Source organism: Cadophora gregata (genome assembly GCF_030347475.1).
Source record: "Cadophora gregata isolate MNR1 chromosome Unknown scaffold_21, whole genome shotgun sequence".
Taxonomy (NCBI): Eukaryota; Fungi; Ascomycota; class Leotiomycetes; order Helotiales; family Ploettnerulaceae; genus Cadophora; species Cadophora gregata.
In genome coordinates, this window is record NW_026695944.1 from 1,023 (window position 1) to 67,781 (window position 66,759).

The 66,759-nt window shown below is 37.9% G+C and overlaps 12 protein-coding genes across 13 annotated transcripts; 9 read left to right on the plus strand and 3 right to left on the minus strand.

Annotated features, from left to right (window-relative positions):
• Positions 1-5,356: 5,356 nt before the first annotated feature.
• ONS95_008557 (uncharacterized protein) lies at positions 5,357-6,517 on the minus strand (the record flags this gene model as incomplete). The annotated part of the gene is made up of 2 exons (XM_058502113.1): positions 5,357-6,432; positions 6,481-6,517. The coding sequence occupies 2 exons, from the start codon at positions 6,515-6,517 to the stop codon at positions 5,357-5,359; spliced, it is 1,113 nt and encodes a 370-aa protein (XP_058349143.1).
• Positions 6,518-7,242: 725 nt separating this feature from the next.
• SPT3_1 (Transcription initiation protein spt3) lies at positions 7,243-8,437 on the plus strand (the record flags this gene model as incomplete). Its single annotated transcript, XM_058502114.1, has 4 exons — positions 7,243-7,284; positions 7,415-7,504; positions 7,578-8,384; positions 8,432-8,437. The coding sequence occupies 4 exons, from the start codon at positions 7,243-7,245 to the stop codon at positions 8,435-8,437; spliced, it is 945 nt and encodes a 314-aa protein (XP_058349144.1).
• A 554-nt stretch (positions 8,438-8,991) lies between these two features.
• CBP3_1 (Protein cbp3, mitochondrial) lies at positions 8,992-10,087 on the plus strand (the record flags this gene model as incomplete). Its single annotated transcript, XM_058502115.1, has 3 exons — positions 8,992-9,057; positions 9,109-9,481; positions 9,552-10,087. 3 exons carry the CDS (start codon positions 8,992-8,994, stop codon positions 10,085-10,087), a joined length of 975 nt encoding a protein of 324 aa, XP_058349145.1.
• A 954-nt stretch (positions 10,088-11,041) lies between these two features.
• On the plus strand, positions 11,042-11,867 carry ONS95_008560 (uncharacterized protein; the record flags this gene model as incomplete). Its single annotated transcript, XM_058502116.1, has 3 exons — positions 11,042-11,143; positions 11,195-11,676; positions 11,732-11,867. 3 exons carry the CDS (start codon positions 11,042-11,044, stop codon positions 11,865-11,867), a joined length of 720 nt encoding a protein of 239 aa, XP_058349146.1.
• A 1,178-nt stretch (positions 11,868-13,045) lies between these two features.
• Positions 13,046-13,706, plus strand: ONS95_008561 (uncharacterized protein; the record flags this gene model as incomplete). Its single annotated transcript, XM_058502117.1, has 2 exons — positions 13,046-13,100; positions 13,186-13,706. The coding sequence occupies 2 exons, from the start codon at positions 13,046-13,048 to the stop codon at positions 13,704-13,706; spliced, it is 576 nt and encodes a 191-aa protein (XP_058349147.1).
• Positions 13,707-14,356: 650 nt separating this feature from the next.
• Positions 14,357-15,722, minus strand: ONS95_008562 (uncharacterized protein; the record flags this gene model as incomplete). Its single annotated transcript, XM_058502118.1, has 3 exons — positions 15,517-15,722; positions 15,001-15,432; positions 14,357-14,950 (listed from the first exon to the last, which is right to left on the minus strand). Exons 1-3 carry the CDS (start codon positions 15,538-15,540, stop codon positions 14,357-14,359), a joined length of 1,050 nt encoding a protein of 349 aa, XP_058349148.1. The 5' UTR covers positions 15,541-15,722.
• Positions 15,723-16,633: 911 nt separating this feature from the next.
• On the plus strand, positions 16,634-18,258 carry SSN3 (cyclin-dependent protein kinase; the record flags this gene model as incomplete). The annotated part of the gene is made up of 3 exons (XM_058502119.1): positions 16,634-16,736; positions 16,993-17,163; positions 17,216-18,258. The coding sequence occupies 3 exons, from the start codon at positions 16,634-16,636 to the stop codon at positions 18,256-18,258; spliced, it is 1,317 nt and encodes a 438-aa protein (XP_058349149.1).
• Positions 18,259-19,111: 853 nt separating this feature from the next.
• Positions 19,112-19,402, plus strand: ONS95_008564 (uncharacterized protein; the record flags this gene model as incomplete). The annotated part of the gene is made up of 1 exon (XM_058502120.1): positions 19,112-19,402. The coding sequence occupies one exon, from the start codon at positions 19,112-19,114 to the stop codon at positions 19,400-19,402; it is 291 nt and encodes a 96-aa protein (XP_058349150.1).
• Positions 19,403-20,490: 1,088 nt separating this feature from the next.
• Positions 20,491-25,350, plus strand: ONS95_008565 (uncharacterized protein; the record flags this gene model as incomplete). The annotated part of the gene is made up of 2 exons (XM_058502121.1): positions 20,491-23,877; positions 23,923-25,350. The coding sequence occupies 2 exons, from the start codon at positions 20,491-20,493 to the stop codon at positions 25,348-25,350; spliced, it is 4,815 nt and encodes a 1,604-aa protein (XP_058349151.1).
• An 801-nt stretch (positions 25,351-26,151) lies between these two features.
• On the plus strand, positions 26,152-28,288 carry HEM1 (mitochondrial 5-aminolevulinate synthase; the record flags this gene model as incomplete). Its single annotated transcript, XM_058502122.1, has 2 exons — positions 26,152-26,488; positions 26,544-28,288. The coding sequence occupies 2 exons, from the start codon at positions 26,152-26,154 to the stop codon at positions 28,037-28,039; spliced, it is 1,833 nt and encodes a 610-aa protein (XP_058349152.1). The 3' UTR covers positions 28,040-28,288.
• ONS95_008567 (uncharacterized protein) lies at positions 28,289-29,457 on the minus strand. Of its 2 annotated transcripts, XM_058502123.1 has the most exons (3): positions 29,334-29,457; positions 28,874-29,281; positions 28,289-28,765 (listed from the first exon to the last, which is right to left on the minus strand). In XM_058502123.1, the coding sequence occupies exons 2-3, from the start codon at positions 29,072-29,074 to the stop codon at positions 28,340-28,342; spliced, it is 627 nt and encodes a 208-aa protein (XP_058349153.1). In that variant the 5' UTR covers positions 29,075-29,281; positions 29,334-29,457; the 3' UTR covers positions 28,289-28,339. The 2 variants fall into 2 exon arrangements, with proteins under 2 accessions (XP_058349153.1, XP_058349154.1); XM_058502124.1 differs by having other exon boundaries at positions 28,874-29,457.
• A 632-nt stretch (positions 29,458-30,089) lies between these two features.
• Positions 30,090-31,947, plus strand: ONS95_008568 (uncharacterized protein; the record flags this gene model as incomplete). The annotated part of the gene is made up of 2 exons (XM_058502125.1): positions 30,090-30,354; positions 30,407-31,947. The coding sequence occupies 2 exons, from the start codon at positions 30,090-30,092 to the stop codon at positions 31,945-31,947; spliced, it is 1,806 nt and encodes a 601-aa protein (XP_058349155.1).
• Positions 31,948-66,759: the final 34,812 nt, after the last annotated feature.

Here is a 66,759-nt window from a genome sequence, read left to right on the forward strand (position 1 = left end):
TTATGTTATAACTCGGACTTTAGTAACTTCTATAAGCATACCTTTCTAGAGACCTGTTGTGAATAAACATTTCGTGTGAATGAGCCAAAACCAATTACTCTCTCTCAACTGCCATTCCGAAGACACTTTTACGGGGCTTAGAGTTAGTGCACGTGCCGTGCAAACAGCTACTGGCAGTTTAGCGGCTCGCTTCAGCGGCTGTGCCCGTGCCGGTAAAAGTGTGTTTTTGGCAGTTGGGGGATAAGAACTTGCTCTCTATCCTCTCGACGGCCGAAAACACACTTTCCCAGGGTACAGCGCTAAAGCGAAGCGCTGAGGCTTCCATATGACAATGCAAAATTCAATTCTTAGCGTTCTTTCGCTTGATTAGAAGGTCTTACTACAGGCTATGCACTACTCCCTGTCAAAAGTGTGTTTTGACACGGCAGTTGAGAGGATACCATAACTCGGACTTTGCACCAAACTCCGCCCCTACTCACAGCCCTACCCTTGGCTTAGGTGCATCTCCCGTCTTCCCTTTGTACTGTACGAAACAATAACATGTCCAGATTGACGATCCAAATGTCTGCTAGGACGCCTCTTTAACCAGGCAGAAATTCTCACTAGCACCAAAATCATGTGGTATATTTTTCAAGCTGGGACCGACGGGACTAGGTAGTAATGGGAGCCTCACAATGCTACGAGACAACTGCGCTAGGCTGCGATGCGGTGCGAACCCTTATTATATATGGACACAAAGTTGACTACCCAAGTGATCCGCCACGACGGCCGAAGCCCGTCGGCAGAGAGAGACTGTATTTGGGAGAACTGGATAACTCTCTATTCCTACCTTAGCACATCTCGGAGACGCAATCTAGGATGTTCAGCGTGATAAGATCCTGGAGCAGAAGTTTATCCGGGACGAGAGCTAGTAGAGGCAACTTCACGATATCTCTTTCCTCCATGTTCTGTCATGTTTTCTCGGATTCAAAATGATATTTATCATGCTTGTACTACTGTCAATCCACGCTATATGACTTTTCATCCGAATACGAGACAAGTAGTTCTACTGTACGAGTATGCTATCTGGAGTTGAACATCTACGATAAGCTTGAATATTCGTTGTGCTGTCACATACAGTACAAAAGCAGAAGGAGAGAAAGGGACACTAGAAGGCGGAGTTAGCGAGTGACAACAAGGAAGCTGTGAGTATTTCCGCCCTTCTGCTATTTCTGGCGCGGAGACAGCTTCTTGCATCTTTAAGCTAATAGATGATACTCATAAGTTGCCGTAGACCGATCAAGTAACGAGTCGATCGAGGAGATACAAAAGAAGACAACAGAGTACGTAGAGAAGAAGCACAAGTAGGCGAAGGCTTTATATTCCCTCTAATAGTCCTTGGTTGCTCTTAGCGCCGAAGAACTTGGGATATGTCAGTACATATTCCCTGTCCAGGCATAGGACTAGTCAAGATTCTGGAATGTAAATCGTAACGGGTGGGAAATAGTACAATACTATCATGTATAAAACACAATGAATTCCGCTGCTATCAAGCTGTCAAATGAAGTTTGTGCAGTATAATATGATTTATACTCAAGGTCCATGCTATCCTTATTAAGTCCAGCTATATACATACTGTGAGAATCACCCCTAACGCTGTGTCGTGCACAAGAAAGTATAAATGTGCCCCGAACTCCCAAAATACAAGTGCCGCAGTCTATTTTAGAATGATGATTAGCAACACTAATATAATGATCAGGATAGCAATAATAGTCATCTGCATATTATCCTTCGCCTTCCTCGCCACAGTCCCTAGGTTCTTCCTCGCCTTATCTAAGGACGTCTGATGCCTATCTACTCTCTGGTCAACATCATCTAGCATCTGGACATGCTCATCCAACTCATCACCAATCTGTATACTCAGCTCCCTTTGCCTGCCAATCGATTCACCTAGTCTGTCCAACGCCTCGTCCTGCTCGGCTAGTACCTGCGAGTGGTAGGCGTGGATCTGCTGGTTGTCGAGATAGGATTGATCTGGTGGGCCGGACGTAGGGTCGTCTCTGTATAGGAAAAGGGCATTCCGAGCATCGTCCTCGTCCTGGACAGACAGCGAATCGGAAAAGCGTACTGATTTCAGAGAAGGGGCTGCAGGTCCTGTTGATCCGCGGAGGGTTTTCTTTAGGAATGATGAGGAGGATGTATTGCGCGGCCGTTCTGTCGCTCGTGCAAAGTCATCAGCGAGTGAGGGGTCATTAGGATAGGTAATCGTGGAGGTCGCAGTGTCTGTTGGCACGCCGCGGAATTGTGCTGCGAGTTCATTGTATTGCTTTTGTAGGTTCTGCTCTGTTTCTTGGAGTGCGCTGGATGCTCTGACGAATGGTCAGATTGGCTTTTGGGATACGACACGGAGTTACTGACGATATATCCCCTGCTTCCTGTAACCTGATCCGCTCCTCGATAATGCTTTCAAGCCCTTCTCGTAGAGAATCTAAAGATCGGGAAATATGTCCATCTTGTGAGGTTGGTTCAAGATTCAGTGATATTGCTCGTTGCCTTTCTAGTAAGGACAGCTTGATGTGATCAGCGAGCAGGAAGTACTGGTTCGGGATGGCCATGGTTCCGAGATTAATTAGTTGTTTGTACAGAGAGAGGGATTGGGATCTGAAGAACGTTCTAATGTTGAAGCATGAAATTAAAATAATCCTTTGGAAGCAGAGTATTGGAATCTGGACTTTGGTATAGTTGGAGTTCAAGGTTCTAGGTTAGACAGGCGAGACAGGCAGCCCCATGGGCTGTACTCCACCTTGGAGACAGGCGCTAAGACAGAAGCGGTGTAGCTTCGTAATACAAGGGACCTCGAGTCGAGGCACCTCGCACTTCTTCTCTACAGTACTAAGGTTACGTTTCATTACAAGCTTAAACCGGGGAAAATTTTGCTCTAGAGAAACCACGATTTGTGGGGATATCACATCGACCTTGTTGCGATCAAAAACTTCAATTTATTCGCTCATCACAGATATCCCCCTACTCAAGACGTAGCAGAACACTGGAGAGATGTGCCATTGTCAGGAGTATTCCTCCAAAGTCCCCTCCCTTCCAGGAACCTTCTGATCCTCGTATCCTACGTAGAATCTAGCATTCCATTTATAATGCTTCCTCGAAGCTATTCTTGCTTAGATATTCTCTATAGTACGCTCTCTTATTCGTGACTCCTAGCAGCTACTGCAATTCGACTTTCGGCAGACTATAAAACCTATCACTCCTCAACGCTGTTGGTTCAGTGTCAAGCAAAGGATAGTGCTGCATATTATCCGAACTTTCCTGGAAGTCTGCAAAACCTTCATACATCAAGTCTTGTATATACCGGCGTCTTCGATTCAATATCTTAGTCTGGTGATCTGGTGGGAAAGAATCTTTAATTCCATAACCAAATGCGAGACATTACACATGGGTGACTGTGTTGATGGATGGCAGAATCGCCTCGAGAACGCTCTTGGACGTGTCCGGCGTCAATTCGGAGTCGCCATTCGTCAGGGAGGGAGGAGTTGCCTAGGAAAGCAGAAAGCAAGGCGAAGATATCTGGTAAGCATTTTTGAGCCTGCGGAGCGACGACGAGAGTTGGGAAGTCCTCTCATTTCAAAAAGAACCTTTAGCAAAATTACTGCACTCTCATAGAGAAAAGATCACAGAAACTCATGAATCTCCTCCCGAACATATATAATCTGCCGTCTTCGCTTCTGGAGAGACTGCACAAAGCGCCACATGCGCATCGGTTTGCTGATGCGGAACAATATTGATCAATAGAAACAGATACCTCAATTTCCAAATCCGTGTTCTCGTTAGATATTTACTTGTTTCCTCAGCTATCTCTTCGGGTGTGTTTTCATCAATTGGGTATAGAATAACTGGTGAGAAGGAAAGAAAAAGAATCGTGGGTCGCTGCTCGCGGAGTAGTAGTCGATACCCGTGAGTTTGCTGTGCTAACGATTCGCATAGTCGCAGATGAATTGGAGGTATGATTCTGTGCAAACTGCCGGTGTGGCAGCCTCGGGATCGAAGATTCGGAGACCTTGTCTGCTATTAGGGGGATTTAGTAATAAAGTTCACAACTTTGTACTTCAGAAAAGTTGCCTATTCAGGAAATCTTGCCAAGAGAGCGTCGTATGACGGCACAACGAAGATTCATTGGTAGCTACAATACAAAGTAGAAAAGACAGCGAGAGGAAGAGGTTCCTAAGGAGCCTCGAGTATAAGTAGGAGAGATACAGCCGCTAGTGAACTAGGCTAGTCCTAGGTTTACCGTATGACTCTAGCCTCGTAGCCTTGCGACGTCAGCCTCGCCCACGTGACTAGCCTATCGTGATCAGTCTATCACACACTTAAATGAAACACTTGGAATTTGACATATATCACTAGCCACGTTACGAGCGAGCGATGTTACCTTACAGGAGAAAGCAGGTTCCGGCCCTCTGTGGGAGGTGTACTTTCCTGAAATAACAACCTCTGAACTGTCAAGAATTTCTTATGACTATCATCTAGCTGTTAGATGACAGTCACCAAAATTTTGTAACAAGGATATTGTTAGTATCGTACCGGCAAACAAATAACAAGTGTATATCGATATACGTCAAAATCAAAGGTTCAGTTCAAAGGTGTTCAAAAGTGTGTATTGTAAAGATTATCTAAGGGTCAGAATATACCACCTCCCGAATGGCCCCTGGCTAGCCTCCGAAAGGGGTCCGTTCCTTGACTGGGATTACCTCTCCCCCTTGATTGCCCCCTAAACTTCCATTGTGTAACCCTAACCCCTTCTACTCACCCAAAGGCAGACTACTCTATCAATTCCTGGTTTGGCAGGTTCTCCACGCGATATCGCGTACTCTTCGGATCTGCGCATTCTCTCAGATAACGCTCTGGTACATTAAGTTATGTCGTGGTTCTCCATACTACCACAGAGCATCTCTTGCGTTGAAACATGGGCTGTCCGTATCTTTGTAAGCAATCTGTGACCTTCATCCAAAACCTAGAGACTAACATAGACAGCTCGTACTTGGGGTACTAGCAATCGGCCCATGGTTCCTCTTGATAATCTACGATATAATACTCTACGTCTTCCGAACTATAACATATGAGGTGCCTCACGTCGGTGGACGAGCAAGAAATAGACCACGACCAAGAGCTCCTAGCTTAAGTGAGAGGCTAAGCTTGAAACATAGGAGTTTTAGTCTAACAAGTCCAGGGCTACCTGTTGAATCTGTAGATAGCACAATAGAAGGACTGAAGAAGCGATTAGAGAGGCCAGGACACAACAGAGGGAGCAATAATGTTACATAAGATCGATCAAGCGGGACAAGAGGAACAACTTTTATGTATTTTGCTACTGCTTGAAGGAGGACTGAGGCAAGCGCTCTAGAACTTTTATCAAGTCTCCAGTTACCCCCATAGCAGTGACATCCCCGCCAGCTCCAGCACCTTGGATGATCAAAGGGTTAGCGCCGTATCGTTTGGTGTAAAAGCTGATAATGTTATCACTTCCCTTCAATGCCGCAATTGGATGAGACCGATCGAACTTTTCTAGCCCAACCTTCACTTCCTTCTTAGTTACATCAATGCTCCCTACGAACCGTACTACCTTTCCTTCCTTTTCAGCCGCAACTTTTGTCTCCTCCATCTGCGAATCGAACTCAGGCAGCTTCTGTAAGAACTCGTCTCCACTCGGAACACTCTCTAATTCCTTTGGAATCAAGCTCTGGACTGGGAATGAAGTAGGCGACTCAATGGGAAGTCCAGCCAAACGAGCCAAGATCGTTAACTTTCTAGCCACGTCTAGTCCGTTCAAGTCATCTCTTGGGTCTGGTTCTGTGTATCCCAACTCCTTTGCTTTCTTAACCTCCGCCGACCATTTACCGCCTGATCCTTCAGTTGGTGCAAACGAATTGAATAAGAAGGACATGGTGCCACTGAAAACACCCTCGATTCTCGTAACCTCGTCTCCAGTGTCGACCAGCTCCTTTAACGTGGCGATAACTGGTAGTCCGGCGCCTACAGAGCTCTCGTGGTACACCTTCGCACCGGACGTAGAAGCAGCAGAGAAGATGTCCTGCCACAGCTTGTATGAACCGGAGAAAGCCTTCTTATTCGGCGTAACAATGCTAATCCCTTCTGCAAGGAAAGCCGGGTACGCATCTGCTACATCTTGCGAGCTAGTGTTATCGACTAGGACAACCTTTGCAGGAGCTGCGGACAGATATTCGATGATGTTAGGTATGGAGAGGGGTTCTTGCGTCGAACCTGCGAGGGCAGTGGAGATGTTTTCGTAGGGTAGGGCGGTGTAGTTCGGGCTGTAGAGGACTGTCTTGCTTCGGCAGATGAAAATGAGAGAAAGGTTTTTGGAGGAGCGTTTAGAGAGGCCTTGGAGCTGAGAAATAAAGCATTTTCCAACCCCACCAGCACCTAGAAGCTGTTAGCTAGACTCAAGAGGCCAGAAAGCCTAAGACGCACCGATTATTGCAATGTAAACTTCTTTAGCTAAAGACATTGTAGGCAATAGGGATTGAAGCGGTTAACAGATCCTAGGGTCCAATTGGTAAGCCTCAAAGGATATAGATCATAAAATTCGAAGTTTGGAGGTAAAGTTTAGAAGGGCGGGATTTAGCGGTAGCAGCCCAGGACCGCCAGCCAAGGTACCCGCGCCACGTAAGAATAGGATCTTTGCTCTTACCTAGGTAATGGAATAGAATTAAGCTCCGAGATGGCGCGGTTGTATTTTTGTTGTCGATTGCTGTGAATCGAAATAGATCTTATGGGGAAAGCAAGTGAAAGATATTATCCTTGCTAGACTACCTTCTTAGAAGCTTTGAGCCTTAGGTAGATCCTGAAGCTGTGAAAGCTTTACCTTAGGTAGGTATAATAACCTCAACCTTAATCACGTGACTCTGAGAACCGGGATTCCGTCCTTAACTTACCTACCTAGCTTCCCCGCTATCTCTGTGCAGCGAGGCTGCGGAGCCTTAATCCAAAGACGCTCTTCCTCCCTTCAATCGTGACAGTCCTTTAACAACTTGACAAGGTACTTGCCAAGAACATTTACAGCCCAGACCACAGAAGGCAGCTACTTTATAAGTCTTCGATCCCTGCTACATCAGACATTCGAAGAGCAGATCCTAGGATACAGCAACGGAGAACCATTTTATCACCAGCGCCGAATTGTGAACCTGGCGTCCTTCTGCTGAGTGAAAAGGAAGGAGGGAGAATACACATAAGATGGCGGACAAGACAGCGAAATACCGGACGGAGATCCAGCAGGTGAGTTCATAGCGATAGCGATCTTGGGGCTTGGTGCCTGGGAATACTAATTGCGACAACTCATGTTCCTATGCTAGAGGGTTAGAAGATGTTAAGATAACCGTATAGGCTGATTTATCATGTTGAACAGATGATGTATGTGTCTGGAGAGACAGCTGAAGCATCTGCCGAGACTACAGGTATCATTGAGGAGATTGTACGGCAACAGGTTATTGAAATGGTAAGTCCATGGAATATCCTAAATCTTTCATTCATAGTTTAGCTTTGAAGACCACGCAGCTAATTAAATATAGCTCAGACAATGTACTGAGCAGGCTTCACGTCGAGGTAGCAGATCGATATCGACCGACGACTTAATCTTCCTGATCCGGCACGACCAAGCCAAGGTATCGCGACTCCGGACTTTCCTTTCCTGGAAGGATGTCAGAAAGAACGTCAAAGATTCTGATGATAAGGGTGGAGATGCTGATATTGGAACGGGTGATGAGCCGGTCGGAGCAGCAGCAGGTGGTCCTGTCGTCGATACAGCAAAGAAGAATAAGAAGGCCAAAGTCGGCTTACCTTGGGAAGTTCCATCATTCTACAACCAGGAAGTTCCGGAACGCGAAGATGAGGATGATGAGGATGAAGAGGAGATGAACTATGCGACTCTACAACGTCTCAAGAAAGCTGATGAGCGTACAAAGGCTATGACTAAGGAGGAGTATGTCACTTGGTCCGAATACCGTCAAGCATCATTTACCTTCCGTAAGGGCAAGAGATTCAAAGAATGGGCGGGCTTTAGCGTTGTCACAGACTCAAAACCAAACGATGACATCGTTGATATTTTGGGTTTCCTGACATTTGAGATTGTGCAGACATTAACCGAGGAGGCTCTCAAGATCAAGGAACAAGAGGACCTTGTGAAGGATAAGACAGGTGGAGAGCAGATAGGCAAGAAGCGCAAGATTCAAGGATTATTTGACCCTCCATCTGAAGGACGTACGCCTGTTGAATCGAGACATATCCAGGAGGCTTTCAGGAGGCTGCAAATCCGACCGACCAAACAGCGTGCAATGTGTAATTTCTCAAGGGGTCTTAATCGCACACCACTAAAACTTGTATGTCCTACTTATCTATCCTTGGTTTATGCTAATGTGTCCTCTAGTTTTGAGACTGTGTACCTTACGGCGTTATAGGACTCTAGAACTTGTCAGGCTCTTGGTATTAGCGTTGGATGATTCCCTGAAGTATAAAGTCCAGGTGTTATAAGGCGTTGAAGTGTCACAGCCGTGTCGAGTATTTATTTTCTATTCGATACTTCCTGGTACTTGTACGAAGAGTGACTCTAGAATCGATATTTGTATTCCTGTACTATATATGTTGTGCTCTTGGGTAATTAAAGTGAGTAGCAAAGCTGGCGCTAAGTTGAGTTTCTAAATTAAACGTTGGAGAGATCTGAAGGGTAATACGGGCAGTCGATACGGAGGAGGCCCTGAGGGCCTCCAAAGCCCATTCGAGATTGCCGAGGATTCTCCATGACGTTGCCGAAAACCCCACTATGCCGCATCTATGCCCGTGGCCACTTGCCCTAGGTAGCTGCCTCAGACGAGGAAACTCGGAATAAAGTATATCCGATCCCGGTTAGAGTATCGACTAATGACATCTTCGACTAGTTATCAATTTGAATCTCCTATCTTCCAGTTGTGAATGAAATTAGAATTCACTATGGCTTCGAAAGGTTGCAAAGCATGTACCACTTGCGTCAGAACTGTCCGACGACAATCGCTTCAGGTAAGTACCTCTTTCAAACAATACATACTTCTAGACTAACCATGAGAGCAGCTTCAGATATCAAGACTTGGAGCTGTACGTCAAAGAACATTCACAACGACCTCGAACCCATATGCCGAATCCCGTAAATCGAATATTACACCATCGCCATCAGCGCTGTCTTTATTATCAAGATCTCCAACTTCAACAATTGGCACTGATTCAGATTCAAAAAAGAAGTCTGCTACACTAGTGACCATGAAAGCTGCTGCTGGACTGCAAAAAGTGACAGGCAAGGCGACTGAGACGTATACAGCCTACGGGGCCACTGAAGTTCTTTACAAAGAGTGTGCGCGACAGGCAAACTATTTGATAAGTCAAGATGCAAACTCGGAGGAGGAGATACCAAAAACCGAGGACGGAGAGGATCTAGGCGTTGGTGATGGTTGGTGGCTACAAGGCAAGTTTAGGCATGTCAGGCCAAGACGTGTAGCCTCATCTGACAAATTGCACAGGAGCAGGTTTGAAGCCCACGTTCAGTACCTGGTCGCAGGTGACTATGCTACATATGTACCTTCTCTCTGTGAGGATTCGATGCTTTCCCCTACCGTCACATAATACATGGCAGCAGCACCTCCTTGATCACTTTTTCCACGACGCGGAGAATCGTATGACGATTTACCATAACATGCATGCCTCTGGGACAAGAAGCAAATATCTCAAAGACCTATTCATTCAATGGAGAGGTTTACTAGCAGCATACGACGAGGGTTTGGTCAAGGGGGATGCTGTATTAGCAGCAGCTGTTTGGAGGAATATCTTTAAGGCAAATGAAGAGGTCGATATTAGGGTCTTGGGACAGATTGTCAGCTATATGCGAAGGGTGTTAAAAGGACTAGATTCCTTGCCCGACGAGAAAATTAGCCAGGCAACACTGGAATTTGGTAGTCCTGAGGTCGAAAGTGCTATCGTTCATCAGCGAAGCAGATCCATGGACTTGCCTTTCGAAAATGCCTCCGGGACAAACTTTCCCGGTGGAAAGCGATCATGAACACGATTTCTCAGTCGGCTATATTAATTTGTGGAAATATGTACCTAAGGATGTATAAGTAAGCATGTTAGACTAAGCTTCTGGCAAGGAAGCCTCAGCTGTTTAAAAGTATCAGCTTGTACGAAATCTGCAGCGTTATCTCACCGGAATATTAATAGTTCCGACTATCGTCTCCGGTGGCAGGCAACGATATTGTAACCGCCGGGTCCCGATCAGCCGCCGCGAGCCTCTCCAAACTCTTCACCAGACCCCCAGCCTAACAACCCAGCCAAGCCAAAGCCACCAGGCAGCAAAACCCTCAATCGCGCAGTATCGGGTGCAAAGGGAAGTGGCCGATTAAGACACGTGCACCCCCTGTGCAAATCGTATTTTCGAAGTAAAGTAAACAAAGTATCGACAATGCCTCCTCTTACGCGTCGACGTTCTCGACACTAAAAGACTATACTCCACCTCCTGATCTTGCGTATAATAAAGTTAGATATGTCGATACTCTTGCGCGAACCGCTATTATTATTTGTAAGCTCTTAAAGCAAGAACTCAATGTTCTGATCCCTTGTACATTAGTTTAGAAGATCTCTAGCGACTAGGTAGAAGTTTGTGCAATACAAGATCTATATTCCTGAAAAGTCAAAGGGACAGGCAAGTTCTACTTGAGTAAACTGCCGGTACCTTATTACTTCTCAATTCCGCTTGAAAAATTGAGACCAAGCAGGCCCCTTACTGCATGTCGGCCGATCTTCGGCTCTGCCCCCAACAAGGCTGGGATTTTGACCCCGCAATTCTACAGCCTTCCCTACAGTATGATCAATATACAATTTTCAGTCCACCGACTTACACTGTCAGCAAAGATCAACGGACGTCACATTTCCTTATTTGCTGTTGAACCTCTTCTAATTAGCCAAACTGCATTCAATCCGCAAATTGGTCCGCTTATTCAGCGGCGACTACAATACTATGGCGTGGCACTGTGGCGGCAGGACAAACGCTGAATTGATTGAGAACCTGTTCAAAGCCAAGCTTATAACTAGTTCTAGAGTTCGGGATGCGATGCTCAATGTCTGTACCCACCTGTCACTCTATATACTGGTGAGGGATTGACGGCTCAAGGTTGATCGTGCCCACTACTGCCCAGACCCATACTACGCCTACGAAGACTCACCTCAAAGCATCGGGCACGCTGCTACGATATCTGCTCCACATATGCATGCCTCGGCCGCCGAGTCCCTTCTCCTGTTCCTAAAGCCTGGTTGCAGAGTACTAGATATAGGCTCGGGATCTGGATACTTGACTGCCGTGCTGGCAGAGCTCGTAAGTCCTCAGAAAGAATCTAGCGCAGATACTGCCATTGCGAGAGTGGTAGGACTGGAACATATAAAGGCGTTGAGGGATCTAGGTGAAAGGAACATGTCAAAGAGTGAGAGGGGTAAAGAACTGTTGAAGGATAACAGGGTGAGCTTCGTTGTAGGTGATGGTAGGAAAGGCTGGACCCATGGCCAGGATAGTGAGAAAGGATGGGATGCTATTCATGTTGGAGCAGCTGCTGTTGAACTTCACCAGGAATTGATTGATCAACTGAGAAGTCCAGGCCGGTGAGTTATCGCTACTTTAATTGACAGCAGGAAGAGTGTCTTATCTGGTCATTAGGATATTCATTCCAATTGAAGATCCTCGCGGAGGAGGTCAGTACATCTGGGTCATCGACAAAGACGCCGATGGTGTAGTGACAAAGAAGAAGATGTACGGGGTGAGATACGTTCCTCTGACGGACGCCCCGAACTGAAAGCGGCCGAGCTTGACAATTATGGACTTCCCTTCCATGATCTCGAGTTTGCAACAGTGATGATTAAGGAGTAAGGGAAGAATCCCCGTCCACAGACACTCACGAGGCGTTAGGGACAGCGTTTAGGTGCGATATTTCAAAAGTCAATCTGCGTTCAACTCAACAAGTAGCGGAGAGGTTCGCCATCACATTCCAACAACATCGCTTCTCTTCCTGTTTTCTCGCCTTCCGTCTTAAGTTGTATCATATTTCATTCCCATCCTTGAAACCCTTTTCGATTTTGCTTAAGTAACTTTCTTCCTCATCGAAGTATCGAAGTACTCACATGTGCCGTCCTCTATTTTCCTCCTGGCTTCTTCTACTCATTTAAATCACCCGTATCAGCACGGCGATCTCACAACTTGGTAACTTTAGCCTGCTTTCCAAAACTTTCCGAAATGCGAGGTCCACCCCTCTTATCTCACACGAAAACAGTATCCACTTTATGTTCCTCACACGGTATATGTTCTTCTTTTTAAGCTTAAATCACAGGCATGTGAGATTTCCGGATACGCATTGTAGTCGAATCGTTCGGTAATCAGAATTGTGTTAATTCCATGCCGAACTGAGACTAGCTCCCAAGTCCATCATTTGCAAGTTGTAACACCGCCTCGAACCTACAGATTAGAAGTCAGAAAATCAGACCGAACCCCCAAACTTAGCGCGCTAGACCTCGCCTCGCATCAACTCTCACCTTGAAGCACTAGCGAAGTCAATTGTCTCGTCCCAAGATCCCTCCTCGTTCCCTGCGAAACCGCGTCTGAAACAACCGCCAAGGTGCACCCATCATCCGATCTCCCTCAAGCGACTCCACTCTAAACGTTTTGACACTCCTAATCTGGAGTCTATTCCTCGATTCTGCGACTCTCCTATGGCCGTCCTCGTGCTCTCACTCGGACAGGTTTAAAGTCGATCATATTCCGCGTTTCGTCTGATCTTCTTCTCTTCTCGCTCTCACTTCATCAATCCACTCGTTTCTCTTTCTATTGTTCACTTACTATTCGGCAACTGTGTTGTTTTTATCTTATTGTCTTTCTTCTGCAACTGGTCTTGCTTGTAAAATTCCCCTCACTCTTTCTACGATTCAAGAAGTCAATCGTCCAGGACAAGAATCTCTTCACATCTCCTCCACCTGTAACATGTACTCCACAGCCCTAATCAGCGCTCTTGCCCTCGCTGGCACCGCTCTCTCAGGTATGATAGAATCTGCTCCATCTCACACCCTCTCTAAAACCCAGCAATTCCCTGGACACCAACAACGGACTAACCCACTCTCCAGTCCCCCTCTTCGTCCCTCGACAAACTACAGCCTGCTTCGTCGTTGGCTCTACCACCCTCCCTGCCGAAGTCCAAGACGTCGTAACCTCCCTCCAAGATACCATAACTTGCTCATCCACTGTGAAAACCATCTCCGGCGTCCCCGATGTCACATCTGGCAGCACAACCTTCTCCAGCATCGACTTTAGCGCCTCCTCGTCCTCTCCCCTGGCCTTCGCGCTCTCCGAGTTCGCCACCGACACTCCTCTCGCCTCTACCGACCTCGCGCTCTTTCAAGACCAGCTCAACGTGTATCTCGCTACGGAAGCGGGTATTAGAAGTGTAGGCGGAGGATTAGGGATCAAGGCACCGAAGTTTTTCTTAGCCATGCAGGTGGCGAGGATCAAGACCGCGCAGGGGATTGCCATTACAGATCCTGGACAGACCGTTGAGCATTTACTCGGTAAGGTTACGAAGAACGCAGTGAGGGAGAGTCAGACGACACTAGATCAGATCACGGCTCTTGCGAGTCAGCTGGCTTAGATGGCGGAGAGGTAGTGAGATGTGATGAGACGGTAGGAACAGCAGTATGTAGAGAAGGTGCGGAGTAGATAGGCTGGTGACTTGGTTTCTTGTATATTAAGAGGTTGACAATCATTGTAGTATAAGAAGATGTAACTTGACAACTGAAGTAGGTGCAAATCGGTTGAATAGTGAGAGCTACCGTCTTATGAGAATCAAAGACAGGTCTAAAATAGGAGTAAAAATGTGAGAATCACCGATGATTATTTCGCAATATAGGGTATAGTGGAATCAAGAAAGAACATATCGCTGCGAACAAGCGAGCTTAGCAGCAGCCCACTGCCTCTTGGAGGCAGATTCGCTCCCTAGGTACAGAAGGATAAAATTTGACCAAGACAAAGCCGGAATATAATTCCATTCTTAACACAACTTACCTGTAACTTCAGGCAAGAACAACATGAAATGATTTTTGAGAGATGAGATAGAAACCAGGTGAAAGTTCACAAAATGCGATAGATGTACTTATATTCACCAATTCCTAGCTTAGCGCCGCCTAAGCATAAACGCCGTGAGCTACTACTGCTCATTTAAACCTACCCCAAACACACAAACGCTTGGCCTTGCTTGGCCATGCCATATGAACGCCACGCAAACACTATCAACCACTCGGCTCAGACCACGGTGGCAGGTTCCTCTCCGGTAGCAATTACAGGCACATTCAGACCCCGCTCTGGACTCTGCAAAACCAGTTGCTCGTGTCTTCTCGCCCTGAGGAAATCGCTGACTGCCCGAATCAAGATGAACCATCCCACAATCATGAGGATATAAGCCAGCCAATCGTTTGTCCCAATATCGCCCCAACCTCCAGAGCCTGAGTCCATCCCCTGCGCTGAATTTCCATTGACTGCGTTAGGGTCGAAATCGTGACTGTTGGGGTCTGGAGGTTGCTGGTAAGTAGGGTCTTGGCCATTAGATGGGGGACTCATGCCCCCTGAGCCTTTCATGTAGAAACCATATTGAACAAGAGTGATACCAAGGCCAGCACGAGATCCATTCTTAGCTGCATGTGTGGTATGAAGTAGGTAGGTGAGGAGGAAACCAACGAGTTGGAAGGACATCGAAATCATGCCGTTCCAGATAAAGGAGAAGACGGAGCCAACGGGGAGTCCATCGACGTAGACTTCATCTGGTCCGCCCATTCCCGGTGCGAGAATTGTGGTTTCCCAGTATGGAGGGGCAGCATCTGCTGCTGCCTGTTCGTATGTCTGTATTTATGTTAGCAAAAATATTTCCCATGCCAATGAATAAAACGTACAGGCGGATGTTCCTCCAATTTCTCACCCCGCTCTGGCTTCGCACTCAGGTTCGCAAACACACCATCTGATCCAGATCCACCGCCATAAACTCTTCCATTTGTCTGAGGATGAGGAGGAGTAGTGAAGACCGGAATATGCGTCTGCCTTCTCTCGACGATTGGTCTGGAGTCTTCGCCGATCGGATTGGTAGGAGGTTGATTATCGACATGATCGGTAGACGAAGACGTTGGCGTTCCCCGCATTAATCTCTGTCTATCATCACCATCGTTATCTTCATCGCTATCAGACCCATCTGCATCGAAAGTATCGGCAAGATTCTGATCCACGGCCGTGTGTCTCGAAGTCGGGGAGGAGGCTCGTGAGCGGAAAGACGGAGGTGGCGAGGATGGAATCGTAGGACTTATCAGAGTCTCTGTATCGTTCGCAGATACCTGTTGATGATTGTTAGAGAAGTATTCGATTAGGCTGTTCAACATTGTTCTTCTGTGGCGAGACTTGGCGACGGTGAGACGTACTTTTTGATAGCGCTGGGAGGACATTGTGAACAGCAAGGGGAAGCGGAGGGCGATGAAGACGGAGGTATTATATAACAGGAGCAAAGAGAATGAAGACTGTCGCCGTGAGCCGGACCGCGGCCTGGGTACTAAGTGAATTGAAGGTAGAGGACAGGCAAGGAGCGTGATGGTGATGAGGTTGTTGGTGGTGGTGGTGGTGGTGGTGGTGGTGGTGCAGGTGTGATGTGAAGCAGGTAATCAACCAGGCCTCAGGAGACGAGTGACGGGATGTCGTGGACTGCGGAGGGCGGAGTTGTCGGCTGTCGGAGTGTCTGAGTCTGAGGTGCCGGTGAGGGTCAGGGTGAGGGTGAGGGTGAGGCTGTGGCTGTGTCGGATTTACTCGTAGGGAAGCGCTTGCGGCATATTATTATTCCTGACAGAGAGGAATACCACCTCATGCTTGAATATATTATGTTGTAATAACCGCTATATTACTCGTATTTCCTGAGGACTTACTTACTCTTACGAGTAGGTAAGATAGGTACCTTAATTTACAGGCAACAGACCCCACCGAGCCCACCCCAAGGACCCGCCCCTGGACCTGGTCACCTGATCAGACGCCGGCCACCCCTGACATAGACTGGAACGAAAGAACAGTGACACCAAGAACACCAGTTGCAGTTGCAGTTGCAGCACCATTTCAGCCAACAATCGAAGAAGTAGAAGACGAAGACGAAAACGACTTGCCGGAGCAGGCGACTACTACTGTCCATTGGGCAGATACATAACGATCGAAGAAATCATTCCCCCGAAAGAAAACAGAGACATGCCATGCCCTAGAGAGCCTCAGCTTCAAATACGAGGAGAGTGAAGGCCATTAATACCTTAGTGTCCGCCCTCCCCTCCCCACATAGCTTATCCATCACCACCACCACCTGCATTTACCACACGGTATTGTTCCCACCTCCCGAGCTCCCCCACCGACTTGACCGCATCATTTCCTAGCACGGGTATTCGAACGCCCGCCGTGCATCAGCGTCAAACGTTGTCCTGTGCCTGTACTCCGTACTCCGTACTCCTTCTGACCTTGCTCACAAACGCCTAAGGAGCCTGTCCGAGACTCCTAGTTCCGCAATCAATGAGCCTAGCATCAAATCCACCGTCAACTGGTGGCCCATCTTCTATTGCCGCTCAGCAACGTACCCAGACTTTAAAGAGGAGCGTGCAACAAGCCTTTAACGGTATTCGACATTCTCTTACAGCATCTTTCCAGCCCTACTATACTTCTGCTTATAGTTCTATATACGTGCTTATTGCTCGCTTCCCTTCATACTTTCGCACTCCTTTGTTATTCTGGCACTATTTTCAACTTTTAAAGCTGAGGCGATCCGACTTTCCCCTCTTCAGGCATCTTTGTTTGAATGTTTCCAACTAGACGGCCTCTATTCCGTGTGTGCTCTTGTTTCTACCCTGAACTTTTACTGATATGACTGATAGATCCGGCGGATCGTGGAATTAGCCCCAATGTGGGCTATCAGAGCAAAGTTCGAGTTATAGACCGTTACAAAGTCATTGGTTTTATCAGCAGTGGCACTTATGGACGAGTTTACAAGGCAGTTGGCCGTCATGGCCAGACTGGTGAGTTTGCTATCAAGAAGTTCAAGCCAGGTATGTGCTCTTTTACAGGATCCTAAGACAAGCAAGCTGAGTTGATATCTAGATAAGGAGGGTGAACAAATCCAGTATACTGGAATCTCCCAGTCAGCCGTGAGAGAAATGGCATTATGTTCTGAACTCAGTCACATCAACGTGATCAGACTTATCGAGATTATCCTGGAAGACAAATGTATCTTTATGGTGTTTGAATACGCTGAGCATGATTTACTTCAAATTATTCATCATCATACGCAACCGACCCGACATCCAATTCCGCCATCAACGGTAAAATCTATCATGTTTCAACTATTGAATGGATGTCAATATCTACATGCCAACTGGGTTCTCCACCGAGATCTTAAGCCAGCCAATATCATGGTGACTTCAAGTGGCGAGGTTCGTATCGGAGATCTCGGCTTAGCACGACTGTTCCACAAGCCATTACACAGCCTATTCTCTGGCGACAAAGTAGTCGTTACTATCTGGTACCGAGCTCCGGAACTGCTTCTAGGATCAAGACATTACACGCCTGCTATCGATATGTGGGCCATTGGTTGTATTTTCGCGGAGCTGCTATCCTTACGACCAATCTTCAAGGGCGAGGAGGCGAAAATGGATAGCAAGAAAACTGTACCGTTCCAAAGAAACCAGATGCAGAAGATCGTGGAGATCATGGGGATACCGACAAAGGATAAATGGCCGCACTTAGTCAACATGCCTGAGTATAATCAATTAAGTACTCTCTCAGGTTCCCATTCGAAATCCGGATCCAATCTCGAGAAGTGGTACTACGCTACTATCAATGTACACAGCGGCACTAGTGCACCGTCGTCTAATGCCTCCCTCGGCGTAGAAGGCTATAAACTGCTGTCGTCTCTCCTCGAATACAATCCTGAGCGACGTCTTACTGCTCAGCAGGCACTGCAACACCCATTTTTCAGCACAGGCGATAAGGTTAGTAGTAATTGCTTCGAAGGCATTAAGACAGAGTATCCGCATAGACGGGTCAGTCAAGATGACAATGACATCCGCACGAGCAGTTTACCTGGTACGAAGCGGAGTGGCTTGCCGGATGATACAAGACCTATGAAGAGACTGAAAGAGTGATGAGTGGGTCTACCTCTAGCTCGCCTTGCCTCGCCCTATGAGTTCGTAGGTAGGAAGCTTGAAATTATGCTTTTTGGGCATAATGTAATAGATCTTGCCGAAGGACTTTACAGTTGCACCCTCCTTGTGAATGGCCTTATTTTCCAAGTGATCCAGATATTAAGGGTCCTTCTACGTATTGAATGTGATATTACTCTATCCATGATTTAACTCAACCTCACTCTTTCTTGGTCCTCACTAGAAACAAATCTATCCAAGCAATATTCCCACCAGATTATAGATGCCAAGGAGAAGAAATGTGTTTAGAAGAGTGTAGAATATATACGGGCTGGCCGTACTTCTTGGGTGGCGATAACCACCAATGGAACATATTAAGCCGGTCGTCATTTGATCGTATCGAGTCTTACTTTGATCGACCCACCCAGTGACTACCTTATATATTAATACTTCGAACCGGGTAAACAAGGTTGATTTAGCCGCAGAGGAACAGAAATCCATATCCAGGCACCAGAGCGATCTGAAGGCCCAAATTGATACAATATATCCCTTTTCCCCAAGCATCTCACCCATATGTAATCTCCAATTTTGGTGAAAGTTTCGCGGGCCAGTGCTCACTCGTCATAGGCCAAGGGAATTCCCTCGCTGGTCAATTATCCTAAACATTACATATTTCCGCCCAGGCAAAAATACTTCATTTGAAGTATAGAAAAGCAACGAAACGAGATTGCGAGCACAGAATTGCCATATCGAGGATGCGTTCCTGAAAGCCATCAGGAAAGGTTTAAATGCACTTCCCCACTTCAGAGTTGACCTGACTTCAACACTCAAGCTCAAGATTTCCCTAGCCCTCAAGATGCTTCTCACGTTTGTAATCTTCGCCACTGTCTCTTCAGCTGTAGCTCAAACCGCAGCAAACTGCAGCGTCAAAGGATACGACACTGGCAAGCAGCCAGCTTTCCTCACCAACCCGAACATTACGACAACCACAGGCTGCAAGACCTTCTGCGCGGAGACCATTTACGACAAATGCCAGAGTTTTGCTGTTGGGCCGTTCTGTCTACTGTATAATGTTACGGTGACTGGGAATGTTAATGTGGTGTCTGCTAGTCCGTGGACGTTTTATGATGCGGCTTGTAAGGTCTGAGGTAAGTTGGAAGTTCCTGGTATTGTGGGAGCTGATAGGAGGTTCTGACGTGTCTAGAGGTGACTTATATTGAAGCCCTTGGAGTCGTGAGATCCGGACTGATTGAGACCAGAGGCGGCAGTATGACGGGTTGGTGTGGGCATGTCACCTGTTTGGATTTTGGAGATGTTGGGAGACGTAGAGGGTCCTAGTATTCAATTCTTGGAAATACATGCTTGCTGCAACAATGCGTTTGAAAACTTCCTACCTACCAATAAGCCCCCAGCCCGAATATAAGTACTGTAGGACTTCGCTTGCTCTTGGGGTTTCTATTTTGAATTGGTTCAAAGCGGGGTTACGAAGTTAGCAGAACCAGGGGCCTAAAAAGCTGCCTCTGCAAATCCGAAAAGCAGGCAAGTCCCCGGCAGGTGGGCAGTACGCCGTACGAGTGGTTTGAACACAAATAGGAGAGATTTGAGGGGACAATAATAATGCACCCGACAATAATACTGTAGTGATCCAGGCGAGACATGTTGTGAAAGTAAAGTTAGACTTAAGGTGCTGATGTCCCCGCCCCTCTATGCTAATCGGCGATAAGGTACAATAAGGTATTGTAGTTTACTCGTAGCCGGCGCCAATCAAGCCCATAACGTAATCGTCCAGACGTTGTTTCGAGCTAAGACTTGGCTCGCAACAAACGCCATCAAAGCTCCCCTCGAAACAATACAATTGAGTTTATATCTTCCCTTTCACTTCGGTCCCCCCCTCAAATCCCTTAAAGTTGTCTGTTTCTGTTTTCTTCTTGTACATACTCTATGACGTCCATCTCCTATGAATTTCTTCCTACCCAATCTCATCCTTTCCTTTCGACCAAGAACTCCCAAGAACCAAGTCGGCTAGAAGCTGCGCCGAGGTCCGACCCAGACTCGTATCCAAAACTTTTGTCACTCCACGCGTCCTTCAACTTGGCGATGGCTTCATGATTGTGGTGGCCGAGTCATCGAAGATCTCGTCCCGAAGTTGCTGCGTGCGGCACTTAAAGCACGAGGTGTTAGTAGTGCCATCTCGACCTCCTCCCACCATCATCAACAAACCCCGCCACTGTCAACATGGGGCTTCTCAAACAGACCTGGACATTGACACGTAAGAACCTTCTGATCGCCTTCAATCGTCATGCCTTTAGTACCAGTATCCGTGCCTTCATCCTCCCTGTGGCCTTTATGATATTCTTGAGCTATGCCCGGAATATCTTCGTACCTCCTTCGAATTATGGCATCGGCTCCCCACGTCCCATTCGCACGCTGGCAGAAGGAATCAGGGCGGGAGGAGCTGGAAGAGAGACATTGGCATTTGTGAATAATGGTCTAGCAGGAGGAGATATCGACCGGGTCATCGATGCTCTGGTACAAGATGCATCCAGCGCTGGAGCAAAGGTCGCACGACTAAGCACCGGAGAGGAACTGCTGGATACCTGCAGAAGCAGTCTGCGAGGCGCAACGGAATGTTATGGCGCCGTGGTTTTTCATGCTTCACCAAGCGAAGGAAATGGGGGTCTCTGGAACTATACGCTGAGGGCAGATGGTGCCTTTGGAGAGAGGATATATGTTGAACGAAGCACGAACGATGCGCAGATATACCTCCTTCCCCTCCAACGAGCCGTGGACTATGCGATCGCAGGATTGAACAGCACAACCGGCCAAGCATCTCTTCCCCAGACGGTCCTTGAATATCCATACACTAGCATATCACAGAAGCAAAGAGAAACGAATATTCGGGTCAACTACCAAAGCGGAATCATCAACATCCTGGCGGTTGCATTTCTGATCGGGATGGTGGGAATCACGTACCACCTAACAGGATTTATTGCCTCGGAAAGAGAGTTAGGAATGTCGCAACTGATCGAAGCTATGATGCCCAATCTGAAGAGATGGCAGCCACAAGTTGCTCGAATTCTGTCCTATCATCTTGCATTCGATATCATCTACATTCCAGGTTGGATCATAATGCCAATCGTCCTGGGCGTCGGCGTATTTGCCGAAACATCGATGGCTATAGTAATCATCTACCATGTCCTGGCTGGTTTGTCTCTTGCCTCCTGGTCAATCCTCGGCGCATCTTTCTTTAAGAAAGCGCAGCTTAGTGGCATATCCATGGCTTTGATCACCTTGTTACTTGGTGTTCTTGTACAAGTACTCAAGTTCAAAGGTAATGGATCCGTTGCAATCCTGTCACTCCTTTTCGTGCCATGTAACTATATTTTCTTTCTGACTTTCATGGCGAGATATGAACGCCGAGAAATGGCGACGAACCTCTTCAAGGCTGCCCCAAGGAATCCATGGACTCTACCAGGAATCGCACTCTTGGTGTTTCTCATCATTCAGATTTTCGCATACCCAATTCTTGGCGCCATAGTGGAACGATATCTCTATGGGACTGCATCAAAAGGACGTTCTGTCACCCAAGGCCTGGGATCGGATGGCGAGTCTTCTTCAGAGACTGTCCAGTTGGACAGATTTACAAAGCACTATCGTCCAAACTGGTTCCGCCGGAAATTTGCTAGATTTACCAAAACCCCGACCGCTACCGTTGTCGCTGTGGACAAGTTGACTCTACATGCAAGGAAAGGTCAGATAAGCGTCCTCCTTGGTGCAAACGGAAGTGGAAAGAGCACGACTCTTGATGCCATTGCTGGATTGAATAAAGTTACAGGTGGGACCATCAAGGTTGACGGCACGGGCGGGCTTGGTATTGCACCTCAGAAGAATGTTCTCTGGGACGAGTTGACTGTAGAGGAGCACATCCGGGTCTTCAATCAGCTGAAGACTACTGGTAGCAGAGATTCCAAGGATACCATACGCAGTTTCATTGCGGCGATTGATCTTGATCGAAAGATTAATGCAAAGGCAAAGACCCTTAGTGGAGGTCAGAAGCGGAAATTGCAGCTTGGAATGATGTTTACCGGCGGCAGCTCTGTTTGTTGTGTGGATGAAGTCAGTAGTGGACTGGATCCATTGAGTCGTCGCAAGATCTGGGATATCCTTCTGGCCGAGCGAGGTGCCCGAACCATCATTCTCACGACTCACTTCCTGGACGAAGCCGACCTCCTCTCTGATCAAATTGCTATTCTTTCCAAAGGAACACTTCGAGCCCAAGGCTCATCCGTCGAGTTGAAGAATCGTCTTGGAGGTGGATACCGAATTCATCTTCAAACAGGTCCTGGTCACGAAAAGGCTCCGGAGATGGAAGGCGTGGAGTCACATAAGACTTTCGGTCAGACAATGTACTCGGCTCCCACATCTTCGCAGGCAGCACAGATTATACGTAAATTGGAGGCAGATGGCTTGTCAGACTACCAACTTTCGGGGCCAACCATAGAAGATGTGTTCTTGCACCTAGCTGACGAAGTGAAGTCTGAGAGTTCAAGCAGTGTCGATCGGCAAGTTTCTCCCGCCATTTCAAACGAGAAGACTGTTGCCGCCGCTGTTCAGCCCGAAACTGGCCGCATCCTAGACCTCCACACCGGAAAGAGCATTGGATTCTTCCGACAAGCATGGGTCTTGTTCAGGAAGAGATACACAATTCTGCGCCGAAACTATTTACCATACGTTGCTGCTCTCCTTCTCCCCATCATCGCTGCTGGACTTGTTACCTTGTTTCTCAAAGACTTTGCCCCAATTGGTTGCTCTCCTGAACAAGCTGTTTCGCTCTCAGATGTCGAGACACTATTTTCTCAACAAAAGTATAACTTGCTTGTTGGGCCATCGTCAAGATTTTCAAATACCACGCTCACATCACTTTATGGGCCACTTCTACCGTTCGTCCCTCCTCAAAATATGATACAACAGAGTCTCCATATGGTGGATTCGCTTGCAGACTTCAACAACTACATTGACAGGAATTATGCGAATGTTACTCCTGCCGGTTTTTTCATCGGCTCGGGCAACTCTGAAACCACTTTGGCATACAAGGGTAACGGGAACATTTACACTGCGATCTTTGGTCAGAATATCATGGATGTCGCCATCACTAATATCAGCATCGGGACACAGTATGCTTCTTTCGATATTCCTTGGGCTCCAAGAACAGGAAAGACCCTTCAACTTGTTGTGTACTTCGGACTGGCCATGGCCGCTTACCCAGGATTCTTTTCTCTATACCCCACTATTGAACGTACCAGGAATATTCGAGGGTTGGAATACTCGAATGGTGTAAGATCTCTGCCACTTTGGCTTGCATACCTGACATTTGACTTTCTAATTGTTCTGGTCTCGAGCGCTCTGAGTGTCATCATCTTCGCCACATCGTCATCTGCGTGGTACCACGTCGGATATCTCTTCGTCATCTTTATGCTATACGGCATGGCTTCAATTTTGCTCGCATACGTGGTATCGTTGTTCGCCCGAACTCAGCTGGCAGCGTATGCAATTGCAGCAGCTGGCCAAGCTGTCTTCTTTCTTGGATACCTTGTTGCTTACCTCTGTACGCTGACATATGCTGTAAGTACTCCCTTCAGCCAGTTGTTCTAAGCTAATACCTTCCAGCCTGTCAATAGAATTGATGATTATCTCCTTGTTGTACACTTCGTTGTGTCTCTCGTTACCCCTATGGGAAGTCTCATAAGGACCTTGTTCGTGGCTCTTAATATCTTTTCCACGACCTGCGATGGAAAGCAGATTGCCTCGAACCCCGGTGGCATGCTTCAGTATGGTGGTCCAATCCTCTACCTCATTGTACAAGTCTTTGTTTTGTTTGGAGTTCTTCTTTGGTACGACTCTGGATCGGTCTTGGCTTGGTATCGTCGACTTCGCAAATCTCCTATGCCAGAACAATCGGATCCGGTATCAGATGAGGAGATCGCAGAGGAATTAGCACGAGTCAGCAGCTCGAATGACGGTCTGCGGGTTCTCAATCTCACCAAGTCTTTCGGCCCCGTCACAGCTGTGGATAACCTTACCTTCGGAATTAGGCGTGGAGAAGTGTTTGCTCTTCTTGGGCCCAATGGTGCTGGGAAGTCAACAACGATCTCTCTGATCCGGGGAGACATTCAGCCATCGAAGAATGGTGGAAACATTATCGTCGAGAACATCGAAATCAACAAACATCGTGCTCAGGCACGTTCCCATCTTGGCGTGTGCCCACAGTACGATGCCATGGATCAGATGACTGTTGTCGAGCATCTGCAATTCTATGCTCGAGTTCGTGGAGTTCCTGATATCGAGCATAACGTTCGAGAAGTTATCAGAGCTGTTGGTCTCGAATCTTTCTCTTCGCGCATGGCAGCAAAGCTGTCTGGCGGAAACAAGAGGAAGTTGTCGTTGGGGATCGCTCTCATCGGAAATCCTACCGTGCTACTTCTTGACGAGCCTAGTTCTGGTATGGATGCTGCAGCCAAAAGAGTGATGTGGAAGACACTTGCCGCCGTTGTGCCTGGCAGATCACTTCTCCTCACGACACACAGTATGGAAGAGGCAGATGCTCTTGCTGATCGTGCTGGCATCATGGCCAAGAGGATGCTTGCCATGGGTACAACTGATGGTCTGAGACAGAAGCACGGCGATGCGTATTACATTCATCTTGTGATAAAGACAGCACCACATACTGCACCGGAAGAGATCGAGGTGGTCAAAGCATGGATCATGAACCAATTCCCGCAAGCTGATATTGAGGACCAGACATACCATGGCCAGATCAGATTCTCTGTGCCGAAGACAGCGAGTGATGATGAGATGAAGGAAGAGAAGGATGGTGTGGGGTCTCTGATCATGATCCTTGAGGATCGACGCGAGGAGTTGGGGTTGGAGCATTATTCTGTGAGCCCGACGACACTGGACCAGGTGTTTTTGTCTATTGTCCAGAAGCATAATGTAGAAGAGGAAGGATATACGAAGTCGACTAATGGAGGACGGGGTTTCGTTCGTTCTCAAGTTAGTGCCTTTGGCAGTAAGATCAGACACTACCGTAGACCTTAGTCGTCTATGAGAACCTCCATTCGGCTGTACAAGAGACTAAAGAATTGGTTAATGATCTTGTCCCTTTCGAGTCCTACTGGAGTGCTATAGTGCCTCTTTGTTTTGTGTCACAAAGCTCTTGTTACGCAGTAGGGTCGGCTAGAACAGTGTTGTGGTGTCGAGAGTTATAAAACAAGGGGGAAGCGGAGGAGGAGTAGACCTTGGGGAGCAAAATTAAACTGAGTAGGTTAGTCAGTCACTTGTCAGATCATCGTCACGGTACGGTTCGTAGCGCAGATCTCTGATGCTATCATCTTTGGACCGAATGCAAGGTTGCGCTAGACATGAAATTAAGGCTCATTACTAGCTGGAGCGATATTTACTCAGGAATGGTAAAAGATGTTCTGTTCTGATGCTTAACAGGACCGGCTAATAGGAAGCGGCCTAAAGCTGCTTATTTTGCTGTGGATGCCAGAACTGCGCTATTCCTCTGCCGGACCCTCAATTGCTAAATTAGGGCAGCCGGCTATCACTACTTCCGCAGACCAATCTGTCTTCCCCACATCCATCGCCGCTTCCCGACCTCACCGAGGTCAGAATCAAACCCCTCCCTCGTACTAAGAAGTCTTGTCTAGGGATTTGTACTTCATACTCTAGGTAGCCTGGCTAATCCCGCCTTTTCATCTTTCTTCACCAGCTCCTTTACTCTCTCTTCCCTCAACACCACTCAACACCACTCAACCACCATCTTCTGTCAACAGGAGAAACAAATCAATCGTCCAACTACGCTCGCAGGCTCAAACCGCCACTCCAATCGCAACCATGGACTCTGTTCTACGACAATCAAAGTCCATGTGTCCATTCCTGAAGAAGACTTCACCCGCCACCCTCCGCTCCCTCTCGACTACTGTAACCCGCCAGGCCTCCCCAGGTGGCGGCAGTATGTCCAACCTGCAGACCATTGCTCGTCGCTGCCCCATCATGGGAAAGGCCCTCGCTGTGCAAATCGCCAAATCCTCAAAGGTCGGACTTGGTGGCGTGGCTGCTCTAGGTGCCATCCGCGCTTTTTCTGGAAAGGTCAGCTCAAGCAAGGCGAAGCTGCATACCAGCTGTTCCCACGAAGCCAGAGCTCTAGACGACACTTTGTTCGGACGTGAAGGTTAGTCAATCTACAGTGTGTGCGCCGAAATACTCTGTTGACCTTATATCCAAAGCTGCCTTCAAGCATGCTAAACCTGTTCGTTCGATCCACCACAAGAATGATCAGAAGTTCGACTACGAAGGATTTTACAATGCCGAACTTGACAAGAAACACAAGGACAAATCCTACCGCTACTTCAACAACATCAATCGTTTGGCTAAGGAATTTCCCCGTGCTCATACAGCGAGCAAGGAAGACAAGGTCACAGTTTGGTGCTCCAACGATTATCTCGGGATGGGCAGGAATCCTCAAGTCCTAAAGACTATGCACGAAACTTTGGAGGAATACGGAGCCGGTGCGGGAGGAACCCGAAATATCTCCGGGCATAACAAGCATGCCGTGAGTTTGGAGGCTACAATTGCAAAACTGCACTCCAAGGATGCGGCGTTGGTTTTCACTTCTTGCTATGTTGCAAACGATGCTACTCTTGCGACTTTGGGAAGTAAACTCCCGGATTGTGTGATTCTCTCGGATAGTTTGAATCATGCGTCCATGATCCAGGGTATCCGCCATTCTGGAGCTAGGAAGATCGTATTCCAACACAATGATCTGGCTGATCTTGAGGCCAAACTCGCCTCTCTCCCAGCCGATGTCCCCAAAATTATTGCATTCGAGTCCGTGTATAGTATGTGTGGCAGCATTGGTCCAATTGAAGGGATCTGTGACCTTGCCGAGAAATATGGCGCTCTCACCTTTCTCGATGAGGTTCATGCCGTGGGTATGTACGGACCACAAGGAGCTGGTGTAGCAGAACATCTCGATTACGAAGCTCACGTCAATGGAAAGCCCAAGGGAACGATCATGGATCGTATTGACATTATCACTGGAACTTTAGGCAAAGCTTATGGCTGTGTTGGAGGTTACATTGCCGGTTCAACCAAAATGGTAGACACTATCCGTTCCCTTGCCCCGGGATTCATCTTCACTACCTCTCTCCCTCCCGCAACAATGGCAGGCGCTCAAACCGCCATCGAATACCAAATGGCATACCAAGGCGACCGCCGCCTCCAACAACTCCACACCCGCGCTGTCAAGGACTCCCTCGCCGAGCGCGACATCCCAGTCATCCCCAACCCATCTCACATCATCCCCGTCCTCGTCGGGAACGCCGAACTTGCTAAAAAGGCCTCCGATATGCTCCTCGATGTCCACGGCATCTACGTCCAATCCATCAACTACCCCACCGTCCCCGTCGGCCAGGAACGTCTCCGCATCACGCCTACCCCAGGCCACGCCCGCGAATTCCGTGACCATCTCGTTGGAGCCTTGGATTCCGTCTGGAACGACTTGAACATCAAACGCACTTCTGCTTGGGCAAAGGACGGTGGCTTTATCGGGGTCGGTGAGCCTGGTCTTAAGCTCCCTGAGCCGCTCTGGACAGATGCCCAGCTGGGCGTTACAGAGGTGGTTAAAGAGATAAAGGCTAGTAGCCCTGTGGGCGTTATCGAAGCCCTTCTTGAGAGAGAGACTCATGCTATAGCCAAGACTATTGGTACTGCTACTGCTTAGGTGTCTTACTGTTAGTCTCCAGGTCTCTGCAGGAGGAAGGTACAAGGCAAGTAGGGGAACAGGCAATCCCGGTCAGGGTAACAGACTATCTTAGACACTCTTTTGAATACACGATTTTGAACCACACTTTCACAACACCATGTATATCGATATAGCTTTGTTGAATGTCAACCGGTACTATACCCACAGAGACTAAAAAAAGTTTCACCGGGAAGCAAGATCGACGTTACGTGTTAGAAGACACTCTTGTCACTTATAGTCCGTCAGGATATTCATTATTCGTTACTTATAAATCGTGGCTCAGCTCCGGCTGAACCCTCCTCTCCCGCGACCCCGACCAAATCTGACACTCGGAGGTATAAACCTAAGCGAAGACATAGCACCTGAAAGCCCATCCATATCTGTGTCTTCTGAATCTGCACGACTTTCAACCAGCTCCATCTCAGCCTCTTTCATCTCATCTCCAGCTCCATTCTCGGGGCTAGTAGCTCCCACGCCCGAGCTTCGTCTATCGTCTCTCTTGCCAGATTCACTCATATGTTGTTGAGCAGCCGAACTGCGTCTCCTCTGATTTCCAGATCGCAACATGGAGCTCCGGCGGTCGATCCCGTCGTTCACGACGTAGAAGTCGTAGTCTTTGGGAAACATGTGCTTGTCGATCAGGTGCATGCGTCTCTTCTGAGGGGTGGAGCATTTCCGATCGCAATCCTCGACAAAGCATGAATACTAGGAATAAGTAAGTGAGTAAGTGAGTAAACTATAAATGAATTCTATACACCTCTTTTTTTTTTTTTTTTTTTGGAGGCAAGGCAAGGCAAGGCAAGGCAAACTCACTGTCTTTTCTCCCCGCCCCTTCAAAACACTGATCATGGAATCGTGATTCTCCTCAATATGTAGATTCAGGAAATGTTCTGTAGGGAAGTTCTTCCTACACTCCAGACACCGATTTGTGTGGGTCTTGGCATAGTGAACATCGTATTCCTCGAATGAAGCAAAAGTGAGGGTTCCCCGGTGTGGTGGGAGAGAACATCGCATTTCTGTGGTGGTGGTGCTGGTGGTGGTGGTGGGACGACCTTTGCTGCTGCTGCAGCTGCTCTCCTCTACGCTGAGATGGACGAATTTGGAGGTTGAAGCTGGGAATTGTTCTGTGCTGCTGGGATGGATAACTGAGCGAGCTGGAGCGAAGGATTCTTCTTCTGGAGACTCTGGGGAAGAAGGAGGCTCGAAATCTTGTCCTGAGCGCTTGGCCATTTTTGAGAAATTATAGGTGTTGAACGCGGGGTAAATAACCTACTTTTACAGTAATGTCGCTCTTGTCCTTCTGCTTGTCCAGTAAGGTACTGTAGTCTGTAGAACTTGTTTCGCTTATCTTATCGGTTAGTGGCAAAGTCCTGAGTAGCAGTAGCAGTAGCAGTAGCAGTAGCAATAGCAGTAGCAATAGCAGGTATGCGGTTTTGGACCTCTATAATATAAAGGTAGCCATGCGAGCCAGGCTAAGAAAGAAGAAAGTGTAGGTAGGTATCAGTAAAGCTACTATAAGTACTGAGGCCGAACAGTGTCAGTGGTGCCTCTGCTCTGCACCTACCTAAGGCTAAACTCCGTTTCCCTCGATTACCTAAGAACAATTGCTTTGAAACGTTTCCTGTGTCCTGGTCGTCTTTTCAGGTTCTCACAAGTATTATAAGCTGCCTGTAAACTTCCCAATCTCCTGTCACTTATCTGCGCTACATAGGTACGAATACAACTTGTCATATTGTCATGGCTCAACCACTGATTGTTTTCCTTACTCGTCGCTCGCATGAGCAAGCGGCGTGCGGCTTCCATCGGCCATCTCATCCCGGGACCTCGGTCCTGGATTTGAATCATTAGAGGCATGATTGGTTCGCTCCAGCAGCCCTGCCGCTGCATTCCACTATTACTCTACTCTACTCTACTCTACTCTAGATTATTATTGTCGTCATAATTGAGCATTCAACACCCGCTGTTGTGCTTAACTAAACGAGACCAAAACACAACATCACCACGGCAATGCGGTGACCTCTCACTAGGTATGGCTTCCTCCAGATCAGTCACTGCAACTCTGCAGCGAAATCTGCTGAGGCGAAATCCTATCCGAGCATCGACACAGCTTCCTCGAAGCTTTCAATCGACCTCAAGCTTCGTCCGCCCCCGCACAAGCTTGTCTCGATCCCTTGGTCAGTTGAGGGCATTCTCTGTCTCAACTCCCCGCAGATTCGCAGAAGTCAATGACGATTTCGACCCTAAATCAATTGACCGAGAAAGTGACGAGGTTGATGTATGTATTGTTGGTGGAGGTAAGCTTATGGGAAGAACGAACCAGATAAGAAGTCGGACTGACGGAAACAGGTCCTGCTGGATTGAGTGCGGCTATACGATTGAAGCAATTGGCAAACGAGGCTGGCAATGAGGAGTTCAGAGTTGTGCTGTTGGAAAAGGCGGGGGAAATCGGGGCACATATCCTTTCTGGAGCGGTTATTGAACCTACAGCAATCAACGAATTGATCCCAGACTGGCTGACAGAAGAAAACGAAAACAGTTTTCAAGATGTTACTCCTGCGACTAAAGACAAAATGCGATTCCTCACGAAAGGGAGCTCCATCCCAATACCTGCCCCTCCACAGATGAACAATCATGGCAATTACATTGTTAGTTTGAACCACTTCACAAAATGGCTTGGTGAGAGGGCAGAGGAGATTGGAGTTGAGGTTTATCCAGGATTTGCTGCATCCGAAGTGCTGTACAGGTCAGATGGATCGGTTCAGGGTGTTGCGACAAACGATCTAGGCATTTCAAGACAAGGCAAGCCTAAGGACAACTTTGAAAGGGGCATGGAATTCCACGCAAGAACTACACTTTTTGGAGAAGGTTGTCATGGAAGTCTTACAAAACAAGTCATCAAGAAATTCGATCTGCGAAATGAGAGCCAGCCTCAAACATACGGTCTCGGTCTAAAGGAAGTTTGGGAGGTACAGCCTGAGAAGTTTAAGAAGGGAGAAATTGTCCATTCAATGGGCTACCCTTTACCAGCAGACACATACGGCGGTGGATGGATGTACCATTTTGGAGACAATCTTGTCAGCATCGGCTTGGTTGTCGGCCTCGATTATCCCAACCCATGGCTTTCCCCGTACCAAGAGTTCCAAAAGATGAAGCACCACCCACTGTATAAGTCAGTTCTAGAAGGTGGAAAATGCATCTCCTACGGTGCACGAGCTCTTAACGAAGGAGGGTTTCAATCGATACCAAAGGTTGCTTTCCCAGGCGGTGCCCTGATTGGCGACACAGCTGGCTTCCTCAATGTTCCCAAGATCAAGGGAACGCACACTGCGATGAAGTCTGGCATGCTTGCTGCAGAAGCCACCTGGAATGCTCTCTCTAATACGGACAGTGGAACCATTTTCCTTTATGATTATGAAGAGTCTCTGCGGAAATCTTTCATCTGGAAGGAACTGAAAGAGGTCCGAAATATGCGACCATCTTTCCACAGTCCGTTGAAGCTCTACGGCGGAATCATGTATTCCGGCCTCGAGGCATACGTTCTTAAGGGCAAGGTCCCTTGGACGCTCAATCACAAGGGCACAGATGCATCGGCGACGAAGACAGCAGACCAGTGCAAGAAAATCGAATATGAGAAGCCAGATGGCAAGATCAGCTTTGATATCTTGACGAGCGTGAGCCGCACAGGCACAAATCACGAGGAGGATCAACCCGTACATTTACAGGTCAAGGATTGGGACAAACATGCCGCGATGGAATGGCCAAAATACAAAGGAATAGAGAACCGCTTCTGCCCGGCAGGCGTGTATGAGTACGTAGAAGATGAGTCGAAGGATATTGGTGTGCGGTTCCAGATCAATGCCCAAAAGTATGTGTCTTGTCCTACTTGAGAGAGATCATTGCTTACTTTTCTAGTTGCATTCATTGTAAGACTTGTGACATTAAGGTTCCGGATCAAGGTATGTTTTTCTATCCCTTTCTAGTGGAGTATGTATTGACCAGTAACCAGACATCAACTGGACTACACCTCAAGGGGGAGAAGGCCCAAAGTATTTCATGACATGATCAGTATCTGGGTGCCCGATGGGACTCTGTGTGTATCACTAACGAAGAAAATTAAAGAAGATAAAGAAGAAAATCAATACGAAGCCAGTGACCAAGATACAATTGTGCGAGAAGTTCCTTAGTTGCCAACTTGAAGCTATCCAACGAATGGATGCGAAGACACACAAGGTATCCCCAGCTTTCGCAAGACGATAGGCCTCAAAGCGATTTCCTACGACTATTCAATATTGCAGAGTGTAAAGAACCTCCTCGAACGAATAGTCAGCTACGCATTCACTCGGATGCATGCTGAGTCTGGCGACGCTGGGCTGCTAGTTGAGATTCCATCTTCGGGCGTGTGGATTTTTGGATTCGAAGTATGATGGTGTATGGGCTGCTTCGATGAGGTGGCATATCTCTTTCCTCTGTCCTGCGATTTCTCCCTAGATATTAAGTAGGTATGAGAGCCATGGTCCCCTTAGGTATGCATTTCGCGAAGTAAAGAGGCTATCGTCTGTCGAGTATGTGAAAAGTCTGTCTCAGAGCACAAAGCACATTTGCTGTGGCTACAGATCTCTTGAGAGTTAGTTGGAACGGCAACTTGTCCACAGTTTTCTTAGATGGGAAGTCTTACATATGGGAGACACACGGCTGCGACATGCCAGAAATCTATACGAAAGGCCTGCTTCTCTCGATTGAACTTCAGTGAAGACTTACCTGTCTGATCGTCCACGTCCCTCGGATGAGAGCTTAGTGTGCTCCCCACATATATTTCCTAAGTAGGATATACTTGCAAGAGGCAGCAGGAAAAGAATATTGGGAATGCGTGTCACACGATCGTCTGTCCTGTCTGTGTCACCTCCTCCCCTCCGTCCCTCCCTTTGTGAGGCATATGTTGCACTTATTACCCTACAGATGGATTCAACCAAGAGGCTGTGATGATTCTCAAGTTGATCCAGAAACAGAAGTATTGCTGACCGATTCTCACGCACTCTTTAATTCAACCATGCATGTCAGGAAGGTAAACTAATACCCCAAAAGCTACGACAGGGTCGTTTGGTATTCCCATGCAGAAGTTACCCGGTCAGTGGGTACGCCCGTTCTAGATCCTTGCAAAAGAAGGTCACTCGTTCCGCCTAGATCTCCCTGCCTCTGTTAAAGTCTACCTTATCTTCTCTACAGGTAAACTCCGGCGGTACGATAACAACCCACTCCCTGGACAAGTACTACAAGAGCAAGAACCTATTTGGGTGGACACAGAGTAAGAGTAGGAAGTTCAAGACATCTTAAGTGTACGTCTCGAACAAGACGGAACACTACGGTACCAAGCTAAATGGAAAGGACTCGACCCAGACCCAGACCCAGACCCAGAGTTCTACCCTGCCGGGGACTTTATGACTTGCCCGCATAAGCTTTAGGACTTCTATGAAGCGAAGAACGCTGAAATTCGTTGTCGTCCAGGCAGCCTTAGCGCCTCGCTTCAGCGCCGTGCCCTAGAAAAGTGTGTCTTCAGCAGTTGAGGGGATAATAATCGGTCGAATTTGTTAGAAATATAGGGATTATAGGCGTAGACTCAGTACTATAGGCTATACTACTAAGTATGCTACCCCTTTATATAGGAGATTCTCTCTCTCTGTAGTAGCTCTATATACAACTGCAATTCTGATATAGTAGCAATTCGAATCGATTATAAAAGACCTTAAAACTTCATTTTTATTAAGATCTTCACTTTATTAACTCTTAGTGTATCTACTACTACGCTATAATATTATCTTAATTAAAAATACTAATTCCCGTCGTTACCGGAGCTTTAAAAAGTAAAACTCTACTAGAGTTTAATAACTTCTTTAAATAAGAGCTTAAGACTAAATAAGAGCTAGCTAAGGCTAGAGTTCTTTATTACATTCTTACTGAAGTTAGCGTGCTAAATAGTATTAATTAGTAGAATACTTACGCTAAGGAAAAGAAGGAAGCTTTTAAAATAATTATTAACTTAATCTCTAAGCTTCTCTTTCCTAAGTATAGAGATATTATTAAACTAAATAACGCTAAGCCTCTCTAAGAAGCTATTCACGCTAATAAAAGTAAAGTAGTTTAAGGGAGTCTTACTTTTACTAATATAAGAGACGATTTCTTTAAGATAAAGTTTATCCTAAGGGAGGAAATACTTCAGAACTATATTATAAGGCTCTTACTTTTTAAAGTAAAGCTTAGTAGCGATAGTAAACCTCTTACTAATAAAGATATACATCTTAAGCTACTACAGTTATTACTAGTATCTAAAGCTTAGATTACTATAGCGCTAACCTTAGAATTATAAGACCTAGATCTCGGAGATACTATACGAAAGCTTAATAAATATTAAATTCAATAGAGAAAATAGCTTTAACTTATAGCTACTAGTAACACCGTGAACTATATAAATAGAAGCTATAATAGAGAGAGAGGTAGTAGAGATAATAGAGGCTAAAGGAGTAGAGGCTACTTACGTAGGAGAGGTAATATATATAAGAATAAAAGAGAATAGGAAAAACGGAATAATAATAGTAAGAGTAATAGCTAATAAAGACGTAAAAGGCGCGTAGAAAAGAGAGGAAATCGCCCTAAATTAGGTTGAAATTAGTATACTTAGTGTAAAAGCTATAGCTACTAGTATATAGATTATATAGAAGCTAAGAATACTTACGCAGGAGATAGCGCTAATAAAGTAGAGGAAATTAAAGATAATAATACTTATCTCGCGTTCCCTTTGGAAGAGATTTACTACGCTAAAGACGTAGAATATACTTTATTAATAATCTCTATTATAGAATCTATCTAGAAAATCGACTCTAGCGCTACTCGCTACTTTAGTAGAGTTCTAGCTAAGTTTAAGCAACTTAAGCGCTAGTATAACGCTAAATACGTTAAAATAGCGACTAATTTATACTTAATAGCTAAAGGTTATAAAGATATTACTATTAATAAGTTAACTCTTAAAGATATATAGTACGTACCTAACTTCGGAGCTATAAAGCTAGTATTGATATATTAACTCTCAGATAAAGGAATTAATATAGAACTAACTAAGATATTAGCAAATAGATACTAGAATAGTAAACTAGTCTTTATAAGCATAAGAAACGGAGGTTTATATATTCTAGATATAAATCCTTAATATTAAATTACATATAACATAATTCCGTTAGACTTAAAGCTACTAAAGGAACGAATAGAGAGTTAGCCTAGTATAAAGGAAATAAAGGTAGATTTGCTCTATAAGCGTTTAAGCTATATAAATTACGCCTCTTTAAAGAAACTAGTTACTTATAGCAGTTACAGAATAAGACTGATTTCTGTTTCGAAGCTAAAGGGAGAGAAGTATTATAAGGCTTACCTTATAGGCTATATAAAAGAGCACTTTAATAAGAAGTCAGATAGTAGAACTAATATACCTATTTATTAACTATACGCTAATATCTCTAGTATCTTACTACGCTTAATTCGTAGCTATAAATACTTCCTTTTAGTAGTAGATAATACTACGAGAACGTATTAGGTAGATCTCTTAGTTAATAAGTCTATGTTAACTATTTAACTAGTTATTTAGAAATTAAAGCTATAGCTTAAAACTTAAAAGTAAAGTAAATTCCGTATAATTATCTACTAGAGGACTAATAATAGTAAGGGAGAGTTCGGTCCTAAGTTTATTAACTAGCTATAAGAGAGTAGAATCGTTCCTAAACCCTCTCCTTTATATAAATACTCTTTAAATAGAGTTATAAAGCGATAGATATATAAACTAGCTAAGATTATACGCTTAATCCTCTATAATACAAAGATACCCGAGAATATATAGTACTACGCTATTAAGTAGGTAGTAAAGTTAAAGAATAAACGCCTAACTACTGCTTTACTATATAAAACAGCTACTAGACTTACTCTAATCGAAGTATACAGAAGATAGCTTACAGACCTCTTTAAAATAAGAGTATTTAGCTCTATAGCGTACCCTTTATATCTACTAGGGCTATATCAAAGTAAAATAAAGTAAAAGATAATTCCGGGGTGATTCGTATTAATAAGTATAGTGTGGTAGGGTAGTATAGTTCTAGGTCAGAAGATAGTTAGCCTATTCTATAAGGTTATATAGATAGGCGCGATAGTATATAACAAATATATTATCTTCTCTCTCTTACTCTTACTACTTATTTAGTTAGTAGTCCTTTATATCCCTGCTTACTATATACTTTAATAGTATTACCTTACTCCTTTATATTAGTAACTTACATAGGGAACTAGAAGTAAAGTAAAGGAATAGTTAGGATATAGCTAAGCTAATAGTAAAAGTAAGAGTTAGAATTTTATTACTTAGTATCTCTATCACAGAGATAGATAGATATATAAGAAGTAGCTGAAAAAAAGGAGCTCTAAGAACTCCTATTTAGTAAGTAAGATATTAGGAAATAGCGGAATATAAGTAAAGAGAGCTAAGGAAGTATAAAAAAGAAAGTTATTATATAAAGCTTAGAAGATAAGGTTACTATAGTAATAGAGAAAGTTTATATAAAGAAAATAAGTAAGGAATAGATAAATATAAAAAAAAAGCGAGTCTAATATAAAAAAAGGGCTTAAAGCAGGATAAAAAAGGGATATAAGGAAAAGAGGTTAAGGAGGTCGGAGTAGTTAAGAGAGTTAAGTCTGAAGGTTATAAGAAGTATAATTACTATACTCTTACTAGTAACTCTAGTACTTTTAACTCTAGTAATATTAAGTATACTATACCTTATAAGTAAGTACTAAAGGTTTAAATTATTTACTAAATTCCCTGATATAACTATATTTCTAAGAGATCCTAAGAACTAGAGAATACTAAGTACGAAAGAAAGTAATATAGTAGAATATATTTAAATCCGGGAGGAAAGCTATTAAGAATTAAGGACTATAAATTCTAAGATAGCGGAAGTTAGGTATATTTCAGTTATACTAGCCCTAGGTATACTAAGCACGCTATACTTTAAGGGAGCTAATATTACAGAGTTCTTAGAATAGTATACTAATTAGTGTAATAACACTTAATTAAAGGATATAGACTGAATTAAAAGGCTTCCCTGATATTATAATCTTACTATTAGTTAGTATATTAAGATATTACTAGAGTAGATAAGTAAGAATTAGGAAGAGCTAATAGTCTCTCTTTTAAAGGAGTATAAGGATTAGAATACTTTTTAGCAGATAAACTCCCGATTATTTCTTAAGGCTCTAAAGTTAAAACTACGAACTATAGAAAGCGATATAAAGCAGTTTATTTAATAATTCACTATAATCTTAGCTACCCTAGTAAAAAGAGGCTAGTTAGAAAATTATACTTAGGGAGTATAATTCTTAAATAAGTTACTAAGGGATATTTATAGGAAAGTAATATATAAGAATAAGATTAATATTAATAAGCTAAGTATAATTAAGTTTAATAACTTAGTTAAGATAGCTACTAAGATTTATACGTTTAATAAGATAATCCGAGAGTTTTCTAATAGTTACGTAAAGTAGGAAAGCTTTAGTGAATTAGTAGATTCGCTTAGCTAAGTACTTATCGCTCCTAAAGTAGAGAGTTAGCTAGTTCCCTTTATTATTAGCCTAAAGACTATATCTATAGAAGTAGTAGAAGAGATAACTTAGGTATTTAATACGCTAGTACTAGCTATAAGAGTATCACAGGTTCTGTAAGTACCCGGAGAAAGATCAGGATTTAACTCGCTTAGCGAGGGAAATTAGTTAAGAGCTTACTTAGTAGGACTTAGTAGTTAAGTTAATTTATCTAGACTACTATAAGAGGTATACTTAAGCTAACTCTAGTATCCGAATAACTTACTAATTAAAGTATATATTATAAGTACTTATAAAAATCACTAAAACTAATATTTCTACTATTTAGAAAATAAGTATTTCTATAGAAACTACCTGAACTTCCTAATAGATATAAAGAAGGGGCTTATATATAACTATTAGGGCTAGATATATTATAAATACGCTAGTAGCGGGAGGTAGTTAGTTAGGTAGCGTAAGGGAGTCCTAGTAATAAAGGCTATACAAGCTAGTTAGAAGAGAACCTCGATATAAGGAACTAAGGAGGGATAAGCTAAGAGAAGCAGTTTAATAGTATAACTAATATAAGTACTATAGTACCTTATAAATAAGGCTAAACTCGCGAAGGTAATAGTAATAAGGATAATAACTTAAGATAAGTTAGATATTAAAGAAGATAAGAGGAACTAGGAAGCTATAGGAATATTAAAAGCTAGAAGTAAAAACTAAAGAGCGGAAAAGATAATAAGTAAGTAAACTTAAGGAAAGTATTAAAAAGGTAAGTTAAGAAAGAAAAAGACTTAGTAGCTTTAAAAGTTCTATAACTTAGAAAGTAAAAGTAGAAAGATCTAATTAAAAAGGTATTAAGGGAAGGAGTATAGTAAAGAGAGATTATTAAAGAAATAAAGATAGATAAGAAATAAACTAAGAAATTAAAGAAAGTTAATCTAAGAGTTACTAGGAAAGTAAAATAGTACCTAGATATCCTAAAGTAGAGGGTATAGCCTTTAGAGCTATTAAATAAGGTCCTAGATAATAAACTAAAGGGTATTACTAGTGAAGAAGTACTTACGTGCTTCGAGCTCTTATAGAAACTACTTTTTAAAAATATAGCTATAGTGAAATTACTTTAGACCTCTAAGGGAGGAATTAAGAGTAATTAGATTAACTTAGTATTAATAAAGTCAGCGGAGGTAGAGGAGATATTAAAGGACTTCTAAGTCTTAGTAATTAGAAGCCCGAAAGTTAGAGTCTAACTAAGCTCTCTAACTATAATAGCGCTTATTAATTATAAGTCAGAAGCTAATCTAATAACTTCTATAATTACCTTAAAAGCTAGGCTCCCTATTTAACTTAACCCTAATCTTAGAATAATAAGCTACTTAAGGGAGTAAGATAAGTTTAAGGGGTTATATAAGGGAGTTACTATAGAGATTAGAAGTATCTTAATAGTAAGGAGTTTTTTTACTTTAATATAAGCGGAGAATAATATAGTCTTAGGATAACTCTTTATTATAGTAAGTCTCTTATCGTTTTCTTATAGCAGAGGTTATTAGTTTACTATAGTTATAAATAATAACTGAACTAAGTAGGTTATAGTGAAGGTCGCGGATTTAATAGGGTCTCGTACTAAATCGGATATTTTCCCGGAAAACGCCTAGCTAAAGCTATAATAGTAAGTAGTATAGAGGAGTAGGGTAGTACTATTAAAGTATATAGTAAGCAGGGATATAAAGAACTACTAACTAAATAGGTAGTAAAAGTAGAAGAGAGAAGATAATATATTTATTACACGCTATTACGCCTATCTATATAACCTTACGGAATAGGCTAACTATCTTCTAACCTAGAACTATACTACTTTATTATATATGTCCCCTTCTAATTAAGTAGTCGCCCCCTAACTATATCCCCTGATATATTATATAAATAAAAGAAATATATAGATACTCCTTCTAACTATCTACTTCTATTATATTACTTATACCTGCTACTAAGTACTCCTTAGCCTGCTTTATAAATAATAGGCCCCTTTTTAACACGATCTCTATTACTTCCTCACTTAACTAATTAGCGTTAGCCTCTACCTCTCCTATTAAAATACTTATAGCCTCTAATACCTCCTTTAAGTAGTAAAAGGACTTCTCTCTAAATACCTCCTTCTCTACTCTCCTTACTATCTTAAAAGCCTTTATAACTATAACTAATACCTTAGCTCTCTACCTATTAATAAAGCTATAAGCTACTGCTTAATCTCCTCTTAATAGAACGTTTCTCTAAGCTATTACTACTAGTGAACTCTATTATTATTATATAACTAAAGTATTAAATAGAGCACTTAACTCGGAAAGCTTAACTATAGTAGTAAACTAAAAAGGAATAGCTTCGTACTAATTTATAAGGCCTAATAAGGTAACTAAGAGTATAGTGAAATCTTGATAAGAGTTAGCTAGATCTCTCTAAGTTCCTTCTTCTATAATCTCTAAGGTTTCCTTATTATCCTAAATTATAATAAACTATAGTAAGATAGTCTAATGAACCTTTATTATAGGCTTAGTTAACTTATATAAGATCTTTAGTAGTATAATCTATATATCTCTAGAGCTATAAGGAGTCTTAACTTAATCTACTCCTAGGACCTCTATATCCTCTTAAGTAAATATTTAGTCTATAATTTAGTAAATATAGTAGTTAGTATCTTATTCTCGCTTATAAACACACGCCTACTACTTACCTAGCTTATATTATATCCCCGGATAATAGAAAGTATAATTATCCTTATCCTCCTAATCTAGCGAGATACTACCTTAAATTATAATAGCCTCTTAATTAGTAGTAAGTATATTATTAATATTTAAATCGATATAATAGAAAAAGGTTCTATCTCCTAGTATAGTATATTTAGTGTAGTAAGGGTAACTAACTAGTCTCCACTTCTTATTAAGATAAAGAGCTATATATAATATATAGTAGGCAGGGTCTTAGCGTATAAGCTACTAGGTTACTAAAAAAAACATATTCTGTAGCTATCTAATATTCTTACACCTATTAATCTCTTATAAGTAATACTAGTATATATCTAATTTATTATAGATTTACTTTCTAAGAGAGGAACTAAACTACTATTTAAAGAGAAAGTAAATAACTTATCTATTCTCTTCTTACTATAGTAAGATTATCAGATCCTAGTTATCTAGAATTAGCTTCTAATTATAATCGAATAATTTAAGCCTCTCTTTCTTATAAAATTTATAAGATCCGAGCTTATCTAATAAGTAAGGAGGGTAATTAGCTATATAAAACTAAATATAAGTCTCTAAGTCTATCTTCAGCTTTCCGATTTCTAACTTCCTATTATATATAATATATAGTCTCTTAATAGCTAAACCTTCCGGGAGCCGCTTTATATAAAGACCTATACGCCTTACTATTAATTATAAGTAATTATAGTAAACTCGCTGAAATCCTAGTATCTTACCTAGGAGCTTTATTATTACTATAATTAGTAGAACTTTCTTTTCTCCTATCGTAGTTTTCTAGCTAGTAGTTATATCCTTCTTATAGCTACACTTCTACTTATCTCTACCTTCCTTATTAACCTCTTATTTTTCCTATTCCTCTAGTTCTTTCTTAACTAAGTTAACCTCTTCCTTATTAATCTTAGCCCTTTCCTTATATATAAACCTAAACTCTTTTATAGCCTCGCTTATTTCCTCTTAGCGCCGGAACTAACGCGGTTAGGGAGCTAAGGCTACTATAGCGCTTATAATAATTTCCCTTGCTAGGTAGGCTAAATTATTAATATTACTAAAGCTCTCTTTCTTCTTACTCATAGCTATAAGTATATCTTCTAATTCCTTTATAAATACCTCTTCTTCTATAAAGTCTCTTATACTAACTTATATTCTAATACTCCTCTATTCCCCTCTTAATAACTTCCTCGCTTTCTCTTCTCTTACTTTCACGCTTATTATATAAGTTATATCTATCGTAGTAACTTCCTTTACCTTAAATATCTCTTAATAGAGTAGCCTTAAGACTTATCTCTAGACTTCTAAGTTAACTTTTAATCTAGCTTCCTTAATAGATATTTTCGCGAAAGCTTATTAGTAGTAACTTATAAATTCCCCTAACTTAGTCACTAGCTAAGCTAGTATTTCCAGGTCTATCTAGTTCTTCGCTATACCCTTATAAGCTTTATATCGTGTACTATAGGGAGGAGCTTCATATAGTGTGAAAGTCTTGATTTATTAAGGTATTCTAGAGCTTCCCTATAAGAGGAAGCTCTAGGAGTTCTAGTTATATAAGTAGCCTCTAGTTAGCTAGAGCGCCTTAGGGAGTACCTCAGGTACGTCAGGTGCACGACACTTTACCTTATTTATTTCTCTTCTTTATATTATTAATAATTATAACTTGAACTTCTGTTTAAGACTAGCGAAACTCGTCCTCTAATATATAAATCCAGAATACTCCTGACTTTTCTATATATTTATATACTTACTTAATAAGTTCCCTAGCCTTATTATAATACGCTATTATAGTCTCTAGGACCTTTAACTAGGTATTATACTAGTCTTATAGCGAGATCCCGTCTAAGTATATAACTACTTTATTAAAATTAGTAAAAGCTAGTAATCTATCTTCCGCGGGCACTTCGATTAAGCTTATACTTATATCTCCCCTATTATCTATAGCGAACTATTATATCTACGTAGTAATTTAGTTATTATAGCGCGGAACGTAAGGAAGTTATTATTTTTTAAAGAAAGTTAAAAGTTTTAAATTAGAAAAAATCCCTAGCGCCTTAAATCCCCTCCTAAAGGCTCTTATACCTCGCTTAGCAGCTTATAGCCTACTATTCCTCTAATTGTATTATCGCGCTACTTGCTAGTAACTAATATATAATAAATAACTAATAACTTCTCTGTCCTTTTTACTTTTCCCTTTTAAAATTCACCTTTTTATTTACTATTCTATACTTCTTCCTACTAAATTTACCTTTTCTATAGCTTTACTACTATTATTCACTTAATATAAAAACTCTCCTACGCTTCTATTTTCTTAAATTTTCTTTTTTCCTTTAATAACTATTTTTTTATAGTTACCTCCCTCTCTTATACTATTATTACTATTCTTATACTCTACTACTTTCCTTATACTTTCTATACTCTTAACTTATACCTCTGTTACTTCTATTATTATAGTATTACTTCTAAAGACTATCTCTACTTAGTATATCTTAGAGTATTCTTTATATAGTCTAACCCCTAGTATAGTCTATATCCAGGATGTTATAATAGCTATCTGAGCTAATAAGACTATATATTTATCAGATTATATAATTAGCCTCCTAATCTTTACTTTTAATAAGTAAGTCCTTACTAAGATAGAAGTATCTAATAAGTAGAGAATCGATTTTCTCTTATATCTTTATATATATTCTAGTCGGAAGTCTATAAGTCACGCTTTCCTTAGTTTAGATAACCTTATTATAGAGTTTAATAACATACCTCTCTATAGTAATATTACTATAAGATCTAATATAGATACTTCAGACTTAACCTTTATCTCTATAAAGGAGTATAATAGGAATAAGTAGTAGCGTAATAAGTACTTATTCAGCGGTAGTAACTCTCTTAATAACTATAAGAAGAAAGAATTATAAAAGTATATTAAGTCTAAGGCCTCGACTAACTCACTTATAAAAACTCTTAGCTTATCTTCTAAAGACTCTTCTACTCTTAGTACTATCTGTATCTAGAAGCTTATTAAGAAAAAGAAGCTTACTAAGAAGGAGACCCTCCCTATAAAGAAGTCGAAAAGCACTAATAAGTATATAAATAATATCCTAGATTAGGATAATTCTGATGAAAGTAATACTCTTACTATTAAATATAAGTCTATATCTGCTACTACTACCTCTATTCTTACGATCTCTAAGAAGCTTATATTCCGAGTCACCTAGTCCTTTAAGACTGCTCTTTCTCTAGAGAAAGCTATTAATAGTAATAAAGATACTAAGATTCGTGCTAATATTAATAATATTAAGGATAAGAATAATAGTAACTATTCCGAGAAGAAGAAGAAGAAAAGATCTATAAAGTATTAAGCTCCTAAGACTATATCCGGAACCGCTACTAAACTACGCTAACCTCACCCTTATTATAAGGCTATTATAAATACCTTTACCTTTACTACTAACTACCTCCCTAAGATTAAGTTACTTCTTAATAAGTACCTTTAGTAATACCCTTATAATAAAAGTACTTCTAACCCTACTAATACTCTATCTTACCTTATTACTTATTAGATATACTTTAATCTTAAATATATTAGCTATATTAGTAGCGCTCTCGCCTAGGATATTAATAGTAAGTATTATTACTTAACCTGCTTTAATAAATATATTTATCAATTTACTACTAAAGCTATTCTTACTAAGTGTAGTGTATTAGGTAGCTCTTCTTTAGCTTATCTAGCTACTATAAGTAAGTACTTTCCTCTCCTAGCTAGCTATAGTATTAATAATAATAGCGATTATAAGAGTAATAAAGAAATAGATATTATTAATAATAAAATAGCCAAGGATAATACCCCCCTAGTCTAATAGGTCCCCCCTGCTACTATATTTATTATCCGTATAGATTTATTTAGTTATATAATTAGCGTTTAAGGCGATTATTTCCTTTAATTTCTTCGTATAATAACTACTTTAAGTACTACTTATAATACTACTTATTTCCTCTTCTTCTTATTTAATACTAATATTATTATAAGTAATTAATAGATAGGATTTAATAATATTTAACTTTACTTATTCCTTTATCTAATAAGTAAATATAACCTATCTCCCTTACTTAAAGTTCCTAGTCCCCTTAGGAACTCCTATTACCTTATTTCCCCTGCTAAGCGAGTTAAATTATCTCGCGGCTTAGTAGCTTAATTATAATAGCTATATACCTACTTTCCGGAATTACTACCCGCTTTTCCTTTAGTTCTTAGAGGTCTCCTTCTACTCTAGCTTACCCCCTTATTACTAGTATAGTACTTAGGATATTACTTCTTAAGTTACTCTTTATATTACTAGCTATTACGCCCTCCCTTTTACTTAGATCTTCAGGTTTAGAATTATTAAATCCCTTACTAACTTTAACTAGTTCTTAGATAAAGTCCCTCTTATAAAAGACTTTAAGTTAATTCCTTGAAAATATACTACTAAGTTAAGTACTATAGAGTTCCGAGAGTATATATATTCCTTTCTTTATAATAGCTATAGCGATCTTATATAAGCTAAGCTATTAGTAGCTAAGCTTTAGTTTAGAAGATATATCGACTTCCTATTTAGTATTATATAGCAGAATAATATCACTAACTTTAATTTCCGCCTAACGAATCCGCTAACTAATATTAAATCTATCCTTACCTATTATCTGTATTTTATATTACTTTATAGTTACCTCTTTTAAATCCTTATCTCTAATCTAAATCTACTTTATATAGAGAGCTAAAGTCTCTGCCTTTATCTAAGTATTCTCTTAATCTATAACTCTCTAAGTAAGAACTCCTATTTTAACTAGTAGAACCGCTTCCGACCTATACTATATCTAAAATAGTATATACTTAGTTATACCTTTTATTATATAGTAGTTCGCTAAAAGCACTATATATAGATTTCTAACTTAATTACTTATCTCTCTATCTATTATCTTCACTAAGGCGTTTATAATAAGTTTATAACCCCGCTTTATTATTCTATTTACTAGAGTATAATAAGCTAATACTATTACTCTCCGGATCCTATATTTCTAAGTAAGCTCTTTTACTTATTTCTTATTTTCTAGCTCCTTATCTATAACTAGCTTTCTAAAGATTCTATAGTAATATATTATATCTTCTTAGAGGAAATCTATAATAACTACTGAAGTTATATTTACTAGGGCTCTAGCTTTAACTTATCTAAATAGATTATCCCGCGCTATAACTAAGTAATACTTTCCTTGCTTTAATAGTAAATATATTATATCTATTCTTACTTTAGCTTATAGAGCGCTAGTTTATATAGGATAAAGCGCTTCCTTTATCCTAGTGAAGTCCTGAAGTTAATAAGCTTTATATATTACTATATAAGCTTTTATATCTAGGTATAGTAAGTCTTAGAAATATCTTTTTATAACTTTCTAGTAAGTACTTTCCTACCTTTTATAGCTTATATCCTTATAAAGGGATTTAAAGATTATTTACTACTCCCTTTTACTATTTATAACTCTTCTTATTAGAAGACTCTTATTAGTATAGTAATATAGAACTCTATTCTAAACTATATAATTTAAGGCTTACTACTTAAATCCCTTGAAGTCCTTAGAGTTAACTCTACTTAGCTGCCTTAGTATAAGAAGATACTCTATAATAAGCTTAGAATCTAAACTCTATACCCCTTATAAGTAAGGTATTATTCTCCTAGTCTAGATACTAATTTTAACTTAATTAAACTAAGTATCTATAAAGTTATTAATATCCTCTTTTAAAGCTTTAGTATCTAACTCCTTCTAAGTAACTAGTTACTTAGATAGCTTATCTACTATAATATACTTAGTTCCTAGTATATAATATACTTCGAAATTAAAAAGGCGTATCTAAGTAATCTATCTTATAACTAGAGCCTTAGGTAAGTCTAATACCCCTTAATTAAGCTATATAACTAGAACTATAGTATCTATTTCCAGGATAAAATAGCGGCTAATTAGGACCCTATAAACTTTCTTTAACGCTTTTAAAACCTCGTGATACTTCCTCTTAGTAGTATTATAGTTTCTTTTCGCGGCTATCTATACTCTGCTATTATACTTAATAAGATAATACTTAAAGTTATAATCTAGCTATATTAAGATTATCTCTTATCCCTATAAGCTTATATCTACTACTAAAATCACTTCGCTGCTTCCTTTAGAGATATCTAGCCTTACTAGCGCTAGGGCTATTATTAGAGCTAACTTTAGTATATCTATTATAAACCTTTTAATATCTCTAAATTTCTACTTCGCTCTTTTTTAAAATAAAAGATATAGTAGCTCGGCTTTTCTAGTGTAGTTAATAATCTAAATATAATAGTAGCTATAAACCTTAAGAAATACCCTAACTTTAGTTATATTTTAGTATTCCTACTAGTTAAGTATCTTTATTACTTTTTCACTATCTAGTGACCTACTTTCTATAGTATATATATAGCTTACTAACTTTAGGCTATTAACTCTAAACTATAATTTAAAGCTAATTATAGCCCCTGCTCTCTCTATATTAGCTAGGACTAGATCTAAATTAATAAAGTACTTTAAGATATATCTTCAAATACTAAGCTTAACCTCCTTATTATTATAATACTTTAAGTAGGGGCCTAAGATAGGAATATTATCTATAAATATCTTAGCTCTCTTAGGCTCGTAGTCCTTTAGAATTACCTTTCTAACCTTATAAAATTATATAATAGAGTTAGTTACTCCCTAGACTAAGGTAATATAGCGAAGGAGACTAAGTAGTATTTAAAACACTATTAAGTCTCTATTATTTAGGTATAAGGTAACTTAATTATACCCGGAAAAGAAGTTTATTAGAGAGGTAATTATATACCCTGTAAAATCTTCTAATATTTCCTTAATATTAAGTAGTAAGTTAGTATCCTAAATTATTATTATATTATACTTTATTATAGTATTTATTATCTGATATACTCTACTCTTTTTCTTAACTAAGAACTACTGATTCTTATATAGTCTATAGCTATAGTCTAAGGTGCTAGCCTTAAGCTTCTCTATGAGTATATCCTTAATATATTTATGTAAATACTTTAGTACTAGGAACCTAGGCGCTTACTAGGCCTTATATAGAATAATACGAATTTCCTATAATAGGTAGATATCTTCGTGTATCTTTTTATATTTAAAGAAGTTAAATACTATTATAGCCTTACGCTTATATAATATCTCCTTTAAAAGCTCGCGTTCTTATAGCTATAACTCTCCTCTAAATATTATCTCCTTTATTCTCTTTAGCGTTAACCTTATCTTACGTAGTAACTCTAAGAACTTCGGGGTTATCTACTTATTGAATTCGTAAGGTAGTTTAATAAGCCCCTTAACTCTCTCCTACTTTAATCGCTTTTATTTCTAGTCTAGCTTCCCTCTTAGCTTCGATTTATTTGAAATCCCCTTCTGAATTAGAATAACCTTATTAACTTTCTTCTTATAAGTACTCTAAACTCTAATAGTAGGAAAAACCCTTTTTACTTATAAAAGTATAACTAAATCCGTACTCCTTAAAAGAATTTTATCCTTATCCCCTTCTTTATCTAGCTTAGTAAATACTATAGCTAAAAATACCTTTACTTTTCCTTTGCTAAGCGAGTTAAATATATTAGTTAACCCGCTTCTCCCTTTAGTAGATCTATTACTAGAGCTACTTACTACTATAGCTCTAGCTAGGCGTTTTCTAGGAAAATATCCGATTTAATATAAGACCCTATTAAATCCGCGACTTTTACTATAACTTACTTAGTTCAGTTATTATTTATAATTGTAGTAAACTAATAACCTCTGCTATAAGAAAATAATAAGAGACTTACTATAATAAAGGGTTATCCTAGGATTATATTATTCTTTACTTACACTAAAGTAAAAAAGCTCTCTACTATTAAGATACTTCTAATCTCTATAGTAACTCCCTTATATAACTCCTTAAACTTCTTCTACTCTCCTAAGTAGCTTATTATTTCAAGATTAAGGTTAAGTCGAATAAGGAGCCCGGCCTTTAAGGTAATCGTAGAAGTTATTAGATTAGCTTCTGACCTATAATTAATAAGCGCTATTATAGTTAGAGAGCCTAGTCGGACTCTGATTTTTAAGCTTTTAATTACTAAGACTTAGGAGTCCTCTAACGTCTCCTCTACCTCTACTAACTTTATTAATACTAGGTTAGTCTAATTACTTCTAACTCTTTCTTTAGAAGTCTAAGGTAACTTTATTATAGCTATATTTTTAAAAAATAGTTTCTATAAGAGCTTAAAGTACGTAAGTACTTCCCTACTAGTAATACCTTTTAGTTTATTATCTAGGACCTTATTTAATAGCTTTAGAGGCTACGCCCTTTACTTTAGGATATCTAGGTACTACTTTACTTTCTTAGTAACTCTTAGACTAACTTTCTTTAATTTCTTAGTTTACTTCTTATCTATTTCTATTTCTTTAATAATCTCTCTTTACTATACTCTCTCTCTTAATACCCCTTTAATTAGATCTTTCTACTTCTACTTTCTAAGTTATAGAACTTTTAGAGCTACTAAGTCCTTTTCTTTCTTAACTCACTCTTTTAATACTTTCCTTAGGTTTATTTACTTATTATTCTTTCCGCTCTTTAGTTTTTTACTTTTAGCTTTTAATATTCCTATAGCTTCCTAGTCCTTCTTATTTTCTTTAATATCCGACTTATCCTAAGTTATTACCTCTACTACTATTACCTTCATAGGTTTAGCCTTATTTATAGGATACTATAGTCCTTATATTAGCTATATTATTAAACTACTCCTCTTAGCTTATCTCTCCCTAGTTCCTTATATTAAGGTTCCTTTCTAACTAGCTTATATAGCCTCTATTACTAGGACCCCTCTACGCTACCTAACTAACTACCCCTTACTACTAGTGTATCTGTAATATATCTAGCCCTGATAATTGTATATAAGCCCCTTCTTTATATCTATTAGGAAGTTCAGGTAGTCCTTACGGAAATACTTATTTTCTAAATAATAGAAATATTAGTTCTAGCGATCCTTATAAGTACTTATAATATATACTCTAATTAGTAAGTTATTTAGACGCTAAGGTTAGCCTAAGTATACCTCCTATAGTAGTCTAGATAAATTAACTTAACTACCGAGTCCTACTAAGTAAGCTCTTAACTAATTTCCCTTACTAAATAAGTTAAATCCTGATTTTCCCTTAGGTACCTATAGAACTTATAATACTCTTATAGCTAGTACTAGCGCGTTAAATACCTAGGTTATCTCTTTTACTACTTCTATAGATATAGTCTTTAGGCTAATAATAGAGGGAACTAGCTAACTCTCTACTTTAAGGGCGATAAGTACTTAGCTAAGTGAATCTACTAATTTACTAAAGCTCTCCTACTTTATATAACTATTAGAAAACTCTTAGACTATCTTATTAGATATATAAATCTTAGTAGCTATCTTAACTAAGTTATTAAACTTAATTATACCTAGCTTATTAATATTAATCTTATTCTTATATATCACTTTCCTATAAACGTCCCTTAGTAACCTATTTAAGAACTACACTCCCTGAGTATAATTTTCTAACTAGCCCCTTTTTACTAAGGTAGCTAAGATTATAGTGAATTATTAAATAAACTACTTTATATTACTTTCTATAGTTCACGGTTTTAACTTCAGAGCCTTAAGAAATAATTAGGAGTTTATCTACTAAAAAGTATCCTAATTCTTATACTTCTCTAAAAGAGAGACTACTAGTTTTTCTTAATTCTTACTTATCTACTCTAGTAGCGTCTTAATATATTAACTAATAGTAAGATTATAATATCAGGGAAGCCTTTTAATTCAGTCTATATCCTTTAATTAAGCGTTATTATACTAATTCGTATATTATTCTAAGAACTCCGTAATATTAGCTCCCTTAAAGTATAGCGCGCTTAGTATACCCAGGGCTAGTATAACTGAAATATACCTGACTTCCGCTATCCTAGAATTTATAGTCCTTGATTCTTAATAGCTTTCCTCCTAGACTTAAATATATTCTATCGCGTTACTTTCCTTTATACTTAGTGTTTTCTAGTTCTTAAGATCTCTTAGAAATATAATTATATTAGGGAATTTAGTAAATAATTTAAACCTTTAGTACCTACTTATAAGGTATAATATACTTAATATTACTAGAGTTAAAAGTGCTAGAGTTACTAATAAGAGTGTAGCAATTATACTCCTTATAATCTTTAGACTTAGCTCCCTTAACTACTCTAATTTCCTTAACCCCTTTTCCTTATATCCCTTTTTCGCCTTACTTTAGGCCCCTTTTTTATATTAGACCTGCTTTCTTTTCGTATTTATTTATTTCCTACTTATTTTCTTTATATAAACTTTCTCTATTATTATAATAACCTTATCTTCTAAGCTCCATATAATAACTTTCCTTTCTATACTTCCTTAGCTTTCTCTACTTATATTCCGCTATTTCCTAATATCTTACCTACTAAATAAGGGTTCTTAAAGCCCCTTTTATTTAGTTACTTCTTATATGTCTATCTATCTCCGCGATAGAGATACTAAGTAATAATATTTTAACTCCTACTTTTACTACTAGCTTAGCTATATCCTAATTATTCCTCTGCTTTACTTCTAGTTCCCTATGTAAGTTACTAATATAAAGGAGTAAGGTAGTACTATTAAAGTATATAGTAAGTAGGGATATAAAGGACTACTAACTAAATAAGTAATAAAAGTAAGAGAGAGAAGATAATATATTTATTACACGCTATCGCGCCTATCTATATAACCTTATAGAATAAGCTAACTATCTTCTGACTTAGAACTATATTACCCTACTATAGTAGCTCTAGTAATAGATCTACTAAAGGGAGAAGTAGGTTAACTAGCGTATTTAACTCGCCTAGTGAGGGAAAAGTAAAGGTATTTTTAGCTATAGTATTTACTAAGCTAGATAAAGAAGGGGATAAGGATAAAATTCTTTTAAGGAGTACGGATTTAGTTATACTTTTATAAGTAAAAAGGGTTTTTCCTACTATTAGAGTTTAGAGTACTTATAAGAAGAAAGTTAATAAGGTTATTCTAATTTAGAAGGGGATTTCAAATAAATCGAAGCTAAGAGGGAAGCTAGACTAGAAATAGAAGCGATTAGAGTAGGAGAGAGTTAAGAGGCCTATTAAACTACCTTACGAATTTAATAAGTAGATAACTCTGAAGTTCTTAGAGTTATTATATAAAATAAAGTTAATACTAAAGAGAATAAAGAGGATAATATTTAAAAGGGAGTTATAGCTATAAGAACGCGAGCTTTTAGAGGAGATACTATATAAGCGCGAGACTATAATAGCGTTTAACTTCTCTGAATATAAAAGAATATATAAAAATATCTACTTACTATAGGAAATTCGTACTATTTTATATAAGGCCTAGTAAGCGCCTAGGTTCCTAGTACTAAAGTATCTATATAAATACGTTAAGGATATACTCATAGAGAAGCTTAGGGCTAGTATCTTAGAATATAGCTATAGATTATATAGGAATTAGTAGTTCTTAGTTAAGAAAAAGAGTAAGGTATATTAGATAGTAGATATTATAATAAAGTATAATATAGTAATAATTCAGGATACTAACTTACTACTTAATATCAAGGAAATATCAGAAGATTTTATAAGGTATATAATTACCTCTCTAATAGACTTCTTTTCCGGGTATAATTAGGTTACCTTATACTTAAATAGTAGAGACCTAATAGTGTTCTAAACACTACTTAGTCTCCTTTACTATATTACCTTAGTCTAGGGGGTAATTAACTTTATTATATAATTTTATAAGGTTAGAAAAGTAATTCTAAAGGACTATAAGCCTAAGAGAGCTAAGATATTTATAGATAATATTCCTATCTTAAGCTTTTACTTAAAGTATAATAATAAGAAGATTAAGCTTAGTATTCGAAGATATATCTTAAAGTACTTTATTAATTTAGATCTAATCTTAGCTAATATAAAAAGAGCAGGGGCTATAATTAGCTCTAAATCGTAGTTCGAGGTTAATAGCCTAAAGTTAATAAGCTATTGTAATAGTCCGGTATTTACTCGCTATAAATACAGAAGGCTACAGTTAATCTCTAATAATTAAGAGGTAGGTATATCACGTAAATAGGAAGATAATTACTAAGTATTAGAATACTATTTAAAGTTAAGTATAAAGCTCTTATCTAATAGTATATATATTAGTCTTATATAGAACCTTCGTCCTCTAAGGATCCCTATAGATCCTACGATCTAAGGCTCTAGGAACCTTAGATCCTATAGTTCTAAAAGCTCTATACTATCACGTGATATATAGTCCTATGATTCTATTCCTAGTTCTTAGCTTCTCTATATAGTAAGGCTACTAAGCCTCAGGGCTAAGACATACGTGATACTCCTTCTAAGTACGTTTGTAACAGCTATATATATATTATAGAAAGTAAGTCACTAGATAATAAAAAAGTAATAAAGATACTTAACTAGCAGGAGTACTAAAATATAACTAAAGTTAAGGCGTTTCTTAGGGTCTATAGCTACTACTATATTTAGATTATCAACTATATTAGAAAAGCTAAGCTACTATATCTTTTACTCTAAAAGGAGGTAGAGTAGAAATTTAGGGACGTTAAAAGGTTTATAATAAATATACTAAAGTTAGCTCTAATAATAGCCCTAGCACTAATAAGGCTAGATATCTCTAAAGAAAGCGGCAAAGTAATTCTAGTAGTAGATATAAGCTTATAAGAATAAGGAATAGTCTTAATACAGCTAGATTATAACCTTAAGCGTTATCTTATTAGGTATAATAGTAGAGTATAGATAGCTGCAGAAAGAAACTACAATATTACTAAGAGAGAGTATTATAGGGTTTTAAAGGTATTAAAGAAAGTTCGTGAGATCCTAATTAGCTACTACTTTATCCTAGAAATAGATATTATAGTTCTAGTTATATAGCTTAATTAAGAGCCGTCGGACTTACCTAGAGCTTTAGTTACAAGATAAATTACTTAAATATACTTTTTCGATTTCGAAATATATTATATACTAGGAACTAAGTATACTATAGTAGATAGGCTATCTAAGCGACTAGCTACTTAGAAGGAGTTAAATACTAAAGCTCTAGAAAAGGATATTAATAACTTTATAAATACTTAGTTTAGTTGAGTTAAAGTTAGTATCTAGATTAAGAGAGTAGTACCTTACTTATAAAAAGTATAGAGTTTAGATTCTAAGCTTATCGCGGAGTATCTTCTTATACTAAGGCAGCTAAGTAAGGTTAATCCTAAGGACTTTAAGGGATTTAAGTAGCGAGCCCTGAATTATATAATTTAAGATAGAGTTCTATATTATTATACTAATAAGAGTCTTCTAATAAGAAGGGTTATAAATAGTAAAAGAGAGCGGTAAATGATCCTTAAATCCCTTTATAAGAATATAAGCTATAAAAGGCAGGAAAGTACTTACTAGAAAGTTATAGAAAGATATTTCTAAGACTTATTATACTTAGATATAAAAGCTTATATAGTAATATATAAAGCTTATTAACTTTAGGACTCTATTAAGATAAAGGAAGCGCTTTATCTTATATAAACTAGCGCTCTATAAGCTAAAGTAGGAATAGATATAATATATTTACTACTAAAGTAAGGAAAGTACTATTTAGTTATAACACGGGATAATCTATTTAGATAAGTTAAAGCTAGAGCCCTAGTAAATATAACTTCAGTAGCTATTATAGATTTCCTTTAAGAAGATATAATATATTATTATAAAATCTTTAGAAAGCTAGTTATAGATAAAGAGCTAGAAAATAAGAAGTAAGTAAAAGAGCTCACTTAGAAATATAAGATCCAGAGAGTAGTAGTATTAGCTTATTATACCTTAGTAAATAGAATAAGAAAGCGGGGTTATAAACTTATTATAAATACTTTAGCGAAAATAATAGATAAAGAGATAAGTAATTAAGTTAGAAATCTATATATAGTGCTTTTAGCGAACTACTATATAATAAAAGGTATAACTAAGTATATACTATTTTAGATATAGTATAGGTCGGAAGCGGTTCTACTAGTTAAAATAGGAGTTCTTACTTAGAGAGTTATAGATTAAGAGAATACTTAGATAAAGGCAGAGACCTTAGCTCTCTATATAAAGTAGATTTAGATTAGAGATAAGGATTTAAAAGAGGTAACTATAAAGTAATATAAAATATAGATAATAGGTAAGGATAGATTTAATACTAGTTAGCGGATTCATTAGGCGGAAATTAAAGTTAGTGATATTATTCTGCTATATAATACTAAATAAGAAATCGATATATCTTCTAAACTAAAGCTTAGCTACTAATAGCTTAGCTTATATAGGATTAATATAGCTATTATAGAGAAAGGAATATATATACTCTTAGAACTCTATAGCACTTAACTTAGTAGTATATTTTCAAGGAATCGACTTAAAGTCTTTTATAAAAAGGACTTTATCTAGGAACTAATTAAAGTTAGTAAGGGATTTAATAATTCTAAACCTGAAGATCTAAGTAGAAAGAAGGGCGTAGTAGCTAGTAATACAGAAAGTAATATAAAAAGTGACTCGGGAAGTAATATCCTAAGTACTATACTAGTAATAAGAGAGTAAGCTAGAGTAGAGAAAGACTTCTAAGAACTAAAGGAAAAGTAAGTAGTAATTCCGGAAAGTAAGTATATAGTTATTATAATTAAGTAGTTAAGTCGCGGGATAATTTAACTCGCTTAGCAGAGGAAATAGAGTAATAAGAGTTCCTAAGGAGGCTAGGAATTTTAAATAAGGGAGATAAGTTATATTCACTTATTAAGTAAAGGAATAAGTAAAGTTAAATATTATTAAATCCTATCTATTAATTACCTTTAATAACATTAGTATTAAACAAAGAGAAAAGGAAATAAGTAGTATTATAAGTAGTACTCAGACTAATTATTATACGAAGAAATTAAAGGAAATAATTACCCTAAATACTAATTATATGACTAAATAAATCTATACAGATAATAAATACAGTAGTAAAAGGGACCTATTAGACTAAAGGGGTATTATCCTTAGCTATTTTATTATTATTAATATCTATTTCTTTATTACTCTTATAATTATTATTATTATTAGTACTATAGCTAGCTAAGAGAGGAAAGTACTTACCTATAGTAGCTAGATAAGCTAAAGAAGAGCTACTTAGTATATTATACTTAGTAAGAATAGCTTTAATAGTAAATTAATAAATATACCTATTAAAGCAGGTTAAGTAGTAATACTTACTATTAATATCCTAAGTAAGAGCACTACTAATATAGCTAATATACTTAAGACTAAAGTATATCTAATAAGTAATAAGGTAAGATAGAGTATTAGTAGAGTTAGAAATACTCTTATTATAAGAGTATTACTAAGGGTACTTATTAAAGAGTAACTTAATCTTAAGAGAGTAGTTAGTAATAAAAGTAAGAGTAGTTATAATAGCTTTATAATAAAGGCGAGGTTAGTATAGTCTAGTAGCAGTTCCGGAAGTAGTCTTAAGAGCTTAACGCTTTATAGATCTCTTCTTTTTCTTTTTCTCGGAATAGTTACTATTATCTTTGTCTTTAATATTATTAATATTAGTATAAATCTTAGTATCCTTATTACTATTAATAGCTTTATCTAGAGAGAGAGTAGTCTTAAAAGATTAAGTAACTCAGAATATAAGCTTCTTAAAGGTTATAAGAGTAAAGGCAGTAGTAGTAGATATAGACTTATATTTAATAGTAGAAGTATTACTTTCGTTAGAATTATCCTAATCTAAGATATTATCTGTATACTTATTAGTGCTTTTCGACTTCTTTATAAGAAGAGTCTCTTTCTTAGTAAGCTTCTCTTTCTTAATAAGCTTCTAGATATAAATAGTACTAGAAGTAGAAAGGTCTTTAGAAGATAAGCTAAGAGTCTTTATAAGTAAGTTAGTTAAAGCCTTAGACTTAATATACTTCCGTAATTCTTTCTTCTTGTAGTTATTAAAAGGGTTACTACTGCTAAACAAGTGCTTATTACGCTACTACTTATAACTATTATACTTCTTTATAGAGATAAAGGTCAGGTCTAAAGTATCTATATTAGATCCTATAATAATACTACTATAAAGAAGTACGTTATTAAACTCTATAATAAGGTTATCCGAACTAAGGAAAGCGTAACTTATAGATTTCTAACTAGAATATATATAAAGATATAAGAGAAAATTAATCCTCTACTTATTAGATACTTCTATCTTAGTAAGGACCTACTTATTAAAAGTAAGAACTAGGAGGCCGATTATATAGTCTAATAAATATATAGTCCTATTAGCTTAAATAGCTACTATAATGTCCTAAATATAAATTATACCAGGGGTTAAGCTATATAGAGAACGCTCTAAGATATACTAAGTAAAGATAGTCTTTAGAAGTAATACTATAGTAATAAAAGCGATAGAAGTATAAGTTAAGAATATAGAAAGTATAAGAAAGGTAGTAAAGTATAAGGATAATAATAATAGCGTAAGAAAAAGAGATAACTATAGAAAAATAGTTATTAAAGGAAAAAGGAAAATTTAAGAAAATAAAAGCGTAGGGGAGTCTTTATATTAAGTAAATAATAGTAGTAAAGCTATAGAAAAGGTGAATTTAGTAGGAAGAAGCGTAGGATAGCGAATAAAAAAGTGAATTTTAGAAGGGAAAAGTAAAAAGAGTAGAAAAGTTACTAGTTATTTATTATATATTAGTTACTAGTAAGTAGCGCGATAATACAATTAGAGGAATAGTAGGTTATAAGCTACTAAGCGAGGTATAAGAGCCTTTAGGAGGGGATTTAAGGCGCTAGGGATTTTTTCTAATTCGAAACTTTTAACTTTCTTTAAAAAATAACAACTTCCTTATATTCCGCGCTATAATAACTAAATCACTATATAGATATAATAGTTCGCTATAAATAACAAGGGAGATATAAGTACAGGCTTAGTTAAGGTACCTGCAGAAGATAGATTACTAGCCTTTACTAACTTTAATAAGGTAATTACATACCTAGATAAGATCCTACTATAAGACTAGTATAATACCTAGTTAAGGGTCCTAGAGAATATAATAATATACTACAATAGAGCTAAGGAACTTATTAAGCAGGTATATAAGTATATAGAGAAGTCAGGGGTATTTAGGATCTATATATCTAAAGATAAGTTTCGTTAGTCTTAGACGAAAGTTCAAGTTATAATTATTAATAATATAAAGAAAAGAAACAAACTTAGTAAAGCTTATAGTAGTATAGTAAAGAACTAGATAAACCCGGATTTACTAGCTTAGCTAGCGACTAAGTTAGGAGAATTTATAGGTTATTACTAATAAGTATCTACGAAGATATCTGTTAAGAAAGCTAGATTATAAGTTAACTTAGAAGTCTAGAAGAGAGTCTTAGGGCTACTATATTAAAGTATATCTAAGGTAAAGGAAGTTATTATAATAGATATAACTTATATAATAAGCGTGAAAGTAAGAGAAGAGAAAGCGAGGAAATTAGTAAGAGAGGAATAAAGGAGTATTAGAATATAAGTTAGTATAAGAGAATTCGCGAAAGAAGGGGTATTTATAAAGGAATTAAAGAGTACGCTTATAGCTATAAGTAAGAAAGGGAAGAGCTCTAGTAGCGCTAATAATTTAACCCGCCCGGCGGGGGAAATTATTACAAGTAGTGCAGCGGCCTTAGTTCCCTAACCGTGTTAGTCCTAGTGCTAAGAGGAAATAAGCGAGGCTATAAAAGAGTTTAGGTTTATATATAGAGAAGGGGCTAAGATTAATAAAGAAGAAATCGACTTAGTTAAGAAGGAGCTAAAGGAATAAGAGAAGTAAGAGGTAGAGAAGGAGGATAAAGATATATAGAAGTATAGCTATAAGAAGGACATAACTACTAGCTAGAAAACTATAATAGGAGGAAAGAAAGTTCTACTAATTATAGTAATAATAAAACTCCTAGGTAAGATACTAAGATTTCAGTGAATTTATTATAGTTACTTATGATTAATAGCAGGGCATATAGGTCTTTATATAAAGTAGCTCTCAGAAGATTTAGCTATTAAGAGACTATATATTATATATAATAGAAAGTTAGAAATCGGAAAGTTAAAGATAGACCTGGAGACTTATATTTAGTTTTATATAGCTAATTACTCTCTCTACTTATTAGATAAGCTTAGATCTTATAAATTTTATAAGAAGAAAGGGCTCGAATCATTCGATTATAATTAGAAGCTAATTCTAAATAGCTAAGATCTAATAATCTTACTATAGTAAGAAGAGAAAAGATAAGTTATTTACTCTCTCTTTAAATAGTAGTTTAGTTCTCCTCTTAGAAAGTAAATCTATAATAAATTAGATATATATTAGTACTACTTACGAGAGATTAATAAGCGTAAGAATATCAGATAGCTATAGAATATTTTTTTTTCAATAACTTAGTAGCTTATACGCTAAGACCCCGCCTACTATATATTATATATAGCTCTTTATCCTAATAAGAAGTAAAGACTAGTTAGTTACCCCTACTACGCTAAATATACTATACTAGAAGATAGAACCTTTTTCTATTATATTAATTTAAATATTAATAATATACTTACTACTAATTAAGAAGCTATTATAATTCAAAGTAGTATCTCGCTAGATTAGGAGGATAAGGATAATTATACTTTCTACTATCTAGAGATATAATATAAGCTAGGCGAGTAGTAGGCGCGTGTTCACAAGTAAGGATAAGATACTAAATACTATATTTACTAAATTATAAACTAAATATTTACTTAAGAAAATACAGAGGTCCTAAGAGTAGATTAAGTTAAGACTTCTTATAGCTCTAAAGATATATAGATTACGCTACTAAAGATCTCACATAAGTTAACTAGGCCCGTGATAAAGGTTTATTAGACTATCTTACTATAGTTTATTATAATTCAGGATAATAAGGAAACCTTAAAAGTTATAAAAAGGGGAACTTAAAGAGATCTAGCTGACTCTTATTAAGATTTCATTATACCTCTAGCTACTTTATTAAGCCTTATAAGTTAATATAGACCTATTCCCTTTTAGTTCGCTGCTATAGTTAAGCTTTCTAGGTTAAGTGCTCTATCTAATACTCTAGTTATATAATAATAATAGAGTTCACTAGTAATAATAGCTTAGAGAAACGTTCTATTAGAAAAGGATTAAGCGGCAGCTTATAGCTTTATTAATAGGTAAAGAGCTAAAGTACTAGTTATAGCTATAGAGGCTTTTAAGATAGTAAGGAGAGTAGAGAAGGAGGTATTTAAAAAGAAGTCCTTTTACTACTTAAAGAAGGTATTAAAGGCTATAAGTATTCTAATAAGAGAGGTAAAAGCTAACGCTAACTAGCTAAGTAAGAAAGTAATAGAGATCGTATTAAAAGAGGGCTTATTATTTATAGAGAAGGCTAAGGAGTACTTAGCGGCGGGTATAGATAATATAATAGAGGTAGATAGTTAGAAGAAGTATCCGTGTGTTTCTTTTATTTATATAATATATCAGGGGATATAGTCAGAGGGCGACTACTTAGTTAAAGGGGGATATATATAGTAAAGTAGTATAGTTCTAGGTCGGAAGATAGTTAGCCTGTTCTATAAAGTTATATAGATAGGCGTAATAGCGCGTAATAAATATATTATCTTCTCTCTCCTACTCTTACTACTTATTTAATTAGTAGTCCTCTACGTCCCTGCTTACTATACACTTTAATAGTACTACCCTACTCCTCTATAATAGCTAATACCTTAACTTATAAGCTCTTAAATATAGAAACCTTTTATAATAGACTGATTACGATAGGCGAGTCACGTAGGTAAGGCTGATATCATAAGGCTATGAGGCTAAAGTTATATAGCGAACCTAGGACTAGCCTAGTTCACTAGTAGCTATATCCTCCTTACTTATTCTTAAGGCTCCTTAGGAACCTCTTTCTCTTACTATCTTTTCTATTTTATATTATAGCTACTAATAAACCTTCGTTATACTATTATATTAGAAAAGACTAACCTTACTTATAAAGGTCTTAATATCTACTTTCACTGAATTCCTTAAGTACTTTTTAAGTATAGTTAAGTTATATCTTTAGTTCTCTCTTTTCTATTTCACCTCTCGTACTTTATTATTTCCTTAAGTACCTTCTAAGTGTAACTAAGTTATATTTATAACTTAAGTACTACCTCTTACCTTTTACTTTTATATTTATACTTCCTTATAAGTAGTCTTAACTTTTTCTAGAAAAGTAATAGAATATAATATAGTATTCCTCCTGCTATTAAACCTACTATTTTACTAATACTAAGGGAAAGAAATCCGCCTTTAACCTCTTCTCCCTTATATATTACCCCTTATAAATATAATAGTAGAAAGAAGAATAATATTATTCTCCTAACTTCCTATAATAATACTATATCTCCTAAGAAGAATAATCCCTAAGACTAATAGGACTACTCTTAAGAGGAATATATTACTTCTATACTAATAGTTAGAGTTACGAAGAGCTCTAAGGAACTTCAGAGACTAGCTAAGTACTAAGAAAAGTAAAATAAAAGCCTCCGTAAGATACTAGAAATACTTAAGAACTTAACTTCTAAGTCTAAGAAGTCTAAGTTATTAAGCTCCTAATAATAATCTCTTAACCTAAAGGATAGTAATAACTCTAATAATAGTAGATTATCCGGAGATAACTAAGATAATACCCCTTAAGTACTAGTAGAGCCTGCCCTTACTTACTAAAGATACTATAAGAGACTCTTACTTAAACTATATATTAAAAAGTTCTCCGGTACCCTTAATAGCTTAGAATAGTATACTTAGTCCGCTTTTATAATAAGTAAGCTAGATATTAATACTAACTACTACCTAAGTAAGAAGGCCTAATAAGCTATAGTATATAATTATACTAAGAGTAATACCTAGAGTTACTTACTCCCTTACTTTAAAGTTAGTACTATAGACCCTTTCACGAATACTAAGGAAATACTTAGCTACCTTAGTAGTATCTATAGTAACGCTTTTAAGTAATAAGACGCTAAGATAGCCTTAAATAAGCTTTAAATAGTAGCTAGTAAGTTATTTACTAAGTACTACCTGAAGTTCTTAAAGTTTATTTAAGATACCTATATCTTATTTACTAAGAGTCTTACTACTCGCTTTTATAACTCTTTATACTTAGCTCTTAAGGATTAGATAGTCTATAAGTTTACTTTTAATAGAAGTTTCTAAGACTTTATCTCTATAATAGATTTCTTAGATAAAAAGGTATACTAAACTTAAGAATAATACTAGTAGATTATAGTAACTACTTAAGCTTCTATATTAATAGTTTACCTTTTAACCTCTACTTTCCTAAAAAAAGGCCTAGTTACCTTTCTGCCTTTTAATAATATCTTTATCCTTATTACTCTGACTTTAGTAGTAATTACTTTAAAGGTAATTCTTCTCCCTCTTAAAGTAGTTATATACTATAACTATAAGAAGATAAGCTATATTACTAAAAACTACTCGGAGCCTTATATAATAAGAGTTACAGAAGTTAAGGTATTAAAGAAGTACTTTAACGCTAGTCTCTTCTCTAATAAAAAGGTTAATAACTTAAAGGAAATTCCCTTAAACTTAAAAAACTTAGAACTTTAAAAGAAGACTTCTTCTTAAAGTAGATACTTAATCTTAAGGAGATTAATATATATTAGTTAATAAGTAGTAAAAGTTTCACTATCTTTTATATATTATTTTATAATAATATTAGAATTATATTACTTATACTTTTTAACTTTAAAGTAAGCAGTTTCGCCTTTATTAATACTTACCTTACTAAAGACCTTATAAAGAAATTTAGTATAAAACTCACTCTTTTACCTAACTTTATATAAGTAAAAGACTACAATAGATAAGCTAATAATATTACCTCTTATATAATTCTTTTAAACGTTTTAATTAACTAACACGTTTAAAAGAAGATCCTATTTATTCTCTTAGATCTTAGGAATTATGAGATTATTTTAAGATAGACTTAAATAGCTTACTTTAATATTTAGTTAAATATAAAGAACTATTATCTTATCTAGCTATATAATAAGGATATCCCTATAGTCTTTCCTTATTTAATTCCTCTTTCCTGAGATACCCTATAGCTATTAAACCTATTATAGATATAAGTAACTAATTAATAAGATATATTCTAACGTTAAGTAGCTATAAATATAAAAGATACTCTAAGACTCTCCTCTTACTAAATAATAATCTAGATAATAAAGAATATAAAAGAATCCGCCCTTATAAATATACTATCTGCTAAATCTTAATACTTATCCCTTTCTTCTTAAAGATATTATATAATAAAGTAAGAGAACTAAAAGAAACACTATTAGTTAAAAAAGAAATAAGACTAATAACACTAGGAAAATTAAAGGATTATCTAAAAGCCCACTGCTTTAACCTATAATAGTTAAGTATAAGACTCGATTAGATAGATAAAAAAGGAACTATATAACCTTACTTTATATAAACCTCTTATTATAGTTTTAAAAGATATAATATCTTCTTATTAGTACCTTACTAAGAAAAAGAAAACCCTTTTAAAGATAGATATCACTAAGATTAACGCTATAGTATTTTACTATATCTTATAGCTTTTTAAATCGGAATTCTTTATAGTAATACTAAACGAAATTAATAAGGTAATTAACTAAGTAGCTTAAAAAGCTAAGTTATAAAGTTCTTTTAAACTTAAGGAATTATATAAGAATATCTTAAATAAGAAGCTCCTCTACTAATATAAAGAGTTCACTAGTGCCTTTTTAAAAATAACTACTAACTCTCTACTAGACCTTATCTTAAGCTTAGACTATAAGATTAAACTAAAAAAGGATATTAACTATAAGTATAGTCTCTTATACTAGTAAAGTAAAGTAAAGCTTTAAGTAATAAAGAAATACCTAGAGAAGAATCTAGATAAGAGCTTTATTATCTTAAGCTATACTTTATTTACTTATCTGACTCTCTTTATAAAGAAGCCTAATAAGAGCTTATGATTTTATATTAACTACTAAAGGTTAAATAAGATCACTTAAAAGGATAAGTATCCCTTACCCCTTATTAATAAGGTATTTACTTAGTTAAGATAAGCTAAGATCTTTACTAAAATTAATATCTAAAGTATATTCTACTAGATCTGAATAAACCTTATATCTAAGGAATATACTACCTTCCGCACTTAATATAAGAGCTATAAGTATAAGGTAATACTATTTAGTTTAATAAATAGCTTAACTACGTTCTAGTAGTATATAAATAATATACTTTTTAACTACTTAGATGATTTCTATACTATATACTTAGATAATATTATTATCTACTTAAATGACCCCTTAAAATATAAGATATATATTAAGAAGGTCTTATAACGCTTATAATAATATAAGCTCCCTACTAATATTTAGAAGAGCGAATTCTATATTAAGAGGATTAAATTCCTTAGCTTTTATATTACTACTAAAGGAATTAAAATTAACCCTAAGGCGATAATATATATAAATAATTAAGAACCTCTTATAATAGTCCGAGGTATCTAGTCGTTCTTAGGGTTTTATAACTTTTACTAAAAATTTATCCTTAATTATAGTAAAGTCACTAAACTACTAGTAGAACTTACTAAGGCCTTAGTCTTATTCGAGATAATACTTACTTAGCTAGCTATATTCTAAGCTTTAAAAGAGGCTATTCTATCCTTTGCCTACCTTAAGTATTATAATATATTATATAAAACGTAGATTAAGACTAATACTTTAAATAAAGTAATCTTAAGAGTATTATCACAGAAGTATAGTAATAATTAGTACCTAGTTATATTCTTATCTAAGATAATAAATCCTATTAAACTTAACTATAATATCTATAATAAGGAAATACTTACTATTATATATTCTCTTACCTACTAAAAAGCAGAGCTAGTATTATAAATAAGATACTAACGTTTCTAAGTGTTCTTAGATTATAAAGCGTTAGAATACTTTATAACTACTAAGAAGCTTATAAGATAATAAGCTTATTAATCAGAGATCCTAGTAGACTTCTACTTTACTATTATATACCGCCTAGAAAACTAAAATACTATAGCAGATACGCTATTATAAAGGGAATAAGATATTAATAGATAAATTAAGATAAAAGATAAATTATATACTTAAACCTTAATCTACTTAAGCTAGCTAAACTTACGTATTCTAAAGGAACTAAAGAAGCTTCTAGATATATACTACTTAACCTTAGTTAAGTTTAAGCTAGATAATAAAATTAATCTAGTTATAGAGCTTATCTATATTAATTAAATATATAAAGCTCTAATAGTTTAATAAGAAGAATTAAAGGAACCTGATTTATAGTATACTCTTTAAGAAGATAGCTTACTCTTATTTAAAAGTTAATTATAAGTCTTAGATATAAATAGTTTATATATATAACTTATCTAGTATATTTATAACTAAATCTCTATAACTTATCTTAAGAAGTCTAAGATATTCAGCTTACTTTATACTAAGTACTACTAGCCTAGTATACTTAAGGATATAGCTAGGTTTATATTAAACTACTTAGCTTATAATTATACGAACTATTATTAAAATAAGATACTAAGGTACCTCTACTTTTAACTAATCCCTAACTACTTATAGTAGCACTTAATTATAGACTTTAAGAGTGTACTAAAAGATAAGTTTAAGTATAATTCTATACTTATTATAATAAACTATTTCTTTAAAGAAGTAACGTTAATCTCTTATTTCTCTCTATATATAGCTCGCGACTTAGTATAACTATTTATCTCTAACTACTAAAAGTTTAATAGACTCTTAAAAATAATAATATTAAATAAAAGCTTATAGTTTATCTCCTTCTTTTAGAATAAGTTCTATTATATTCTTAGTATTAAAGTTAAGCTCTTTACTACCTACTACACTTAGATCGATAGTTAGACAAAGATTATAAATTAATACCTAGACTAGTATCTCTAGCTTTTTATTAACTACTACTAAGATAATTAGTCTAAACTCCTACTAATAATAGACTACGCTTAGCTAACCCTTTTATATAAGTCTTTAGAAATATCCTTATACTAGTTAAAGTATAAGTATAAGCTAAGGACTAGTTAAGATTAAGATAAGCCTTAGCTAGAGGTTAAATAAATAGTTACTAAAAAGCTAAACATCGCTAATATATAAGCGTTTACTTATTATTATAAATAAGTCTAGAGGAAAGCTTAAGAGTTCCTTTATAACTAATAAGAAAAGAAGTAATATGATATAAATAAGTCACGCTAAGAGGTCGACTAAGAGGTAAGCGATTTTATATAAGTAATAATAAGAAACTAAAAGATATATTACCTAAAGAAAAAGCTAGATAATTAATAGGTAAGTTTATTTAAGGTCTTTAAAAAAGAAGGCTACTTATTCTAATTAGATCTCTTAGCTTTAATTAAGGTCTACCTTATATTCTCTATAGATAAGCTTTAGTAGTATAATAATAACTTGTTACTTAAATAAGTACTATAAGAATAAGAACCTATTTAAGTTGATATTAAATAAGAATAAAAGGTCTAGGATATCTTAAAAGTATACTTTAAATAAGATAAGACTTTATAGTACTAAGTTAGATAGAAAGGACTTAATCTTAACCTTAAATTCTACTTTACTAAAGACTTTATAACTTATCTATATAAACTTTAGGATTTTTATTAGGCCTACCTTACAGAACTAAGACCGCTTAAGCTACTCTTTAAATAGTTAACTACTTAAGAGGTAAAGGACGATAATACGTATAATAGACTAGTAAATAATACTATTATATCTAAAGTAAATCATAGGAAATTTTTTTATAGCTTAAAGATAAGCTTTCTTTAAAAGGGAGAGTAATATAATAGACTAATTATAATAGGTAAGTCACGTAAGTAAAGCTAATATCGTAAGGCTATAAAGCTAGAGTTATATAGTAAACCTAAGACTAGCCTAGTTTACTAGTAGCTATATTTTCCCTACTTATTCTTAAGGCTCCTTAAGAACCTTTTCCTCTCGCTATCTTTTCTACTTTATATTATAGCTACTAATAAACCTTCGTTATGCCGTTATAAACATCGGCTTTTCGACTTATTAGAGCCTTATAGTAGCTTAACATTAATATTATTTAATTCTCTACAAGTTTATATATATTTTATATATTTCA

Bases quoted from the DNA above. Each gene is read 5' to 3' on its own strand.
- ONS95_008567 (XM_058502124.1), bottom strand. From the start codon at position 29,290: ATGGCCAAGCGCTCAGGACAAGATTTCGAGCCTCCTTCTTCCCCAGAG. The intron at 28,766-28,873 runs GTGAGTTTGCCT...ACTTATTCCTAG, and splicing joins AGGGGCGGGGAGAAAAGACA to TATTCATGCTTTGTCGAGGA.